This window comes from Podarcis erhardii (assembly GCF_964252035.2).
Source record: "Podarcis erhardii genome assembly, chromosome: 10".
NCBI lineage: Eukaryota > Metazoa > Chordata > Lepidosauria > Squamata > Lacertidae > Podarcis > Podarcis erhardii.
The window spans coordinates 49230869-49302957 of record NC_138500.1 but is presented as its reverse complement, the minus strand read 5'-3'; the positions used below and the strand labels follow the sequence as shown (position 1 = coordinate 49302957).

The 72089-nt window shown below is 44.1% G+C and overlaps 1 long non-coding RNA gene across 1 annotated transcript; it reads left to right on the top strand.

Moving 5' to 3' along the window:
• Positions 1-31809: 31809 nt before the first annotated feature.
• On the top strand, positions 31810-38342 carry LOC309350696. Its single transcript, XR_014160501.1, has 3 exons — positions 31810-32169; positions 32661-32694; positions 38246-38342. It is a non-coding gene; the product is annotated as an uncharacterized lncRNA (long non-coding RNA).
• Positions 38343-72089: the final 33747 nt, after the last annotated feature.

Genomic DNA, 72089 nt, shown 5'->3' with positions numbered 1-72089 from the left:
TTATGGGTTCTGTGCTCTCACAAAAAAAAGGGGGATGTCCCAATTTTATTGGGGCAGTTGAGGGGTATGCAGTGGAGGTAGAATGTAGCCATCACTGCTAGTAGCCATTTATTCTCCATGAGTTTGTCTCCTCCTTAGTTCAAGCCATCCAAGTTGGTGGTCATCATTCATCTCGTGGAAGCGAATTCCACAGTTCAACAGAACTTCACACGCTGTGTGAAGAACTACTTCTGTGTGTTCTGCTTTTGCCAATGTATTCACTGTTCTTGGGATAGGCATTTCACATGTCAAGATTTATATTAATTTGTTATAGCCATGCAAAAAGCAGTGAGGAAATAGTGAAGAAGTGGGGGCGAGGAATCAAGAGCTCCCCATATTTTTCATCTTTCTAACAGACTTTGCAGCCTAATATTTTGATGTCTCTCCCTACCACTACAGTATGATATGAGCATGGAAACAGACAACCAAATGGTTGATTATACATAGTCTTGTATTCATAAAATACTTACTCAACAAAAAGCATGAACATTTTCAATTAGATAGGAAAAGAGATGCTTAAGATTTTGGAAAAAAAGAGAGACCGTCCTTATTAAATAAGACATACAATGGCTACTACAAAATGCATACCAAATTAAATCAAGCAGGCACATTAATCACTGACAATAGAATAAATAGCCCTATGCACCAAACATTTATTTAAGAGGCCTGGGGCAGCAGAAGAAATAATGATACAAGATAATGAGTGCTGTGAAAAGTTTTCCTCGCCTATTTTCCATGTTTCCTATAAGCACAGAAGATGGACAATAATGGTACTTACTGGAGATGTTTCAGATTGCTGGTGAAAAGTGGGGAATAGCCTGCTGGGTGATATCTTCTAATAGAGCAATTGCAAATCCATCTTCTAATAGAACAATTGTAAATCCACTTGTCACAGCTGTACTGTGCCAACAGTGCTGCGAAGGTGTATGAATCAGGGTAGGTATTCAAACCTTTTAAGCATGGGTTTCACTGACAGTCACCCAGGGTTAACAACGGACAGAGTGCTTGTTGGAGGAACAATGGAAACAAATTCATGTTCAGCTGAAGTCTGGGTGCACGTGGTTAGGAAGAACAAAGCAGCTCCTGAATTTGTTCCCACCCAGCCAATCCCATCCACCCCCATTTCTTCCAACTGTTGGTCAACCAAATTCCCACCCCAAGCGTCATTCCATTCACAGCAGCTCAGATAGCTAAGAGCAGGGGTCAGCAAACTTTTTCAGCAGGGGACCGGTCCACTGTCTCTCAGACCTTGTGGGGGGCCAGACTATATTGGAGGGGGGGGTCAACAAATTCCTATGCCCCACAAATAACCCAGAGATGCATCTTAAATAAAAGCACACATTCTACTCGTGTAAAAACATGCTGATTCCTGGGCCATCCACAGGCCAGATTTAGAAGGCGATTGGGCCGGATCCAGCCCCTGGGCCTTAGTTTGCCTACCCGTGGCTAAGAGGTTTTGAGTTCTGAATGGAACTGATCTTTTGGGAGAGGCGTAGCCAACATAGAAACGCCTCCCCCCTCCCACAGATATTGCTGGACTACATCTCCCATCAGTCAGTAGGTCCAATGGATGATAGGAATTATAGTCTAACAACATATGGAGGGAGATGAAGCAGAACCACGATCCACTCCATTCTCCCTATATTTAATGGATTGTTGAGAGTAAGAGCTACTAATGCAGGAATCTATATATGGAAGCTCTGACACATAGTAAAGGATCCGTATAGCGAAGGGGTGGATCCTGGGATTTTCACACAATAGGCCTTGGTATCTAGCCATCCTTGGGTTCGTTAGCCAATAACTACCCTTATATTCCATGAGTGTCAGAACAGCATGAGGTACATTCACATACATCGTCTGGCCAAAGGTAAATTTATCAGCTTCTTTGACAAGGCTTGCAGTGGCCGCTACTGCCCTTAGGCATGGAGGCCATCCTTTTGCTACTGAGTCCAATTGTTTAGACAAATAAGCTACTGGACGGTTCCAACTTCCTAATCTCTGGGTCAGGACTGCCGCTGCAATCCCATTCTGTTCATGTACATACAGCTGAAAGGGTTTTTCCGAATTAGGCAATCCAAGGGCTGGGGCCTCCATAAGTCGTTGTTTGATAACTAAAAAGGCTTGTTTCTGCTCAGGTCCCCATACAAATGGGTCCTTTTCTGCACCTCGAGTGCTTTCATGTAAGGGCTTGGCCAGACTGCTGAAATCAGGTATCCATAGTCTACAAAACCCTGCTGTTCCCAGAAATCCTCTAAGTTGTTTTCTTGTGGTAGGTTCCTTGATAAGGCAAATAGCTTCTTTCCTCTCTGGTCTCAATGCTCGTTGTTGGTGTGAGATGTCAAAGCCCAAATATTTGACCTTTTCTAAACATATCTGTGCCTTTTTCTGGGAAACTCGGTAGCCAGCTTCCCAGAGCAAGTGGAGCAGTTCCTCTGTCCCTTCTTTACAGGTATCAAAATCCTTTGCCGCTAGTATAAGATCATCCACATATTGCAGAACCACCTTTTCTCCCGGTATTGAGGGGTAACTTGTTAGATCCTTCGCCAAGGCAGTGCCAAATAAAGTTGGGGAATTTTTAAATCCCTGGGGCAATCTTGTCCAGGTTAGCTGGCCTTTTGTTCCTGTCAAAGGGTCTTCCCACTGGAAGGCAAATATAGGTTGGCTCTGTGGTGCCAGCCGGCAACAGAAGAATGCATCTTTCAAGTCCAATACAGTAAAAAATGTTGCTTCTGCTGGGATCAAACTCAGCAAGGTATATGGGTTTGGTACATTTGGGTGCGAGGTCTCGATAGCCTGGTTTACGAGCCTCAAGTCCTGTACTGGCCTGTATTCATCTGTCCCAGGTTTCCGAACAGGCAAAAGGGGTGTATTCCATTCTGATTGGCAGGGCTTAAGCAGACCATATTTTAATAGGCGGTCCAAATGTTTCTGGATGCCCTCTGCTGCTCGCCGGGGTAAGGGATATTGCTTTACAGATACAGGGGTAGCCATAGGTTTTAGGGTTACTACAATTGGAGCTATATTCTTAGCCATTCCTGGTGGGCTATTTTCGGCCCATACTCCTGGTGGCACCTGTAGAGTTCGGAGGAGCTTGTTTAATTCTGTATCCAATGTGGGTTGGACTTGCAAGGCTGACATTAGGCGCCATGATTGTTCCTTAGGTACTGAGAGGGTAATTATTCCTGCTGCTTTTGATGGCAGTTTCATTTCTGGACCTCGAGGAGTGAAGGTGATTTGGGCCTGCAATTTGGACAGCATATCTCTGCCTAAGAGAGGTATTGGACACTCAGGTATATACAAAAACTGATGGGTTAAACGATGTCCCCCAATCTGGCATTCCAAAGGTTGGAGGAAAGACCTCTTGGCTGACTGTCCAGTGGCACTTTTAATGACTACACTTTTGGATGCCTTTTTCTGCAATAGTTCTGGGAGTACTGAGTATTCAGCCCCAGTATCAATCATAAAGTCTATTAAATGGCTCCCTAATTGAATCGTGACCGTGGGCTCCTGGAAGCCTAACTTTATGGAGTCCGGTCGTTCCTAGGCTTGAGTAAAATCCTCTTCTGCCAGTCCAATGAAATTGTCTCTACTCCGTCCCTGTCCAGGTCTCTGATATCTTCCATCTCGGATCATTCCCCGTCCCCGTCCCTGGTTTCTTGGGCCGGAGCCTGGGCCTGGGCCTGGGCCTGGGCGTACTTCTTCCAACCTCAAGGGTTCAGGACACTCCCGCTTCCAGTGACCCTCCTTCTTGCAATTTGCACATTGATTCCTTCCCAGTGCTGGATTCCTTCCTCGCCCTCTCCCTCCATTTAAGGGGCGGTAGTCTTGCTTCACTGCTGTGGCTAGCATCACCATCTTTTCCTTCTGCCACTTCTTCTTCTCTTGTTTCTCAGCCTCATCCCTATTCCGATAAACTCGGCGTGCAATGGCCATAATTTGGCTCATCAGCATCCCTTCCCATCCTTCTGATTTCTGAATTTTCTTACGAATGTCAGAAGCGCACTGGGCCACAAATGTAGCAGTAATCATTCTGCTGTTTTCAGGGGCTTCAGGGTCAAAAGGAGTCCATATACGATAGGCTTCCTGCAGCCTCTCTAAAAAGTCTCCCGGACTCTCATTTGGTTTTTGTTCTACTTCTGAGACTTTAGACATATTAGTGGGCTTCTGGCATGCCCTGCGGATACCTTGCACAAGTGTCTGGCGGTAGGTGGTAAGTCTGGCCAGGTGAATTGCATTGTTTGGATCCCAATTAGGATCTTCCAAGGGAAAGTTGTCCTGAAGATGACGATCAATATTAAAAATATTTCCCACTCTGGCCTGCTCACGCAAATATATCTGTGCCTTTTCAATTATGTCTCTCCTTTCCTCAGTAGTGAAAAGAGTATTTAGGAGCTGGCGACAATCTGTCCAAGTAGGACTATGAGTATTTACTATTGAAGTCACCAAGTCCATCATAGCCTGAGGTTTTTCTGCGAAAGAAGGGGTGTGTGTTTTCCAATTCATCAGATCCGTAGTCGTGAATGGAATATATTGCAGGGTCGAAGTTCGAGGTGGCCGTGGTCCGGGTTGCCCATTAACCAGCGCAGGCTCCTCAAGTGCATCAAATACTCTTCTAAGAGGGGCTACTACGTGACCTTTCTCTTCACTTTGCTCTAGGGGCCTCAAATCATAGGGGATGGTATCTGTTCTAAGGCGTTCTTTTAGCAGCTTTATACGCCTGGCTGTATTGCTTGCTGACCGATCAAGGTCTCCCTGTAACTTCTGTAATATTTCTCTGGGACTTGGATGCACAGGGGTTTGGGGTGGGCAATCAGTTGTTCCACTAAAGGAGACTGTAGATGGAGGTCTATTAGGAGTCACAGGTGGAATAACCACTTCTGCTTGGGCTTTATTATAGGACTCCAATGCCTCCTGAAGATATTTATCATAATCTATCAAGGAATCAAGCTCTGTGACTCCACCCCCATTATTCATTCCACTTTCTTGCCTTGGGGTTACAACTGGTGGAGTGTTTGGATTAGGCTCCCTTCGATGTGGAGCATAGGGTGGAGGTGGAAGCACCTCTTCCTCTGGCCCCTCAAAAATGGGTTTGAGTTTATTTGGCAAGATTCCTTTCCTAGCTTCGGCTTTTACAGCCAATAATTTGCATCGTTTGACTTTGCATTTCCTTATCCATGGAGGATTTTTATTTAATGTGCTCAGCCAGGAATCTATATATGAAAATTGTTCTGGGCACCCTCCAGTTTCTTTGGCGATATCAGTCCAAAGTTTGCTTACTAAATTTATATCAAAGGTTCCCTGAGATGGCCATCCAATATTTTGTTTTGGCCATTCTAATTCACATAACGTTCTCAAGCGCTCTGGCGTCATTTTGACTCCATATGCCCCTGAGAAGGCTTTCTTAAAATTATTTAACATACAATCAAGAGGTGTATTTCCCCCCTTTGAACCCCCAACTCCCATTGTATGGCCCTGTGAAGTATCCACTCAGTCACTCACAGACGCGCTTTGTGGGTTTCCTTGCCTAGTGAAGTCGCCTTACTAGGAACCGAAGTACTGCCCACTCCACACTCAGGTCAGCTACAGATTGCACTGTACTTTCTCACACATACAATGCGCTGGATACTTCACCACACTCTACCTCCCAATTTTTCCCTTTTCCTCCACCAGACCAACATCTGATGTACCCAACCACCTAGCGTACTCAGTTCCCCTTTACTGAGACGCAGAAGTTTGATCAAGACTTCTCTTCCTCCCAATTAATTGGAGGGCCAAAAATCCCTTTGTGCACTTACCCTTGGTTGGTTCCCTGTTTCCCCCCGGTCCGTCGCCGCCAGTGAGCAGGGTATGAGACAGACGAGACTTCTGCGTTCCCCCTGGAAAAATTTACCAGTGCGCGCTCGGGTAAGCAGTTTAGAGATCCTCTCTCTTGTACCCTGCCCAGTAGGGCGAAGGGGCTGCATTCCAGCAGACCACTTATCCGAGTCACGGGGGCACCATAAAATGTAGCACCCTGCTTGTGGTTAACGCTTAGCTGGAATGAAATATTCAACGCAGCAATAGAGAAATTAAAATAGTAATTTATTTGTCAGACAAATAAATGAGAGGCTCAGTGGTACATGGTTACCAAGCTCTGGCCTGCCTCCTGCCATTCTGGCCAGCACTTATATTTCCTTAATCCAACCCCCTTGCTCCTCCTGTGGCTGCCTCTGTCCAATCAGCCTGGTTGAAATTCCTATTGGCTGTTTGCTAGAACCAATCACAAGAGATACACCCATTTCCTCGCCCTTTTATGGAACACAAAGAGCTATATATTGTTACATCTATAAATGACAAATAAGTAGTAATATATCTTACATATGTCTCAACAAGGAATCTTAATTACCAGCTCACCTCTTGCCCTCCTTGCCCTATTGCCTTCTAAAACAGATGGTTAATCTTAAATTTTTATCTTCAACAGATGTCAAGGATCTTGAGTTCACATCAACATTGAAAGATCTCCTTCATTTGATGGTTTCTAAACAAAAAGGCCTGACAACTATATATCAGGAGTGCTCGATGGCGTCTCCTGTCTGGCAGGAGGCTGGGCTCATTTGCCCCTCTGGTCTCCTATTGCAATATGACTCTATGAAATAAGAATCTAGCATTTCTTAAATCCTTTGCATAATTACATTTAAGCCAATATATTTAAGCTAATATATTTCATACATTATCATAGGTAGCCTTTTAAAAGGAATAAGGCCTTTGTAAAGTAAAAAAGGAACTCAGTAAAAAAACAGCTTTAAAAGAAGCCTCTTCAGTTTACACCCCTCCTTTCACAGCCAGCTAGATGCTTCTCCATTGCTCTTGGCCTTTCAACCTTAGGAAGAAGATATGGCTCATTTTACTGGGAGGCAAATGGTGTTATTTTACCCATTTATCCACCCTTAATTTAGTACTTTGCAACATGCAAGGTCAGGTCTGTAACTCCCTTTTTTTATGACTTTGAGAATTGTTTTCTGCTATAAATCAGGGGGCCCCTTTCCTAGGAGGAAAAACATTGCCAAGGCCTTTTAGGCAGCTGGTCTTTTGCCTGGCATGAAACATTTGAAAATCTTTAGGCTTATTTTAAAATGCAAGCCCTGATTAAACATATAGAAGCTTTGATAAAAATGCAGGCTTATGATTAGATGCCTCATTTTCTCTCTCCCTCCACTTTTCCTCCTATTTTGCATTCTTGCCACCCATGTGAAATTAGGCAAAGCACATAGCTCACTCCTGACACATAGAATGTGGAAGGGTGTGTGACAGCAGGGCTTGCTCTTAGCTCTGCATGTCGACAATACAAATACTGCAGCCATCTTTGAATACAGTGGTACCTTGGGTTACATATGCTTCAGGTTACAGACTCCGCTAACCCAGAAATATTACCTAGGGTTAAGAACTTTGCTTCAGGATGAGAACAGAAATCGTGCAGCGGTGGTGCAGCGGCGGCAGCAGGAGGCCCCATTAGCTAAAATGGTGCTTCAGGTTAAGAACAGTTTCAGGTTAAGAACTGCCCTCTGGAATGAATTAAGTACGTAACCAGAGGTACCACTGTAAAGGTTCTTTTTTTTAAAAAAGGCAGACAGTTACGGTTGCAATATCAGAGCTCCTTTATGCAATATAAAGGGCATTTTTCATGCAACTTGTTATCCCACTGTACCAGAAAATTGGGGGAAGGGGGTTTGCTTAGTTCTCATTTTCTCTCTCTCTCTCTCTCTCTCTCTCTCTCTCTCTCACACACACACACACACACACACTTTTCTTCCCAACAGTCCTGTGAGGTACCTTGGGCTAAGAGATAGTGACAGAACCAAGGTTTCTCAGAGCTAAGTAGGAATGCGCAGAGAATCCTAGCAGATGACTCTGCCTGCCCACTACAGTGGGGGATGCAATACAAATGCACATTCTGTTCTCTAATAGTGCGATCCTATGTCTATTCAGAAGTCTGTCCCATTGAGTTCAATGGGACTTACTTTCAATTAAGAGGTTTATAGGATTGTAGCTTCAGTCTCAGCAAATCTATGCTTGAGAGAACTTCAATTCTAGTTAGAAGGAAGAGTTAATCTGATGAATGTCTCTTAAATTAATTTTTGATTCCCTAAATAATAAAAGAGGGTGGTTTTTTAAAGTGTGAAAAGTCTACATGTGGATTACTAAGAAGTACTTCTGATTCAGCAGCCCCTGAGAAATTAAAGTGACACTTGGCACTTGACCTTGTTGTCTCTTAACAGAAATATTTTTGTTCTTGGATTGATCTCAATACTGAGTGTTCTTATATAATATTAATATTTCTGAGACTACTTCATACATTTATTTATGTTGCAGGAATCTAATAATGATGTTGGGGTGTGTGAACATGAACTAAATAAAATGGCAATGAATCATGGTTGAATCATTAGATTATTCAATCTCACAGTCATTAATCAAACCTCACACCCCATGTAACCAGTTAAGAAAAACGAATAAAGCCTTCATTCATCGAAGCTAATCTTATAATCATAGAGTTGTAAGGGACCACGAGGTTCATCTAATTCAATGTCCTGCAATGCAGGAAACTTTTGTCCAACTTTGGCAGAAGAGATATCACATGATGCAATGTATAACCTATTACTTAAGTTGCCGGTCTACTCCAGTGTGATGTAGTGGTTAAGAGCGGTAGGCTCGTAATCTGTGGAACCGGGTTCGCGTCTCTGCTCCTCCATGTGCAGCTGCTGGATGACATTGGGCCAGTCACACTTCTCTGAAGTCTCTCAGCCCCACTCACCTCACAGAGTGTTTGTTGTGGGGGAGGAAGGGAAAGGAGAATGTTAGCCGCTTTGAGACTCCTTCGGGTAGTGATAAAGTGGGATATCAAATCCAAACTCTTAATCTTCTTTCATTTAATAATAATAATAATAATAATAATAATAATAATAATAATAATAATAATTTTATACCCCACCCATCTGGCTGGGCTTCCCCAGCCACTCTGGGCGGCTTCCAACAAAATATTAAAATACCGTAATACATCAAACATTAAAAGCTTCCCTAAACATTTAACTCCACCTCCCTTCCCCTGGGGATTGAATATCTTCCTGGGTTCTGATTCAAAACAAAACAAATTATCATTTTGTGCATCATTCCTCCAAAGTTACGTACAGTTGTACCTTGGATCTCGAATGCCTTGGCTCCCAAACAAATTGGCTCCCGAACAATAATAATAATAATAATAATAATTTATTATTTATACCCCGCCCATCTGGCTGAGTTTCCCCAGCCACTCTGGGCGGCTCCCAATCAGTATTAAAAACAATACAGCATTACATATTAAAAACATCCCTGAACAGGGCTGCCTTAAGATGTCTTCTGAACGTCAGGTAATTCTTTATCTCTTTGACATCTGATGGGAGGGCGTTCCACAGGGCGGGCGCCACTACCGAGAAGGCCCTCTGTCTGGTTCCCTGTAGCCTCACTTCTCGCAATGAGGGAACCGCCAGAAGGCCCTCGGCGCTGGATCTCAGTGTCCGGGCTGAACGATGGGGGTGGAGACGCTCCTTCAGGTATACAGGACCGAGGCCGTTTAGGGCTTTAAAGGTCAGCACCAACACTTTGAATCGTGCTCGGAAACGTACTGGGAGCCAATGCAGATCTCTCAGAACCGGTGTTATGTGGTCCCGGCGGCCACTCCCAGTCACCAGTCTAGCTGCCGCATTCTGGATTAATTGCAGTTTCCGGGTCACCTTCAAAGGTAGCCCCACGTAGAGCGCATTGCAGTAGTCCAAGCGTGAGATAACTAGAGCATGCACCACTCTGGCGAGACAGTCCGCGGGGAGGTAGGGTCTTAGCCTGCGTACCAGGTGGAGCTGGTAGACAGCTGCCCTGGACACAGAGTTAATCTGTGCCTCCATGGACAGCTGTGAGTCCAAAATGACTCCCAGGCTGCGCACCTGGTCCTTCAGGGGCACAGTTACCCCATTCAGGACCAGGGAATCCTCCACACCTGCCCGCCTCCTGTCCCCCAAAAACAGTACTTCTGTCTTGTCAGGATTCAACCTCAATCTGTTAGCCGCCATCCAACCTCCAACCGCCTCCAGGCACTCACACAGGACCTTCACCGCCTTCACTGGTTCTGATTTAAAGGAGAGGTAGAGCTGGGTGTCATCTGCATACTGATGAACACCCAGTCCAAACCCCCTGATGATCTCTCCCAGCGGCTTCATATAGATATTAAAAAGCATGGGGGAGAGGACAGAACCCTGAGGCACCCCACAAGTGAGAGCCCAGGGGTCTGAACACTCACCCCCCACCACCATCTTCTGGACACGGCCCAGGAGGAAGGAGCGGAACCACTGTATAACAGTGCCCCCAGCTCCCAGCCCCTCTAGACGGTCCAGAAGGATGTTATGGTCGATGGAGTCAAAGGCCGCTGAGAGATCCAGCAGAACTAGGAAACAGCTCTCACCTTTGTCCCTAGCCCGCCGGAGATCATCAACCAGCGCGACCAAGGCAGTTTCAGTCCCATGGTGAGGCCTGAATCCCGATTGGAAGGGATCCAAATGGTCCGTTTCCTCCAGGCGTGCTTGGAGTTGTTCAGCAACCACCCGCTCAATCACCTTGCCCAAGAATGGCAGATTTGAGACTGGGCGATAGTTGGCCAAATTGGCCGGGTCTAAAGATGTTTTTTTAAGAAGCGGTTTAATGACCGCCTCTTTCAGCGGGTCTGGGAAGGCTCCCTCACAGAGGGAAGCATTCACCACCCCGCAGATCCCATCGCCCAGCCCTTCCCGGCTCGCTTTTATCAGCCAGGATGGGCAAGGATCAAAGAGACAGGTGGTCGGTTTCACTCGTCCAAGCAGCCTGTCCACATCCTCGGAGGTAACAGATTGGAATTGATCCCATGTAACAGGACCAGACAGAACTCTAGCACTCTCCCGCCCTGGCCCTGCTCCCACGGTGGAGTCTACCTCCTTCTGAATCTGAGCGATTTTATCTGCAAAAAACTTTGCAAAAGCATTGCAGGAGATCTTGGGGTCCCTACCAGGCCCCGGTGGTACAGGTGGTTCTGATAGATTGCGAACCACCTGAAAAAGTCTCCTGCTGCTGTTTTCTGCAGATGCAATGGAGGCGGTGAAGAAGGCCCTCTTCGCCGTCGCCATTGCCACTTGGTAGGCTCGACGTTGAGCTCTAACCCGTGTCCGGTCTGATTCAGAATGAGTTTTCCGCCACCGGCGCTCTAGCCGTCTCAACGATTGTTTCATCACCCTCAGCTCCGGGGAAAACCACGGGGCTGTCCGGGCTCCATGCAATCGGAGAGGGCGCTTCGGAGCCAGACAGTCAATAGCCCTGGTTAACTCCGCATTCCAGCGGGCCACCAGGGAATCAGCTGAAAGGCCATCAACTTGGGATAAAGCATCCCCTACCACTCTCTGGAAGCCAATTGGATCCATTAAGTGGCGGGGGCGGACCATCCGAATTTTCAAATGTTCTTTCGGAAGCCGAATGTCCAATGGGGCTTCCACTGCTTCTGACTGGCTGCAAGAGCTTTCTGCAGCCAATCAGAAGCCGCACTTTGGTTTTCTAACGTTTTGGAAATCGAACAGACTTCCGGAATGGATTCCATTAGACTTCCATGGTACGACAGTATTTATAAGTTCTATTGATTTAAAAAGAAGTGTTGATCATGTGTTTAACTCTCTCATTAAGCATCAGTAATATTAAAGCCAATGTCCAGTTTCTGCGGTCAGCATGGTCAGGCTGACAAGGCTAGAAAAATGCCCACTGTGCCAGCGTTTTTAGTTCTTATCAGGCATCTAGGAGGGACTCATGACACTTGAGATCTTTATCAACAACTGATGCAAAACAACAGTGCCCAAGCACCACCTATTTCTTCACAGAGATTGCCAGGAAACAGAATGAATTGGATTGTTTTTGTTTGATTATTTCCTTTTGCATTTTTATGTTGTGACCTGCCCTGTGATCTTTGGATGAAGGGCGGCATACAAATTTAAAAATACAGTTATATAAATTTATAATGAATATTCTGTCTCGGCATGCCTCCGATCCCCCTGGGCTCTCAGCATGTACTGAGAGAGACTGTTCTCTGCCCCACCCATGAGATACAGAAAATTACAAAGCACAATTCTGTATTCATGTGCAGCAAATAAAAGAGAGGTGAACCTGCTGTTTCTGACCTTGCTTGAGTGCACTACACAAAATAAGAGAGTTTGTCTCCACCCATCACATAAGGGGAGCTGTGTGCTCTTGTAAAATCTGGGAACAGATGGGTGTTTCTTGCAGTTCACAAACTACGCTACTTGTTAGAAAAATCTTGCACATAAATCAAACTTATGTGCCATTGAAATGATGCAAAAAATAAAAGAGATGCTCAACATTTAAGTTCAGTCCAATGTGGCTTTAGCTTCTGAAGCCAAAGCTCTAAATCCTAGCTGTATTTTGTTCACTTGACTCTCATTCCCTGAACTTTGTCTGATTTCCCTCTTTTAATTGTCTGAACTCTTTTAATCAGGAAAGAATCCAAGTGCAGTTCTTCCCCATCACCTTTGTAATGCTGCAGAATAATTCTATGACTCCACGCTTCTTAATACACCATGTGCCGATTTATACTTATCAAAATTTCTATACTTAAACCCATTGGCATGCATCGAAGACAGATCTGTTGCAATCAGTGGACTTTCATTTGTCACAATTAATTTAAGTCCATTGATTTTAATGAGTCTGTGGTGGGTATGATTAGTTGAATATAGCCAAATATCCCTACATTGTTGGATCAGGCTGTAACTTGTCATCAAGTGAACTAGCAGTAGCAGCCCAACCACAAACATTTGGGGGTTTTTAAGTTTAGAAAAAATGCAAATAAGAGAGGACATGTTAGAGGTGTATAAAATTATGTGTGGTGTAGAGTTACCAAATTCGCAAAAGTGAAAATCCTTGCAAAGTTGTTGAGCTTTTTTCAGTCTGTGGACTTGGGGGGGGGGGGGGTTACAGCATTTTTCTTAAACAATTGCCCTGGTTGCCATACGTCCAGGTTTTCAGCAAAAATACCTCTGGATGCTATTTTGACAGTCCAATACCCGGGTGTGAAACAAACAAACAAACAAACATTTTAAGAGAAGACAATACTGTAGTGTGAGACAGCAAGAGAGAGAGAGGAAGGCAGGGGAAGGAGCAAAAAAAATCATGGAAAATGAGAAGTTTTTTTTAAAATAAAAAGTTGGCTCCAAGATACAAGTTGGGGGTTAAATGTGGGCTCTGAAATGATTGAAGGCTACTAGAATAACATAAAAATCCTATACATACTGACACAGAAATCCCACTGACTCCAATAGTACTTAACCCCAGGCTAGGGTATATAGGACTGCAGTTAAATCGACCAATTTTAGATAAGGGGGAAGAGTCACGATTGCACCATAAACCCATGGAAAGTATAGAAACTACCATTAGTGTTCACCTAAATTAATGCAAGCTTTATATTGCTCCCAGATAATGCTGGGAACTAGATCAATAGTATCATATAGGGTGTAGCAAAGGTAAGCTTTGTTTTCTCTTCAGCTGCAAGATCTGGACTCCAGTGCCTGTTTTCCCTTAGTGCAGCCTGAATGATATCAACTGGGTTTGTTATTCAGGTGTAAATCCAATGTGTGGCACCTAACAATTTTGTTAATATTTGCATGTTCTTGTTATAAAGTCATGATGCTGTATTGTTACGACTTTTTGGAATCTGCAGCTACTGCATACTGCATAGGAGAAGCATGGAGTCATTCAAAACATGGAGAAGTTGAAGTTATTTGCTTACGTAGCACAGACCCGGTGATTCACTGAGGAATGAATCTGAGGCTCTCACTTTTCTTGCAGATTGAAGGTACAGTTTCTATTCTGTTCCCTCTGAATGCTGGCCCTGAGCAACGCAGTGGGCAGTGGGCAGATGGATTGAATTAAGAGCAGTTTCACTGCCAAGTTCAATCATGTGTGTGAACTGTGAAAAGGAGCATTCATCTCAAATGGCTTTCCTATTTCTTTCTCTCTCCTTTCTTGCTTTACATTTTTTTAATAAAAAAAAATCAATATTTTTACTCAGCTACACGCTATCCTATCTCCTTTAAAAAGTAAGAATAACGACATTTATTCTGAGCAAAAACAGGAGGGAGCGGGACTGGGGGAAAGCCTGTGAGTTAAAGCCCAAGCAAAGTTATTTTCAGACGTGCTATGGAGTGGAAAATAACCTCTAGGTATATATCGACAATGCGGTCCTAAAATAGAAACACGTGTAATTCTACACATCTGTATGAGGTACGGCTCCACAGGAGGTGCCTGATTCCAGGGTCAGCCCACCCATGAGGCAAGGTGGGGTGACCACTTCGGACAGCATGATCCATAGGGGCAGCAGGTTCCAGTGTAAATCATTATTTCACCTCCCTTGTTCTTGATATAGATCTTCATTCACTTGATATAGAGCCAGTGTGGTATAGTGGTTAAGAGCGGTGGACTCGTAATCTGGTGAACCGGGTTCGCTTCCCCACTCCTCCACATGCAGCTGCTGGGTGACCTTGGGCTAATCACACTTCTCTGAAGTCTCTCAGCCTCACTCACCTCACAGAGTGTTTGTTGTGGGGGAGGAAGGGAAAGGAGATTGTTAGCCGCTTTGAGACTCCTTCTGGTAGTGATAAAGCGGGATATCAAATCCAAATCCCTCCTCCTCCTCCTCCTCCTCCTCCTCCTCCTCCTCCTCCTCCTCCTCCTCTTCTTCTTCACACCCTTCTTCCCTGGTGAGGAGGGAGGCACCATTTTGTGGTTTGCCTCAGGTGCCAAAATGTCTTGGGCTTGGGCCCTGCCTGATTCCTTAGAGATGGGCTAACACGGTTCCATGCAATGGGGCTGAATTAGAACCAGGGGCCATTCAGTGAACCAGAATGTTGGAAGATCCAGGAGAGACGAAAGGAGGCACTTCTTCACACTGCACATTGTTAAACCATGGGCGTTGCTACCATATGACGTAGTGATAGCTTTAAGCTATACAAATTCATTGAGGAGAAAGCTACAGGGGCGATTAACTACCTCCAAGATTGGAGGAGGCATGCCTCTGAATACATATTGCGGGGACTCACAAGTGGGGAGAGTGCTGTTGTGGTCAGATCCTGCTTGCGGGCTTCCCTCAAAGGTCTTCTTGGCCACTGTGAGAACAGGATACTGGGTTGGAGTGGCCCTTTGAGAGCTCATCTTATGTTCTTATTATTTAAAAATATATAAAGTGGTACCTCGGGTTACAGACGCTTCAGGTTACAGACTCTGCTAACCCAGAAATAGTAGCTCGAGTTAAGGACTTTGCTTCAGGATGAAAACAGAAATCATACTCTTGCAGTGCGGTGGCAGTGGGAGGCCCCATTAGCGAAAGTGGTACCTCAGGTTAAGAACAGTTTCAGGTTAAGAACGGACCTCCAGAACAAATTAAGTTCTTAACCTGAGGTACAACTGTATCTTGAAAATGTATGACAGGGGCATATACCTTTAGATAGCCATGACTTGTTATGGCCTAATAATGACTAAAGAGTCATAGGTAAAAGGGTAAAGGATGCGGGTGGCGCTGTGGTCGAAACCTACCTAAGGGCTATTAACGGTATAAGATTTACTGAAATTGCCGTGCTTCATAAAGTCTCATATTTTAGATTTTTAAAACTGTATGCTAATGAGTTTCACTAGTAGAACCAGTTGCACTGACTCTTAGCAAACCATATTCTGCAGAAGAGTAAGTCAATTGTCTTGTCCCAGCGATATGTCCAGCGGCACATTAGAGAGTAGCAAACTGATTAGTAGAAAACTCATTCATTTCTCTTCTGCACAAGGTCCAGATCAGGGATGCCATTTGCAAGAACACCACTATAGTCCAATATAGTGATTAGACTAATGGATCTCTGAGCAGTGGGACAATACTGTAATCACATTTTAATAATGATAATTCGAGACTTCACTGGGAGCTGTACTTAAAACATCTGGGGGCCACTATGCTGGGAATGGTTACTTTACATGGTTGCCATACAAGTGCTATTTCCCTGTGAGTTTCTGCTGCTTAAACAAACACTGCTTGCATTGGATTAGCATACACTAAACTGGGTAGACAACCTGCTGTCCTCCAGATGTTGTGGGCTACAACTCCCATCAGTCTTAGCCAGCATGGCCAATGATGGAATTTGTACTCCAAAATAGTGGCAGTGCAGGCTACCCTTGAATTAAAACAATACAATAAATCGCCATGGCCTCCGAGTCAGATTTACTCTGTTGGTGGCTGCTAGCAACAGCAAAAGAAAAAAGACAAAAAGACAATCAATTGTTACTTAGGAAGAGAAATGCTCAAGAGAAGGTGGAAATGAAAATTGATGGTCTGTGTGCCTCAAAACAATGGTCACTGTCGTTAATCTGACTATCGCTGCATGCTGTGCCTCTGAATTAATACTGAGCTATAAATGTCAGCCTTGAAATAATTTCATCTGGAGTCCTGATGTGTTGCCATTTGCTGGAGAATATGCTTGCAAGCTGTGTAACACTGAATAAGGTGAGAGACTAGGAGAGCTTTCTAAGGCTCGGCAGGAATGTTCCCCGGCAGGAAATACATTATAGTTGTGCGGACAATGGGCCATGGTGATGACATCCCAGTTGGGGATTTTTTAGTTGGGTAAGAGTCGAAATGTAAATGGGTAGAGGGAGGAATATTTCATCTAGATGTCCTGAACCATATAAATATGATGGCATCAATCCTTCATCTTTTTCTCTGTGTGCCTTTACCTCAATACCTGTGTTCGCATGGAAGGATCCACAACCAGAGACATGGCTGATGTTGACAGCTATGACTGTGCTCATCACTATGGCATAAGGATGAGGGAGAAATCAGATTCACATTTCTAGGCAATAGCCTAGCTAATTTGAACTTTCCGAAACAATGAATGAACTGGAATGCAGCTATCTCACAGCATCTCTGGATTTTGAAATACAGTGTTCCAAGAAAAAACCCAAGATGTACTCCAAAAAGTTGTTAGGAGACCCTTCTTCCCCCCAAGAGCTACAATTCCCAGAGTGCTTTTACAGTCACAGAATCATAGAATTGTAGAGTTGAAAGGGACCACGGGGAGTCATCTAGTCATCTAGGCTCAAACCCACAACCCTGAGATTAAAAGTCTCATTCTCTGCTATCCCAGTCAATCCCTCTTCCCAAGGAACTCTGGGAATTGTAGATCTGGGAGGGGAATAGGGGTCATCTAACAGCTTTCAGCACCCTTAACAAATGACAGTTCCAAGAGTTCTTTGGGGGAAGCCATGACTGTTTATAGTCAAATACTAGTACTTTAAATGTATGGTTTGAATGTATCCCTAAATATATTCAGCTTCAAGTCACTGTATGGGCAACATATTCTTACAAACCCATTTCCTGAGTATGCATTTTGCCATTTAAATTAAACCTAAACCCAATTACATTTCCTCCCGATTTCTGTTGAGGATCCCTTATTACATGGATTGTTTTTAAAAAATGGAAACACAAGTTGGAGATAATTGGGAGCCCTGAGAAAATGTTCTTCATTTTCATGAAACAAGCAAACGAAAGTAACACCCCTGGGAGTGCAAAATACAAACATTTTTTTTTCTAGCTAAAAATAATAATTGCAATAAATATATATATATTGTCTAGGGAACAGTCCCTCCTCACCTCTGTGCTTCATCCATCACTTCCTACCAAGCAGAAATGAAATACAATAATTTAAAAGCAAATTTATTACATTTAATAAAATCACATCAAAAATCCAATGTGATAAATATTTTAGATTCACTGTTATTTCCTCAGAGTATTGTTACATTATTCATAGGATGTATGTTCTATGAGGGACCCCCTTTTCACATATACAAATGTTTAGAATTAGAGTTCTCAGAAAACTCTAGGGCAAAATACTGGACTCACATGGGGATAAGCCCTGCTGAATTCAATGAGACTTACTTCTGAGTAGACATGCATACGATTATGCTAAATGTGCAAATAATTTATTTTCAGTTGTTCTTTATGTAATCATCTTTAGTTTTTCCCTTGGATTGAATTCTTACTTCTAGTAATGCACAAGTTGCAGCTCAGATTTTCAGCAGTTTCTCAAAAGCAGAGGTGGAGAACCTGTGGTTCTGCAGATGTTGTTGGGCATCAACTCTCGTCAGCTCCAGTCACATGGGTAATGGTCAGGGATGATGTGAGTAGCAGTCCGACAAAACCAGGAGGGCCCCCAATTCCCCATCTCTGCTCTAACATACTATGAAATATCATCAGCATCAGCAGTCTTAATGTAGTTTAAGGTGGGACATAAGCTAATTGTCACCAAATTTTTTTCGTGCCATGGTAATAGGGCCCAAAGTTATGCTGAAATAAATAAGTTTACTTTCTAATAAATCATCAAAATAAGATTTGCTGCTCAGGAGAGCTTCTCCTTGAATCATTTGCTCCTGAAGAAGAGCGGGGAATATTCAAAGACAATTTATTAGTGCAAAAAAATAAACCAAAGCCACTTCAGACAGTTTTGGGTCTTGGCCTAGTGGAAACAGGATCATTCTAAAGAGACCCAGGCCAATGTGGAGACCCCCTAAAGTGCTTCAGATCTTTGGGTGTTTAAAATTTTGCTATATAAATTGTATCTGTGGAAATTTAATCATTTCTTCTCATATATTGAAAATACTAGAGTGAGGAGAACAATCAGAGTGAGTGATTTTACCGGGGGACCTTGGGAATCAGATCTCTTTGGGAAAAGGATATTAAAGTAGTGTTCTTATCTGTTTTTGCATTCTTTCCTAGTTCTGTTACTAGTTGTTGTTGTTTAGTCATTTAGTCCTGTCCGACTATGTGTGACACCATGGACCAGAGCACACAAGGCACTCCTGTCTTCTACTGCCTCCCGCAGTTTGGTCAAACTCATGTTGGTAGCTTTGAGAACACTGTCCCACCATCTCGTCCTCTGTCGTCCCCTTCTCCTTGTGCTCTCCATCTTTCCCAACATTAGGGTCTTTTCCAGGGAGTCTTCTCTTCTCATGAGGTGGCCAAAGTATTGGAACCTCAGCTTCAGGATCTGTCCTTCCAGTGAGCTCTCAGGGCTGATTTCCTACAGAATGGAGAGGTTTGATCTTCTTGCAGTCCATGGGACTCTCTAGAGTCTCCTCCAGCACCATCATTCAAAAGCACCAATTCTTCGGTGATCAGCCTTCTTGATGGTCCAGCTCTCACTTCCATACATCACTACTGGGAAAACCATAGCTTTAACTATACGGACCTTTGTTGGCAAGGTGATGTTTCTGCTTTCTAAGATGCTGTCTAGGTTTGTCATTGCTTTTCTCCCAAGATGCAGGTGTCTTTTAATTTCATGACTGCTGTCACCATCTGCAGTGATCATGGAACCCAAGAAAGTAAAATCTCTCACTGCTTCCATTTCTTCCCCTTCTATTTGCCAGGAGGTGATGGGACCAGTCTGCTACTAGTACTTGCTGGGAAAATGCTGGAAAGTCAAGTCCTTCTGCCTCTGTGTCACATGCCCAGATTACTTTCTTAGGGGCACCTCTGTGGTATATGCCATTTTCATCTTAATAAAACCTTGGTGGAAAAATGGCCATTTAATCCATGGCTGCAAAGGCAGATATTTTTCCTTGCAGACATGGCTTCAATGCGGCTGCAAAGGAAGAATCAGGCTGTCATAGGATGACAGGTGATTCATAGGTAGGTCATCTGTCAAAATGTCCCACAGAGGGCTGGCCATTTCTGGAAGCAGCCCAGTAACTGGACCTAATATTCTAGCCCTGCTGTCAACAGACTGGCAGCTGTCATGACATCATTTCCATTGCAACTTACAAAGGCCTCCAAATTATTTTCTGTCATTGAAGTTAATGTGTTTGCTATTTGTTTCAGCTACCACAGTCTGTGCGCCTTAAAGGGTCTCAAAACAGTGCAACAGGAAAAAAAGCAAACCCGTAACGGGATTGTTTGCTCGATCAAAGTGCTAGACCTCTCAAATATGCTGGCATGTTTGAAATGGAGCCGCTTTTTACAAGCAGGCAAGACATTCCCAACATTTGGAATGTTGACCATATTGTTTTGGATTGGTTTACAAAGTGAAAGAAGCATGACTAATGGAAGGCCTTGCGTTGGTCAAATAAAAATAAGTACATCTGGGTTGTCAAACTATGGAGTGTGTTTCATTGACGTTATCGTAAAAGTTGATCTTCCAAAGTTCAACTGAGTATGGAGGGATTTGGTGACTTGTTTTCACTGTTTTTATGCCTTCTGTTACAACTCCTTTAAGGGATGAATGGGGAACAAAGGGCTCGTGGTTAGGATCACTGTTCCAGGAATCATGATCAGTACGTTGAGAATGATGATGCATCATTGGAAATGGCAGATATTTTAATTAAAATTTCAAAGCAAATGAAATCACCAGTCATCCACGTCTGCAAAGCCATAAAAGCAATGCAACACAATCAAAACAGAATACAAAATGCAGATGTGTGAATGCCTGAGGATTAACCATCCAGAAAAAGAGGTATTTGTGCATGCTGCTTACATAGAACAGTTTCTATAGAATGACACTGGAGCCTTTTGCAGGCATTCTAGTTAGAATTATGTTTGGGAAAACATGGATACATGTGCTAGCTTCCCCCTACCCACATATCACCATACCATTAAGCCCCATTTCAGGGGGGACCAATCTTTTTTGGGGGGGCAATAGGCACATCTGGAATTCTGAAGAAGTGCCATGGGTGCCAGGCACAAAATGGCTGCTTTGTTTGTTTGTGTATGTTGCATAACACAAAATGGCTGCCACATCTAAAAATGAAAACAAAATGGTGCAAGCATGCCTTCCCACTGGTGGAAAAAGGTACCTACATCAGCTAACTCTTCACATCTCTGCATTCTGTCCATGGTAAGGAAAGTGGGTGTCCAATCATGGCATCCAATGAAATGTGGGCATGTTTAAGAATGTTTGTTCAGTGTACAACAGGTCAAGCCAGTGCAAACAGGAACTGAACTCAAATGGCAAGTGTGCATTGCGGATTTTTGCAGGGATATTGATTGACACCTTTTTCAGCCAACAGAGGGGGTACTGGTGGGAACGCTGTTTTTTGTGGGTGCCAAGCTGGAGCCTCCTGTTCCATGAGTTAGATTCAGATGTCTGCAGTGGGGAGCCTACTTTCCCATACAAGCTTCCCACAAGATGTACTCTCCTGGAAGATCAGGGTTCTGAATCATTTGGTCAGCCTACATGCATAGAAAAGACTTTGGACATATGTAGAAAGCCCACTTCAGAAGTAGACAGTGAGAGGGGATCATGAGCTTAGTGTTCTCATCTTCTCTTTCATTCATTGCATAAGCAGTCTGAATGACTTACAGTAGTAGGGTTTAGGCTTGCATAGATTTGGCTACTACAGAATTTTGGATAACTCAGTTTAGATGAAATGATATCTGCTGGATTCCAAAGCTCTTGGTGGAGTGGAGTGGACCAATCATACTCTTCATTAAAAGGTAGAGGGTATTTTTCTCCAGTATATAGCAATCATAAATCTCTTATTAAATGGCCATTTTCAAACACCAAGTCTATAATTCTGTATCCCTAAAGTGGGAGTGAGCCCTATTGAACTCAATGGAAATTATTTGTGAGTATATGTATATATAGTATCGAGCTGTCAATATGCTACCTTGTCAACTCAAACTACTTACGGCCCATTGAGTTCAGGTTCCTATACCTAATAGGTAGCTGTCCTCAGCGACCTCACATGGGAACAAACTGACCCAAAAAATGCCATCTGCCATGCTGCTGATGGGCCAGTAAAGTATGTTATTGTGATCAGAAGCCAGCTGGCCAGTTCCTTTGTTATCCTTTACAAATAGTTTACAGCAAGAAGGTATTGCATAAAATAACATTTTTTAAAAAAATAGAGAATGCTCAGGCTATTCATAACACAGGCAGAGTGGGTTGTTGGCTGGAGTTGCAAAGCCTGTTTTCCCAGCCTTTTTATTTGTTTGTACATTTTCTAGTTATCCTAACTTTGGATGTGGTTCTCCATTTCTAAAATACATAATGGTTCAGTTCATGCATAAAATACTATGATGGAAACAATTGTCTCAACAAGCCTTCTATGCTATAAAGCAAATAGATCGAATGTGAAAGGGAAGAATGACAGCTGAAAAGAAAGGAGGACACACATTTCAGGGACGTTTTTGTCCCCAGTGAAACATACCACACCTGACCAGCTGCTTCTGGTGGGTGCAGAGCTGCTATGCTAGCTTACCAGAATGAAGAGAGGGAGGTTCAAGGAAGGGGAGAGGTGGGTGTGGTGCAAATGTCCTGGCAAGAGTTCTGCTGGTTCATTTGCAAGGCACTAACCTCCACTCCACCTCTTCCTTTCTTCTCTCCCTCCCAGTAAGCAACAGTCACCTTGCCATGGAGCTAGCATAGTAGCTCCACCCCACTCAGAGAGCCACTTGTGATATTCATGCCTGGGGGTGCCAATTTGAATAAAATATGGGGGGCAGGTAAGCTCTGCCCTATATAATTGATCACAAGAGGCAGCACACGGACATAATTTGAATGGCAATGTCCCTCAAATATTTTATGGGGGTGTGCGAATAGACCTCTGTCCCTAGGAGTTGGCTTCTATGTTCATGACACTTAGGACCTTTCTGCACTCACCTTTTATAGTGATACAGTTGCTTTAAAAAAATGGCATGCTGCCACATGACACCATCATAATCATTCAGCTACAATTCTGAAACTATGTACCATATTAATAAAAAAAAAAATCCCCACCGCAAAAAAACAAACCCCTGACATTTCAGAAAAATCCAAAATGGATCCTCAGTATTTTCGTTTGTGTGGCATGGATATAAGCCCCACACCACTTCCCGTGTGGAGGGGCTGGGGATTGATGAGCATGGCTTTGGAGATGTCTGTTTCACATCAATTCCCTTTGACCAATGTGAGTTCTTCATGTCAGAGGACAGATGTGCCACCTTAACCAAAGAGGATGCAAAGGGCAGCTGTCCACCCAGCAGCCAGGCAACAGCCAACTTTGGGTTTTGTTTTGCTTTTCAGAATTTTCTAGGATGGAGAAAATCAGAACTCTATCTACAAAAAGGCAGGGGGTGGATTGAGGACAACGTCATGAGAGTGACGCCCCATTTTTTTTGGACTTGAACAGCCTCAGGCTCACAGTAAAGCTCAGTGTGGACAAGTCCTCACTGTCTAATAAAAGAGATGAATGACCAAACGTTCAGACAATCAGCTTCAAAATCACCCCTTAGAATAGTGGACAAAAACAGTGACTATGCCATTGTGAAAGGTAAGTGTGAAAAGACACTTTAGGCAGGGCTGCAAAGATTCCTGGCTGAAGTGGGTCTGGCAATTGATGCACACATGCAACATCGTGTCTGGATCCAAACCCAAGCCCCATGTCTTGTAGTTGCTATGTTCACCATGCTTCGTTCTGTATCATAGCTGGCCAGTTAGTACTATTTGCCACTCTGCATTTCAATTCTTTGTTCATCTTAAGAAAATTGTGGCACTTAAAAGAATTCAGTGCAAATCAAAAGACATATCTTGCCATTTGAAGTTCTTACTAGAGAGTTCAGAAGCAAAAGATTATTTGATGTGGGAGGGATTTCAGCTTTTCTGTCACTAACTATAATTAGCACAATAAGACAAATGGGCTTTCCAACATTAGATCTCACAACAATGACACATATAGATCTCTTGTATTTGAAGGGGATTTAAATAGATACAACATTTTGTGATTAACGCATCCAAGCCAGTTTGATGAAGCACAGTGGAGATGCTACCCTGGGTTTGACACTTCTTTCTAAGCAATGTTGGCTCAGCTTCATGGCATTCAACAGACATAAAACATCCTCATTTATTATTGTGGATCTAATCCAGGCCTACAAACACTTACGTCCCAAGAACAATCCAATATAATACATTAAAAATAAATAAATCTCCAGGCTGCATGGATATGGATTCTTTCCCCCTCTGCAAAGTGTGGAAATGAAGCCAAATATTTTATGAGGTTATAGTTTGTGAAGATAGTGAGGCACAGAGGCAAAGAAAACACCGGAGTCTGCTCCAACCAGACGGTCCACTGCCCACTTGACCTCTGCTGGGACAAAGGACATCATCTGCCTGGTGCCTTGACAGAAAGATGGAATATAAAAGTACTGGATGAATAAACAAACCCGCATGTTATGGTTGAATTTTAAATTTTGTTAATGCAGTTAGCTGCCTTGGTTTGCTGAAAGACAGGATACACATCTTTTAAATCAATCACAATCAATCAATCAATCATGCATATGGACTCAATCAAGATCAGTGAGTTGGGTCTCAATTAAGAGATTGATGTGGACAACAAGTAGGTTGCTGCACATTCTTATCACAAGATCCCAGCCTTCCAACAGGATGATTTGGAAGGATGGAGGTTGAATGGAAGTCCTCCTTCTGTTGTGTCCCCTGATGAAAAGGTCAAGAGGCTCAAGAGCATCAAAGGTGGTCAACAGCATCAAAGGTGGCAGCATCTGATCCTCTGAGCACTGATGCAGCGCCAGGGGTTGTCCATCCCATTTCACCACCTAAGGTGAAACAGAAATGTGTTGCCCCCTGCATCCTCTTCCCCACCACTTCTACCACTACCAGAATGCTCTCCCCATACAACTGGAACACCCACCATCCTGGGGCTGAGAAGATGAATGGCAATGTTGTGTGCAGGAATTACCTGCTCTCCCCAAACCATTCAAGAGCTGGTAAATGGGCTAAGAGAATGACAGAGCTGCACATATTTTACAGACCTTCCAAGTATCTCTATTTTCCAGGGACAATCCCAGATTTACAGAAGCTGTCCCAGTTTCTGACTTGATCCCTGAATGTCCTTAGGACGTCCCTATTTTCATCAGAGAAGTGCTGGAGAGTATGGAGTTATGCAATCCCCAAGCCAAGGAGATAAGTAACTATACAACCTTTAGAAGATGGTCTTCAGGGAAGGAGGTGGTCTCTCAGATATTTAGGCCCTAACAGTTTAACATTTTGAACACTAGTGTGAGCTTACCCTCCAACATTTCTCCAATGAAAATAGAGGTGTCAATATTATTATTATTATTATTATTAATAATAATAATAATAATACTATTTACCAGTTTCTGATGGAAATAGGGACATCATAAGGAAAAGCAGGACATTCAGGGATCAAATCAGAAACCAGGACGGCTTTTGTAAGTATGGGACTGTAAAGCATGTGAAAGTATCTGAATGCTGAAAGCACTATGCAAATATTGAATCTTCTTATGACCTAGATAGGGTCATATTCTCGTTTCTAAGCAGGGCCATCTTTACCCGGGAGTGCAAGAATGTGGGGCACCCAGGTGCTGAATTCTGGGGGTACCAGGCACCCGCCGTTGAAGCCGCCTAAGCTCTTAGCTATCTACCTGTTATGAAATAATAAATAATTTTGATCAAGCTAGAAGAACAAAATACATATATACCTAGGTATTACCGAAATGCATACCTACTGTTTCACTTAAGGACTTTAGACTTTGTGGGCTCATTTACTAAAGACGCGCCGTGCCAGTGGTGGTACTTGTCATTCACAACAGCGGCGCTTAACTCAACAACGGCGCTTGTCATTCTCAAAGACGCCGTGCACACGAAATTAACTCTTACATCATAGTAAAAGTTAATTTGGGGGCTAAACTAAATTTGAGGGTGCTGGGTGGATCTTTGCACCCCAGCGGTGCATATGCTAAAGACTGCACTGCTTCTAAGCACTAGATGCAGACATTCAGCACTGGGAGTCACATGTGAGACTCTGTTCACATGCATAACCCCCGCTGGATCAAGGAAGATTATAAGATTCACATGTTTGTGGGTTTCACAGTTGCAACCACTTTGTAGACCGTGTGATGCAACCTGACTGAGATGCCTTATGGATCCAACGTCCCTTAAGGATAGCATGTGCAATTTTCTGACCCACTGATGTGCACTTTTATATGCCATTCTTTTATTTATATATGACCTGCGCAACCCGTTGTATCCAGGGTAAAATCACTACCCCAGTCCAAGAATGTCTTAATCCATGCTGATCTTGCATATGGCTAACTGCACATTTATTTTGCATTTGGTTGCACTAAAAACGCCCCTTGGCATCATCTCTCCCTTGGAAACGTCGGGGTCCTGGAAAATTAGTTCCATGTACATTTTAGGAAATCTTGCGAACAGCTGCGTTTTTCCATTCATGATGGTTTCAAAGGCTGCATAAAGGAATGAAAGCCAAATGAGGCAAAGTTTAAGGGAGAAAACATGTGTGTGACTGTCGGCCAAAGAAAAGGAACAGTCCTGTTTTTAGGGAAGCAGGGAACATTTCTGCAGAGAAGAGAAGAAAAGTCAGCCACAAATTAGAAGCCACAAGCCAGATGATTAGTTGGGCTAAACACAGATGCATTAAATAACAACAGGCCCCCAATCCAGATATATGGACACGCAACAATGGGATGGTGATAGACTGCTTAGAGTGGAGTGGGTACATTCACCCAGGGTGAAATTTAAAGTGCTCACACTAGGCCCTCCAAGTGTCCCTATTTTCCAGGGACAGTCCCAGATTTACAGAAGCAGTCCCAGTTCCTGATTTGATCCCAGTTCGTGATTTGATCCACTTTTCCTTAAAAGGTAAAGGAACCCCTGACCATTAGGTCCAGTCATGGCCGACTCTGGGGTTGCAGTGCTCATCTTGCTTTACTGGCCGAGGGAGCCGGAGTACAGCATGACTAAGCCGCTTCTGGCGAACCAGAGCAGCGCACAGAAATGCCATTTACCTTCCCGCCAGAGAGGTACCTATTTATCTACTTGCACTTTGATGTGCTTTCAAGCTGCTAGGTTGGCAGGAGCAGGGACCGAGGAACGGGAGCTCACTCCGTCGTGGGGATTCGAACCGCCGACCTTCTGATCGTTAAGTCCTAGGCTCTGTGGTTTAACCCACAGTGCCACCCACGTCTCTCAGCGCCCTATTTTCATTGGAGAAATGTTGGAGGGTATAAAGTTATGTGACCTCTGAGCCAAAGAGATAAATAATTCTACAACCTTTAGCAGACATCTGAAGGCAGCCCTGTAGAGGGAAGTTTTAAAATGATTAATGTTTTATTATGTTTTTATAAAAGATGGAAGCCACCCAGAGTGGCTGGGGCAACCGAGTCAGATGGGCAGTGTATAAATACAGTGGTACCTCTGGTTACGAACTTATTTTGTTCTGGAGGTCTGTGCTTAAGCTGAAACTGTTCTTATCCTGAGGCGCCTCTGGCAAACGATTTCCATTGCATCCTGGGGAAAAGTTTGCAACCAGGAGCAGCTACTTCCGTGTTGGCGGAGTTCGTAACCTGAAGCGTTCGTAACCAGAAGCGTTCGTTAGCAGAGGTACCACTGTAATAAAAATTATTATTATTATTATTATTATTATTATTATTATTAAGATCCTTAGTTTTATCAGAGAAATGTTGGAGGGTATGTTCAAAATGTTAGGGCCTAAATATCTGAGAGACCATCCCTGAAGACCATCTCAGATGTAAAGACGAGCAAAGCAGCCTTCTTGGTAGAGCGCCACCACCCTCAGAAGTTTAAGGTGTAGAGAGACCTGGGTGAGAGCATCTTCTATGGCAGCCCCATACCTGTGGAATTCCCACACCACAATGGTGCATCTGGCATGAAATAAACTGCCGTGTGAATGCAGCCTAAGATAAAGGACAAGGCAGCACCTAGGCACAACATTTCTACTACTGAAGTGGACTGGATTGGCAGCTGAATATTACTTTCACATTGGGAGTAGGACAGCGTTCCCCCCCCCCCCCCGAGGGCAGCGGAGTGAGCCACATGGTGCATACAACTAGTGGCTACTATTGCTGCCATCCTTGATCTGCATGTGCCACCTGAAGCACGTGCCATACTCTGCCTGTTGTCAGGGCTGGCCCTGGCAATGAGCTAATTCCAGGAACAGTACACACAACCATATGCAGACATGGTCCGGATCTATTCATCAAGTGCAATATATAAATTAAGATTTCACCCTATGCATTGATCTCATTCCTTCATGATGACTTGGCTCAGCTAGTGAACCAACTGCCCAGAAGATCTTCCTACAAGATCTCATCCTTACATAGTAGGCCTAGAATCAGCTTGGCCATCAGTACCTTAAACACAAGACCTGCTTTTGCAAATGTCTAGCGAGATATACAATTCTTTGATGCCTAATGTAGACTAACAGCTGGATGGCAATTTTACCCAGAAGACTTTCTGAACATATGGGCTTTTGAAATGTTATTGGTTTCTTGTTTCCCTTATACAGCACACTACTGGGCTGTCCACAGTTCCTCAGCTCTCTCACAGACTGATTATGAGAGGCTAACACAGAACACCTCTCACCAGGTCCCCACCACCCCTCCCCTGGAATGTGGTGGTGGGGTATGAATATATATTTTTTATGCTTTCAGTTGAAACCAAGTCATGGTCAGACCACATCTCCACACCTGAGATGTGTTTACATTGGAAATAGTTCATATGTTAAAAAAAAAAAGGAGAGAGAAAAAAGAAAAGCATCCGAGCTTAGGTCTCTCAAGCAAATAGTTTCCAGTTTTACTATTTTTAAGTTGGTGTTATGGTAAACTTTGCTCCATATTTTGAAGATTGCTGCTTAGCAAGAATCTCCAGAAAGAAAACAAAAGCAAGCAAACATGCCGGACATTCTTTCCACAGCATCTGTTAAATTTGATGATCGCAGGAGAATTTGTGTGCATGTGGCCATAAAGTTGAAACTTAACTGCAAGATTAATTAACTACTGGTTGCTTGGTGTTAAGATGAACTAAAATATTCACCCCAGAAGCATTTCATGCAGAGCCTACCAAACCTGTGAAACCAAGGACAATATGTGGCTTTGGAAGAAGTGGAAGAAACACTTTTTAATGGTTTGCGTTTTTTTTTTTTTAATAAAACAAGCTATGTATTGCATTCTCTTTTGTCTGTGATTAAAAGTCAAAGTATTTGGATTGTACTACGTGTATGAGAGGATGCGGGTGGTGCTGTGGGTTAAACCACAGAGCCTAGGACTTGCCGATCAGAAGATCGGCGGTTCGAATCCCTGCGATGGGGTGAGCTCCCGTTGCTCGGTCCCTGCTCCTGTCAACCTAGCAGTTGAAAAGCACGTCAAACTGCAAGTAGATAATTAGGTACCACTCCAGCGGGAAGGTAAATGGCATTTCCGTGTGCTGCTCTGATTCACCAGAAAAGGCTTAGTTATGCTGGCCACATGACCCTGAAGCTGTACACTGTCTCCCTTGGCCAATAAAGTGAGATGAGCGCAGCAACCCTGGAGTCTGCTACGACTGGACCTAATGGTCAGGGGTCCCTTTACCTTTACCTGTATGAGAACCCTTTCAAAGTCCTTTTATAGCACAGTCCTATAAATGTCAACTCAGAAGTAAAACTCATTGAGTTTAATTGATTTACTCCTGTGTAAGTGGAAATAGGGTTGCAGTCTTGCTTGGAAATGTTTCAATGGAACCTGATTCTAAATATATTACGTCCCACAAAAGAGTATAAGAAAAGTCATACTGGATCAGTCCAAAGGCCTATCTATTCCAGCACTGGATGAGTTGGGTCTGGAAAGCCCAAAGCAAGAAATGAACACAATAGCCCTCTCCCATCCTTGTTGCCACAATTTCCACAATTCCCATTTAAAGCCATCTATATTGGTAGCCATCACTATATTTTAACTAAGCACTGTGTGAAGAACTAGTTCCTTTTGTTCATCTTGAATCCCTCATCATTCAGCTTCACTGGATGAGACTGGGTTCTCGTGAGTGACAGAGAAAAGCTTCTCCCTACTCACTTTCCCCATGCAATGCCTCATTTTATACCTCAGTCAAGTTTCCCCTTTTATCTAAGCTGGAAAGCTCCAAATGCTTTAACCTTCTTTCTAAGGGAGTTGCTTCACAAAGTCACACATTTCTGAACTTGTTGATGATGCTGTTATGCATCCATACACATACCCTCATCTGTATTGTGATGCTCGTTTGAACCCTACCAAATATATTCTTTAATATTGTTTGAGTGAACTTCACAGTGCAGATGAGAGTGTGCATACAGATGCATAAGCGAATCACTATTTGAATGACTTACTCTAGGCCAGCAGTTACTACATGTTGTTACATGTGACTAGTTTCCCATGTTAAAGATATTAGTTTAAGATGCATTGAAGTTTGAAAAACTTACCTATAGGTTTGCATTTGCAAAGCTGAGAAGTTTGTATTATGCAGGAGGTTTCTGTCTGGCAAATGTGGCAGAAAACATTGGATGTTTCTATTAGGCTAATAGAGGACTTGTTGCTGGAAACCTGCGAGATCTCTCACAAAAGGAAGGTGAAACCTGAGAAGTCAGCATTGAAGGTAGCTGCAAAAGTAAGAACTCAGCTCAGCATTGTTGAACAAGCAAGTTGCTTAGGAACTCTCTCTCTCTCTCTCTCTCGGACCAGAGAGTGGAAAGTTGAGTGGACTGTATTAAGGACTAAACCAAAGGCTTCACTTGCTTGTTTAAAGCAATGTGTTACTTTGTACTTTGCAACATTTATTTGTAAAAAATTGTTTTAAGATTATTTCCAGTAAAGCTTTGAAATTCATGAGCCCAGTCATTTCTACACTGCACAAGGTCCAGATCAGGGATTCCTCTGGCAGCAACTTTAACAGCCCACAGATACAACTGGATTGGGAATAGTGCAATTAGGATTAATGTGTCAGCCTGCTTTGTCTAGGAGCAGAAATATTTCAATGAACTAGGAAAATCACACACACACACACACACACACACACACACACACACACACACGTTTATATTTCCTATTGGCCCAAAGTAGGGATAAAGAAGTGGGGGGCATGCAGTCAGTCACTGGACGTTCAGCCAATGGGATGAAGATGATGGGATGGGATGATGTCTTGTTGCTAAATTGACTTGAATCTCGAAGGCATTGCTCCAGTTTAAGACTTGCCAAGGGGAAATAAGAGGGATGGGCTATCTAGTACAGGGTTGGCCTCTGTGGTGTTCCCAAATGTGGTTTGACTACAAGTCCCATCATCCTTGGCCATTGGCCATGCTGGCTCATGTGAATTTGCTTCAGCGGTAGCAAAGAGGGAGAATCAAGCAACATCCTTTCCAATACTGGAGAGAGATAGCCGACATATTGGATCACCCAGAACCCATAGGATTGCACCCTTGGGTGGCTATCGAAATACCTTAGTTTCTCAGAAACTCATCCCTTTGTCACTTATATTCCCATTTTACAAATGAAGAAGTGAGACTGAATGGTAATAACTTCTCAGGATAATTTGGAGGCAAGGCTGTGTTTGTATGAGGAAACCGAAGGTGCGGTGCTATGATACTTGGGTTGGGTGTAGGCCCCAGTCAACACAGTGGGTCATAGTTCTGAGAAAACAGGCCCAGGTTTGCGTCGCACATTTCCAAGGCACATGGGTCCGCTTGCTGTGGAAATGTGGCTTTTGTGGTTTCGGCTCTTTTTCACAGAGGGAGGGAGATGCGAGACTGACTTCCTTGAATTGTTCAGCAACACCATATGTACAACCGAATGCTGTCTTTGTTCAGGCTTGCAGCCATTTCACCATGCCGCCTCGTGCTTGATTCTAGACACATTGCACCAATCTGCTTGCTAAATCGAGGCTTGTTATGTCTCCCTTTAGTACTGTGCCAGTCTCCGCCTCGCCTCTGACAGAAGCTTGGCAGCTCCTGCAAAAGACCCAAAAGCGGGGGTAAAGCAGAGAGACCCGCAAGCAGGATCCAATAGCGAGGGAGGAGAGCTGGCAGGCAGAAATGGAGCACGGATAATATCACCAGCAATCAAGGCTTTGCACCGGGTGCCAGGGACATCTCACTGAATTCCACCAGGCAAGTCATTGCTGGATTTTACATCCAGAAACACAGCCTCTGTATTCCTCTCCCAGCACAAAATGGTGGCTTAGAGCCACAGCAAAACATTGTGCATGGCTCAGAAGGTCAAAACCAAATTGAGAAAGGAAGGTAATTTCCAAGTTGTTTGTTTCACCCCGAGAAGAAGTGCAATATGTTTTCATCTGGAAATCATTAGCTTAAAAGAGCAGTCTGGGAGAAAACTATTTATATACGGTATTTTAAAATCGGAAAACAACGCAGCATCTTGTATTTACTTGACATTGTTAACCTAAATAACAGAACAGGTGGTACACAAAGCCTTTAAACCGGATTTAAGTTATGATCCTATACTGACAACTTATAATGTAGTGTGAGTTGGAGACCTTTGTGACTTACAAGTTTAAATAACAACAACAACCTGAGAGTAAGGCTCATTAATTTAATGGGGCTTACTTCTAAGTAGACAAGACTACACTGTTGCATTAGTAAAATGCTTTCGTGCAGTGTGATTCAGTTCACCTAGAGAGTTACAGTCTATACTTACCCAGTGAAAATTATTGATGCATTTACAATTACTTTTCATCCATCATGGAAATCTATACATATTGTTCCCCATACAGACGCTGACCAGACCCAGACCTTGGCTTCAGCAAGGTAGCGACCACATGCATATTTAAGATAACAATTCTGAATATTATGAAGCAGGTTTTCAGCAGTGGAATAATAAAACCATTTCTACCTGAAATTTGCAAGCCTCTTGGTACATCTTGCTTCAGGCCTTTAACAAACACAGGAGCTCTGGCAGTAAGCAGAACAAAGAGCTAATGAAACTTCATGTTCCAATAGGTCGCACATTGAGAAGAAAGAGCAATTGAAAAAGCAAGCCAATAGATTTGTTTTTCAGAATCTGCTGACTGCATTTACAGTGGGGGGCATGAACGGTTCTTGATGATACTAATTGTCCCCCTTTTACATATTACAACTCTAGACTAGTTTCTTTTGCACCATAGATTTGAAGCATACTGTCAGGGGTTCAGGGAGAGAGACGCAGAGTGAGGGGGAAGGATTCCAGACTGACGAGGAAGAGGATGACAATGACCCAAGATTGTCCATGAGTCCGTCCAGTGAATCGGAGGACTCCCAAAAGGGAGCCCCTCTGGTCAAGCCAAGGGGAGCTAGAGGGGGAAGCAGTCAGGAGCAGGGAAACGAAGGGGGAACCCCCAGTGGGAGTTGGAGAGCGAGACCGGCTGCTCCGCTGGAACGGAGTGAGGGGGGAGGAGTGACCAGTGTGTCAGAAGGAGCAGAACAGGAAGCAGAGAGGGGAAGGAGATCAGGGCAAAACGTCCTGCCGGAAGGGGAGGAAAGTAGTATGGAGGGCAGTGTAACTGTCGAAAGGAAGGTCAGGAGCAACGTAAGCGCGCCAAGTTCAAAATGGGAGGCGCGCGGAAATGAAGAGAGTCCTGGGGAGGAGCCTGGTCCCAAAGCCCGAAGGAGGGGGGAGGCGGCGGCAGAGGATTCAGCCTCTGGAGAGTCCCGAAGGGAGAGAACACAGGGGGGCAGAAAGACCCTGCGGAAAAGGAAAGAGAGAAAGAGGTGGACCAGTACAAGCCTCTTAAACTGGTGTCGAGGCGGGAGTGACTCAGAGGGGACTTCAGCGGTCTAAGGGTAACAGACGTAGGGTCACGGACCTCGGATGTAAAGCTACTAATGTTCTTCAATAAAAGCTTTTGTACATAAGCTGGAGTGGACTTTGGTCTCTTGTGAGCTGGGACCACGGGTGACTCTGACAGCAAGTCCCCTCTCTAAGAACGCAAAATATTTTTTTGCAAAGCTCACGAACGGTGGCAGCCATGAGTGCGGAGGAACAGCTGACAACACAGCGAAGCGCAGTTACAGAACTCACCGCTGCAGTCATTGCATCTCAGAAGAAGAGTGATGAAGCGGAGAAGCGCTGCCAGGACCTGCAAATAAGGTGGGAGCGTGCAAGCAAGGAAGGGTTCCCAGGGTCCAGATCAGAGGGGATTGGACTTGGAAAGCGGGGGGGCAGTCTAGTCACCCACTTCGATGGGACCCTAAAGCACTACCCAAGTTTCAGAGCAGACGTCTTGTATGCACTGCATTTGCTTCGTAATGACTTTAAAGATGAAGAGGAGAAAGTGGGGTTTATTGTGTCTCATTTGCATGGGGAGGCAAGAGCTTGGTTGCGCAATTTGTGGCGCGAAGACGGCCCTGCCCGCCGCGATTCTGATGAATTTATTAAAGCGATGGACGCTTGTTTCCAGTCTACCGTGGATCTTGATCTTGCACGCAGGGAAATGCACGGGTTGCGGCAAGGGAGAGCCACTGTGCGTCAGTATCATTCGCGATTTTTCGCCTTACTGACTGTATTGGGCTGGGAGAAGGACTGCAAACCAGTGAGAGATTTGTTCTGGGAGGGTCTCAGCGGCCCCATAAAAGATGAACTTGCCAGGGGAGACAGACCTCAGACCCTGGAGGACGTTGTGCAGAGGGCTCTTGCAATAGGGGTACGGCACGAAGAACGTCCTTGGCACAATGAGGAGGGACGCCAGGCGCGTGCACCGGCAAGGACGCCTCCTTTTCTCCCCAGAGACTTCAGCCAGGCACATCCCTCGCCTCTGGCGCGGCAGGGGGAGGAACCGATGGAAATTGGTGGTGCTAAGGCTCAAGCAACAGCCAGAGTCCCAGCATCCGGTGCAGTAAAGGCGAAGCCTCCTAGAGGGAACAGGAAATGTTACATCTGTGACAGTGCACTACACATGGCGAAAGAGTGCCCCCAGAGGCCCCAGAAGCACACTGCAGCCTTAGCAACAGTGGCAGCAGAAGTGATGCAAGAGGAGCAGCCTCAGGGAAACGACAGTGCCTGGCTGGAAGCAGAGCTGCTGGGGCTCAGCCAGGCGAATCTGTAGAGCAGTCCCCAGTGCCTTTGCAACGTACAGACCCATGCGAGTAGAGACCGACGCCTCAGACAGAGCGGTGGGAGCCGTGCTCCTGCAAGAAGATTCCCAAGGAAATTGGAGACCCTGTGCCTTTTACTCCCGAAAGCTCAGCAAGGCGGAGCAAAACTACACCATATGGGACAGAGAGCTGTTGGCCATCCACGCTGCCTTCAAAGCATGGCGACACTTCCTCATAGGTGCCAAGCACACAGTGCAGGTCCGCACAGATCACAAGAACTTAGAGTATTGGCGCACGGCGAAGCTCCAGAGCCAAAGACACATGCGCTGGGCTGAATTCTTCGCAGATTTCGACTTCAGGATAGAATACATCCCGGGAGAATCCAACGTTATAGCCGACGCGCTCTCCAGGAAACCGCAATATCTCGAGGAAGCAGCGCCAGTGGCAGCCAAGCACATTTTCGCACCGCAGGCGTGGACGTGCGCTACCATCGCAGTCGACCTGGACGCGGTGTGACGTGCGTTGCAAGTAGATCGATTTGCACAATCCAAGATGGAGGCGCTGCGCAGGGGTTCGCAGAGAGAAGATGAGTTCCAATTACGCGACAGGCTGTTAACTCACAAAGGGGCCCTCTACGTACCGGGCGAAGAGCTCCGCGCGAGGGTTCTGCAGCAGTTGCACGACGCCCCCAGTGCGGGACACTTCGGCAAGGAGAAGACAATAGAACTGGTGGCCAGGGACTTTTGGTGGCCCCAGATGCGGGGAGAGATAGCGGATTACGTCGCCAGGTGTGACACTTGTCAGAGGTCCAAGCCAGTGCACCAGAAGCCAGCGGGGTTACTGGAACCGCTGGAGACGCCACAGCAACCATGGGAGAGGGTGGCGCTGGACTTCGTCACTGACCTGCCCAGCTCCAGAGGCAAGACGGCGGTGCTGGTGGTGGTGGACCTGTTCACCAAGATGGCGCACTTCATTCCTTGCGCGAAGGTGGCGACGGTGGAACAGACCGCCAAACTCTTCATCGATCACGTGTTCAAGGTGCATGGGCTGCCACAATCCATCCTGTCCGACAGGGGGCGCCAATTTGTTTCTACTTTTTGGAGGAAGCTTCTAGGTATCCTGCATGTCAAGATCAACCTAACGTCGGCGAGGCATCCGCAGACCAACGGCCAAGCAGAGAGAGTCAACGCGATCATGCAGCAGTACCTGAGATGTTACGCCAATCAGCGCCCGGCGGCGTGGGTGGACTACCTGCCGATGGCGGAGTTTGCCTACAACAACACGAAGCACGCGTCGACGGGGGTGACGCCGTTCTTCGCGAACAATGGTCGTCATCCCAGAACCTTCCCGGGGTTCGTAACACCGGGAGAGGGGGTGACGCAAGAAGCCGACCAGTTCGCAGCAGAGCTGCAAGAGGTGCACGAGGAGCTGCGGAGACATTTGGAGCTAGCCAAACAAGCATATAAGGTGCAGGCGGACAAGAATAGGAGAGTGGGAGAGGACATCCAGGTGGGGGACTGGGTATGGTTAGCGGCCCAAGCGATGCCAGCCAGGTCGTTGGCTAAGAAGAAGCTGGGACACAGGCAGCTAGGGCCATACCAGGTGGAGGCTAGGATTAACCCTGTAGCTTTTCGATTGGCCCTCCCCGAAGGTTCCAGAGTGCACCCGGTCTTTCATAGGTCGGTGCTCACTCCCTACAAGACCCCGCACAGGTTTCAGGAGTCTGAAACAGTACCGCACGCACGCACTCAGTCACCCGAGAGGGAGGGGGCGCCCAGGGCCGAACCACTCAACGAGGTCACTGAGATCCTGGACTCGAGATGGGGGGTAGAGGGAGTAGAATACTTTCTAGCCAGAGAGGGTACCCCGGCCAGTGCCAATATTTGGGTGCCGGACTACGCTTTAGACGAACCTCTTCTGAAAGACGAGTTCCATGCACTTTTCCCGCATAGACCCATGCCAGCCGAGTATTTTGATGACTGGCTCTTTACGCCCACACTTTCAGACAGTACTTTCAGGGGCTTTTCTTCCGCCGAGGAGAGAACGCCAGAATCAAGCCCGCCCAGGGGATCGTGTTCGGGGGTAGACACAGAACCCTCTTACTGGTGGGACGAGCAACCAGAGGACGACTGGCGCAAGAAATGGCTGACGGGGCCTTGGCAGGCAGCACCAGACGAAGTAGCAATGGAAGAGGGAGCCGAGAACACCTTGGGCGAAGAACCCGCATTCGAACACACATACACCGAGCTGCTAGCAGAGGACATTGAAGCAAACGAACTGTATCCTGCATCTACCTCCGAGGAGCTGCGGCTCCCACGACCTGCCTCCGAGGGCCGGGAGGGGGGAAGGGGGGGCTTCGAGGGGGGGATGGACGTCAGGGGTTCAGGGAGAGAGACGCAGAGTGAGGGGGAAGGATTCCAGACTGACGAGGAAGAGGATGACAATGACCCAAGATTGTCCATGAGTCCGTCCAGTGAATCGGAGGACTCCCAAAAGGGAGCCCCTCTGGTCAAGCCAAGGGGAGCTAGAGGGGGAAGCAGTCAGGAGCAGGGAAACGAAGGGGGAACCCCCAGTGGGAGTTGGAGAGCGAGACCGGCTGCTCCGCTGGAACGGAGTGAGGGGGGAGGAGTGACCAGTGTGTCAGAAGGAGCAGAACAGGAAGCAGAGAGGGGAAGGAGATCAGGGCAAAACGTCCTGCCGGAAGGGGAGGAAAGTAGTATGGAGGGCAGTGTAACTGTCGAAAGGAAGGTCAGGAGCAACGTAAGCGCGCCAAGTTCAAAATGGGAGGCGCGCGGAAATGAAGAGAGTCCTGGGGAGGAGCCTGGTCCCAAAGCCCGAAGGAGGGGGGAGGCGGCGGCAGAGGATTCAGCCTCTGGAGAGTCCCGAAGGGAGAGAACACAGGGGGGCAGAAAGACCCTGCGGAAAAGGAAAGAGAGAAAGAGGTGGACCAGTACAAGCCTCTTAAACTGGTGTTGAGGCGGGAGTGACTCAGAGGGGACTTCAGCGGTCTAAGGGTAACAGACGTAGGGTCACGGACCTCGGATGTAAAGCTACTAATGTTCTTCAATAAAAGCTTTTGTACATAAGCTGGAGTGGACTTTGGTCTCTTGTGAGCTGGGACCACGGGTGACTCTGACACATACGTTTACAGAGATTTGAAATGTGGTTAGATGACAAATTGTCAATCACAAAATTTGAAAAAGTTCCCAGTTTTTGTCCATCCATCCCACGCTGAGGTACATTCTAATGGCTAGGAGCCTGATCGATCCTTGTCCCGCCTACCCTGCAGGCTAAGTACAGGTCATTTTGAGGTTAAGGTCCTGAGGAGGAGATTGCTGGATGAGTCTGCAAGAGGGACAACCAGGCTTTCCTTTCTCTGTTTCAACTATTACCCTAGGAAGTCCACCTGGTGCCTTCATTATACACCTTTAGGCGCCAGGCAAAAATGTTCCTTTTTAACCAGGCCTTTGGTTGACCTGATTGACATCCTTTACCCTTTTAAAATGTGGCTTTTGGGGGGGGGGTTATTGGGTTGTTGGTTTTATTCTTATTATGTATTTTGTGGTTTTATATCTTGATTTTATTCTGTTAACTGCTCTGAGACCCTGGGGAATAGGGCAGTATATACAGTGGTACCTCGGGTTAAGAACGTAATTCGTTCTGGAAGTCCGTTCTTAACCTGAAACTGTTCTTAACCTGAGGTACCACTTTAGCTAATGGGGCCTCCCGCTGCTGCCATGCCACCACCGTGCGATTTCTGTTCTCATCCTGAAGCAAAGTTTTTAACCCAAGGTACTTTTTCTGGGTTAGTGGAGTCTGTAACCTGAAGCATCTGTAACCTGAGGTACCACTGTATATTCTAGTAGTAGTAGTAGTAATAATAATAATAACAACAACAACAACAACAACAACTTTTTGAAGCATAGGTTCTAGAAAGACTGGGCAAGTTAAAGACCACATAAAGTGAGGGAAGGCAAAGCTCAGAGAAGGAACGAAACTGAAGCCATGGATTTGTACCTATAGCATCTCTGCTTACAACTGAGGTACTCTCTCATTTTCTGAAGATGTCCTTTATGTTCCCAATATTCCCCGCTGTCCTGTCCTCGACCCTTATGTATCCTTTTGCACAAAAATATGTTTGCTGCATACACAATGCGCGCTAGCATTTGTGCCCAAACATATCCACAAATGTCGGGGCGGATTCTGAGGAGCAATGGACAGGAGAGGCAGAACAGGGAGAGAAGAGCAGTCAGGGAGAACAGGGGCTCAGGAATGCCGAAGAGCCCTGCAACCACCCGAGGGCTCGGGAAGGAAGCTCCGACTCAGGAAGGGAGGGTTCACATCAGCACAGACAAGGAGGGAAATGAAACGTAAGGATCAAAGACATCTCGCGCGATTCCCACGCCTACTTTGTTGGTGCGGGAATCGTAGGAAGCCACTCCCCGAATCTGACTCAGCGGGTTCGGACACATAATGCTGAACTGTAGCTGTTCTTGTATATATGTAATAAAGACTGTAACTATCATGCTGATTGTGCCAGAGTGTTACTGCGAAGCAGAAACATCACCTTTACAACAAACAAATTTGCAGCCTGAGGCAGCCAAGGGCACCAAGATGGCCGCCACTTAATTCACAGGTGATCTGCAATCTATGTCATTTATGACACATTCCCATGCTTTAAACAAGGAGCTTGAAATGAGAATGTGTGGAAGCAGAAGGAGAAATGAATCAGTTTAGGAGGCAATGAATCTAGAAGCTAGCCCTGCAGTATTAAGCAGCAGTGTGTTCCAATCCAGCCACAAATATTAATACTTCTTAGGTTGTTAAACTGAAAATAAGAAGGCACTTCCCACTGTTAGCTAGAGCACTGTTTAAAAAAAGAAAAGTACAGGCACACAGGAAAGACTTCTCTGATTCATTATAAAAAGTGATCGTATTACAGGCAAGACAATCACAGCATTGAGTTTAACATAAAGCTTTTTCCAGCCTACTCACCTCTCTGAAACATCATGCATGGAAAATCTCCTTCCAGTAAATGGCATACCTGTTCCACATATAAGGGGAAAATGTTCGTCTGTGTTTTATCCACCCCCAAACCACCTTGTCTTAATCATCATACTTACTTATACCAAGGTAATAGAGATGCACCACAAGAGATTTTCATCATGGGCTGTGAAACATAGGAAATTCTACTGCATAAGAACATAGTCAATTAAAAATGCTTATCCACACTCTGTGTTTCATTTGCAAAGTTTATTAAAAAGGGTTGGTTGGTTTGTTTATTTTTGAATGGATTACTTTAATTTTCACTAGTTTGGAATAGCATACTCTACTTTACCAGCTTACTACCTGTTAAAAACATATACACTGGGCCTTCTGTAGGGCTGGGCAAATCTTCAGTTCCACTCTGTTTCTCATTTTTCCAATCTTAACATCAGCTTTTCATCATTCTACATCAGTTTTTTTGTTTAAGTCCTTATGCAAATTCATTAGCATTTAGCACAAGTGTATCCCGATGTACATACTTTTCTATGCAATTTTGCCTAATACACATGGGATTATTTTTGCAAAGAGCTTCCCCTGATATAATGTATTTTTCTTTGTTTTCACAAACAGAGGCATTTTTATGCACCCTTTACCCTAGTGCAGAGCTTTCCAAACTGTGTTGTGGTGGTGGCTGTTGCAGGGAATCAGCAGGATGCTGAGGCAGAACCTGGGGAAGAAAAAAAAGGAAAAGAAAGTTGTGTGAGGAGAGGTAGCTGAGGCAGTTCTCAGTGGCAGCTGCCCTTGCCTTGGTTGGCAAGTAGGGCTATGATGTGGCCAAAAATAAAAGAGCTCAGCAACTTTGGTGTTCGGATTTTCACTTTTCAAAATATGGCAACCCTATAGTTAAATGCATGCTATTAAGATAAGTAGGATCTGGAAACATAAACTATGATGGGGACCCCTGCTGCTTTTCTTCTTTTATGAAAAAAAAGAACAATAATTGGATTATATTATTTCATTATCTTTTTATTTTATTTTCCCTTTTCTTATTTGCCTTGTGGTTCCCATGTTGTAGGGAAAGGAAAGGAAATGAGTTAAAAATATTTTAATAAAGAAAGAAAAAATAAATGAGCTAAGTAATATTCTGCTCTGCATGCCATCAACACCAATACAGTGGTACCTCGAGTTACAGACGCTTCAGGTTACAGACTCCACTAACCCAGGAATAGTACCTTGACTTCAGGATGAGAACAGAAATCATGCAGCAGTGGTGCAGCAGCAGGAGGAGGCCCCATTAGCTAAAGTGGTACCTCAGGTTAAGAACAGTTTCAGGTTAAGTACGGACCTGCAGAACGATTTAAGTTCTTAACCCGAGGTTCCACTGTACCTGATAAACTACAGGGCAGCAAAAGCACTAGGTTCCATGCTCCAAGGCCAATGGAAAAAGTTTAGGAAGCAGCTGCAAATGGCTCTTCAGATGGAATCTTGCGAGCATTGCCTACAATTGGAGCTTATATTGCCATAGTTTTCAGGCTGTGCATCACTACTCAGATCTGGCCAAAGAAACTTTGGTGAGATTATCTATAGCTACAAACCAAATTGTTTGCAACAATAGACTAGACTAGCTCAGGTGGGGGGTGGTCCATTTAGAGCAAACAGGACACTGCCTCACCAACTTTTGCCTGCTCTTAGCAAGCCCCTTCCTGCCTTATTTGCAACTGGTTCATGCTGTAACATGGCCTGTCAGCTTCCTCCACCTTCATCTCAGTAGGGAGTAGGATAGGAACAGTAATTTTGCTGGTTCTGGCTCTACCTTCTCTGTCTTGCCTTCTAACCTAGTGCTCCTAATGTGCACCAGTCAACTACGGTGATAACAAACCTGTGGCCCTCCAGATACTGTTGAACTCCCATCAATCCCAGATTGCATGGCAAGTGGTATAGGCTGATGGGAGTTGGAGTCCAGCAGCAACTAGACCTGTGTTCTTCAACCTTGGGCCCCCAGATGTTATTGGATTCCATCTTCCATCATATCACTCACTAAAATGTCTGGTGTAGATAGGGGTTGTAGGCCACCAACTTGTAGGATCCAAGCCTGCAGATCACAGATTAAGATGGCCACAGGATGCTCCCCACTGTGAGAGAGGTCCCTATAATGTCTCTCAGGCCAGTCTCACTTATTTGTCTGACATCTGAGCACTTCAGAGATGCTTCTATTGTCCTGGATAGAAACAAAGTTGGACCTCCCCAACTTTGCTTACCTTGCAATATGAATGAAGCCAGTTATGCCAACATTTTGTGAATAGGACAGCATCATATCTCTCATATATTGTGAGTATATTAGGAAGAGCTTCTCTGGAGCAGCCAAATTTATTAGTGTATATCTCTATTCCTATAAACAGGCATTGCTTAATGCATCTTTTAAACATAGCAAGTTGTTGAACTATCCATTTATCTGCCAACTGTGGAAATCTCAAGGTTAATATTAGGACTATTGTAAAAGACAGAAAGTAGCTACAAGTGCAACTAGCATCTTTCATTATCGTTGTTTGACAAATGCACCATGCGCTCCTTAATGACACTATGATAAATCAATGGCAAGCTTCCTAAAAGTATTTTTAAGGAAATCAGACGTGACAAATGTCACAATTCCACCCCCCACCCCTGAACTGTTAACTCACAGAACAATTTGCTTACTTGCTGCTTTCTCCAAATGAAATTCTTGCAGATTCCCTTTGATTTACTAGTCTAATTTGCAGCTATAGCAACTGCCACTATCCGCCTTATTTATGCTGCTCTGCGTTTGTCACCCAGGAATCTGTAATTGCCAATATTGTGCTTCTTTGCAAGACAAAAGGTTTTTATTTCTCCCGGTGGAAAACTACTGAGCTGTAGTACAGTTGAGCATGTAAAATCTTATAGCTCAATCCTATTGCTTTAGGCCAAAATTCACCAGGAAATTCCCTGGCCACGTTTTAATAAATAACATAAAATAGAGATTGCACAAGATCATTCAGTTCAATGGGGTAGGTTCAAGAGATGTTTGCAGCGGTTTGTGCTCTTGGCTGCAATGCTTTGTGCACTTGGCTGAGCATAAGCCCCCAAACAGCAAGATTTACTTCTGAGTAAGCATATATAGAATTGTACTGACAGAGAAAAATAAAACCACTCTTGCTCAAAGCAATAGTATGTAATGGAATAGAGGTAGACCAATGAGGCAAGACATAAGAACATAAAAAGGACATAAGGCCAATAGCCCAGCATCTTGTTCTCACAGGGTATTACAGGGCTTTTTTCCAGCTGGAACTCACCGGAACTCAGTTCTGGCACCTCTCAGGTGGGCACCACTGTTATTCTAACAGAACAGGGATGCAGGTGGCACTGTGATCTAAACCACTGAGCCTCTTGGGCTTGCCGATCAGAAGGTCAACGGTTCGAATCCCCATGACGGGGTGAGCTCCTGTTGCTTGGTCCCAGCTCCTGCCAACCTAGCAGTTCGAAAGCAGTGCAAGTAGATAAATAGATACCACTGCAGCGGGAAGGTAAACGGCATTTGCATGTGCTCTGGTTTCCGTCACAGTGTCCCGTTGCGCCAGAAGCAGTTTAGTCATGCTAGCCACATGACCCGGAAAGCTGTCGGTGGACAAACCCCGGCTCCCTTGGCCTGAAGCAAGATGAGTGCCACAACCCCATAGTCGCCTTTGACTGGACTTAACCATCCAGGGGTTCTTTACCTTTTTTATAAGAGAATAAGGGAGGTGTTCAGGGTGAGTTTTGACACCCTCTTTTTCTAGAAAAATAGCACTGGGGTATGATACCCCCCTGTCTCAAAGGAGTGATAGCACTGGGCACCAATAAACTACCAGACCAGGTTGAAGGCCTGGAGTTCAAGACTCTTTACAAACGTTTGCTGTGCTATATCATTTAATAGACTAATATAGCAGTTCTGAAAGTGGGTGGTCCCACCCCTGAAGGTGGTAAGGTTACCCAGGAGGAGCACTAAGAGACAAGAGGACAGCAGGGGCAAGTTGGAGGTATAAGTGGCTATTAGATTTTGAAAAGCTGAGATGACTGGATCAAGTTCATTAAATTTAGTTGCCTTAATCAAACTTATTAGTTTTAATTGGATTTTGAATAAATGTGGTGGTGATGATGATGATGATGATGACGATGTTCGGTGTTTTATGGTGTTTTTACATTTGCTGGAAGCAAAATAATAAATAAAAATATTTATACCCTGCCCATCTGACTGGGTTGCCCCAGCCACTCTGGGTGGCTCTTTCGAATTGTTACCACATTGAATTTTATCGTGTTATCATCTTCTTTTATCATGTTATCACCTTAGTGGGTTGTGCAAACTGCTACTCCGAATAATGCTTTTTATAGAGTAGGGTAGAGGGCACTGGGAATAGGCTTATTGAACTAAAGGGTTGGTGGCCCCAAAAAGTTTGTGAACCACTGGACTAATATTCCCAGCAAAGTACCAAGGCACAGTGGCTAATAATAACACATGTCAAATACTCGCCAGACTCAGGTAGACTCTTTATAGGGAAGCAGGTCGCCACAGCAATAAGAATAGACTGCCAGCTGCATAATTAGCATTAGCTTTGCCAAAAACCATCCACCTCTCCAAGAGTTCTATTATGGATGGGAAATAATAGCTGAAATGCGCCAGATGAGCCAAAAGGATTCAGGAATAACCCGTGTGTGATATTTGCGTCTCATTTTCATTATTTGCTCCAGCCTGATGAAGGTCTTTGTTACTTTTTTCTATTAAAATCTGTGGGCTGACTGGAAGTCTTTAGCACACACAGGCCATTCCTTCAGAGGCAAGAACAAAGACATTAAATGTGATTTTTTATTTTTGTTTTCACAAAATCGTTTCACTGTTTATTCTATCTCGGTGTTTTCAATGGAGCCACTCAGTCTACTGAAAGAAGGCTGCCAATTTCTTAACCATGAACTGACATTTGAAATGGTTTATTAGACGGGAAGGAGAGGGGGGGGGGCAGAATACTAAAAACATAGCGATTAATTTTCAGTATGTTTTAGTTAGTAGTACACCTCAGAGGATGTGCTAAAATGTTCAGCTCATAAATTTGGGAAAGGTTAATTAATATAAAGTGTCTAGGTTTGTGGACAATATAAACTTCATCAGCTAGCTGCCGGTTAGCTGAAGAAAAGCTTCAGCACTAAGCCAGCACTGTCCCTTGCTTGGTGTAAAGGATACGTCTGGGGAGGTGGGGTAGAAATTAAGACACAAAGCACACCTTTCTTTTCAATTCTGTTGTTTTTAGTTTCCCTTCTCTTCCAGTTCCTTCACTTCCTTCCGGTTCCTCCACAGCAGAAATACAGTGCACCCTCTAAGCATGTAGAAAGACTCTCTGAATAGAATTTGGCTTACTTTTTGGTATGTTCAAGATTGAACTCCTCAGTCTTTCCCCCCCTACAGCTGAAAGCAACAGTGACGAGCCTCTAGATCAGGGTTTCTCAAACTTGGGTCTCCAGCTGTTTTTGGACTACAACTCCCATCATTCCTAGCTAGCAAGACCGGTGGTCAGAGATGATGGGAGTTGTAGTCCAAAAACAGCTGGAGACTCAAGTTTTTTTTGGGGGGGATGCTCTAGATCCTGGTGGCCAATATGCTGCTCTCCACATGTTGTTGGGCAATATCCCTCATCACCCCCGGCCAATGGTTAGGGTCGCCTTGAGGGTCAACCTTGTGCTATCCCTACCCTACTAGATACATGTTGCATTTTCTGGACAGGTTATTTTAGGACATCTAGAGCAGGGATCAGAAACTGGATCTAGCTAGCAGGCTGGATGCATTGGCTGGATCCCACCTGTCAACTACCTCATGTCACAATCATGTCAGATGAGCCATTTTTGCCGACACAGCTTGAAATCAATCAGGCTGTGTTCACAACCTTCCGTTTTGGCCCAACCCCATGTTGCATCTTGCCTCAGGTCAGTAGTGGCAGGTGTCCACTGGGATATTGGGGGGGGGGGCGGAATGCATGAAGCCCAGCAGTAGGTGGAGTCAGAACCTACAGTGGGTAGAGCCAACTCATTTTGTCCTCATTCTCCTCTGGCGAGTTTTAGAAGAGCAACGCTGAGGCTAAAAAGAAGGAAGCAGATAGCCAGAGCCTGTTAGTTTCTGTTTGCCACTGAGCAGTGCTTTGGAGTCACAAGACTCTGTTTACATTCCACACATTCCATACTGTTGGAAGTCTCATGGGAGACGTATGTGATGTTGTTACTGGTTTCCTGTTCCTTTGTTCCTTTGTTTTCAGTTGCTCTCTGCTCTCATAGAGAGAGGATGTATTTCTTTCTGTCTGCGTAGCTTAGTAATAAAGCATAGCATGTAGCCATAAATCTCATCACTTCCATGTGCTGCTTTGATTCTCTGCTGAGTGGGATGTGCCTGGAGCCTTATCAGAGGCTCAGGTCGTTAATTATTGTCAGAGGGCAATTCTGAAGGACTCAACTCGAAGATGAGCTTTATCAACTCGGTCGTAACAGAGATTCCGACAGAGCCAACCTCTGTACTGGTTATAAGTAAAAAGGCAGGTAGGCTTGGATGAATTAAGATGGAGGTTGGTGCGGTGGTGCCCCATTTGCCCCATTGGATCAGCCCCCATTGCCTCAGGTTAAAGGCAGGTGGGCGTGGCTTGACAGAAACAGACTTGCAGCTCGAAAAGGGAGGTCTGGCCTATAGACTGGAGGTTCCTCACTGCTGAGGTCGTTCTGCCACTATTCTTGGGCAGTAAGGGGACTGAGTGAAGTGAGGTGGCAAGGCTGGCCTTTGCAGAAAACTCAATGAAAAGGCAGGGCTTTCTTCATAGCCAGGCACACATTGTACCACAAAGCCAATCTTGCAATGTTTAACACGCCTGCTTTCTAGCAGCAGATCTCATAGGAGGATAATTACAGCAAGACAGTTTGTGACTGCCTAAGCCAATGGCTTCGAGCTGTTTCAAGATTCTTTGCCAAAAGGCATTTTCACACATGAGGCTTAAAGTGGTGGTTGCCTAAACCAGTCGGTAATGCAAATGCTTAATCCTCATGTCTTTAGCTTTTTGTGTTTTTTGAAACCTACCTAAGGTTCGTTCCAAGTCGACACCACCCAAACACTTTCCACTTCTCTCTTTCCCACCCCTTTTCTTTGTTCTGGATCGATGCTTTTTCGAAGCTCACTGTATTTGAGCAAGTTGGAGCCCAAAGATAATATAATGTCATGATCCTGGCTTTGTGTCATATACAAATGTTTCTGAAAGAGATCAAAGAAGAGTGAAGCAACTCAGCTCATTTGATCTACAGGTGATGGTGCTCTTAGAAATTAGAGAGTTACTTATCTCCTTGGCTTGGGAGTCATATAACTCCATACCCTCCAACATTTCTTCATTGAAAATAGGGATGTCTGGATAGGGGGAAACAAGGAAACCATGGAGTGGGAAATGGGAAGTTTACATTTGTTAAAAATATTGGAGGAAAATAAAAAAGCAAAGCAAAGCAAAGCGGAACATTCTGGAATCAAATCAGAAACTGGTCTGCTTCTGTAAATCTAGGACTGTTCCTGGAAAATAGGGACACCTGTAGGGTCTGCCTCTGGTGGGGAGGGAGTTCCACAACTTAGGGGCTACCACAGAGAATGTCCTTGAGGAGGACATGGCCCATGTGCAGTTTGGGGTGTGCCATGGGGAACGGGCATTGACTATTGAGAATCCTGGGAGGCCATATAGGGAGGCCCAGAAAGCTGCATTCATCCCTTGAGCCTGCGGCTCCCCTCCCTTGGCACAAACCCTATAGCTGCCATTGGCAAGGACACAGCGAATTGTGGTTTTGTCAAAGGATCTATATTTCTTCTTTGCTCATCATTCAGCACTGGCCCTGGAGGCACCCAGCTCCTGGCACACTTGATCTTTTACAAGGGGAGGGGGGGAATTATTTTGATTCATCTCCAGGTGCTGAACAAGGTGTTTGAGTTGGTTTGCTTCATTGTCAGGCCTTCGTTTTAAAACTTCAGGTGTTTCCAGGTGAATGTAGAGGCAAACCAACCAAAGGCTGGGAAAAAGAGGCCTGGCGGGGGGGGGGGGGGGGGGCTCAATCAAATATATAAAATATTATGATGAGCTTAGCAGCCTTCTGAAGCTGAAGGCAATGAAATTTCACCACCAGAAAAATTGCATAGATCTCGATTAAAGAAATAAAATGGCTTGCAAATGGATGTGAATAAAATTATTGATTTGCTTATTTATTTAGTAATAGTTTTGCATTTGTGCCCTGCTTTTGCCTTTACATTGCTACCTCGGGTTAAGAACTTAATTCATTCTGGAGCTTCGTTCTTAATCTGAAACCGTTCTTAACCTGTGGTACCACTTTAGCTAATGGGGCCTCCCGCTGCCACCGGCGCGCAATTTCTGTTCTCATCCTGAGGTAAAGTAGTTAACCCGAGGTACTATTTCCAGGTTAGCGGAGTCCGTAACCCAAAATGTTTGAAACCCAAGGTGTTTGTAACCCGAGGTACCACTGTACTTCATCCTGCAAATGTAAATCACATGCAGGTTGTTCGTTTGTATTTATTGAATTTATATACCGCCCTATACCCAGAGGCTGTACCAGGCCTGCTATAAGTAGAGCAAGATATCATATGTAGCAATGCAGCAATGAATTCTAAGAGGTTGTCCACACTAGAGTTAACTGTGTGTCTGCCCTCTCAATTAATTAGCATAGTCCACATGACATTGCCTTCAAACAATGGCAGTCTTGAAGCTTTCCCCTTGTAGATCTGGGTTTATCTGAATGGGGATAATCCAATAAACTGAGGGAAATTGGTAGGGGAGGAATTTTGCTGCCTGAGGAGAAATGCGAAGGTGCTACCCTCGCCAAAGCCTTCCTTACCTGGGCCACACATGGGAAATGATGTACTGTATAATGAATTGAAAATGATGTTGAAAATAGTGTTTGTAAAAAAAAATAAAAAATCAGAAGCTTTTCTTCTGGGAATTATAGGGACAGAACTACCTAAACTATATAGGAATTTATCTATGTACGCTATAGCAGAGGCAAGAGTGCTACTTGCCCCAAAATGGAAGCAGAAGTCCCAGCAAAGGAAGAATGGATACAAAAACTGATGGAATATGCAGAAATGGCGAAACTTACCGGAAGAATAAGAAATCGAGCACTGGCAGGGTTATTGTAATAACCTGCAGTTTTATAAGAGTATATATTTAAAGAAGCTGAATAAATGGGCAAATTAAGTTAATTTGGATATGCTGAAGATATTAAAAATAAATTTAAGGAACCGCAGAAGGAGGGGGAAGGAAGTCAAGCGTTGAAATGTTAAAATGACTGTAAACTTAGTGAAATGTATAAAACTGAAAAGTATAAAAAATAATTAAAATACCTGAGCCACGCAGAAGCCGAACCAGCAACAGAGGTAGAGGTGGGGTTCCTTCAGGAGTAACCCCTCTTGCAGTTCTGCTGCATGGGCAGGCTGGCCCTGGAAACCAGACTCCAAGCTACTCCACTCAGGGTCACAGACAATTTGGGGGGTGGGGGGTTCAATTATTACTTTCAGGTACTCCTCTTTCCATGTCCACTATTTCTTCAATTCTTTCATTTCTCTTCTGGCTGTGCTCGTAACTATTTCCAGTAGACTCTTGAACTAATGTTCTCTTCTTCTGTTCCTTCAGATTCGCACTATGCAAAAAACCTGCACATACAAATCAGTGGTGTAGCACAGGTTGTTGGCGCCCGGGGCATATGTGTGTGCACTGCTCCAGCCCAAATCTTTATCACCAACCAAGTCACAGCAGTCTGAGCCAGTGATGAGTGAGGCAAAGCAAGGGAAGGGAGAAAGAGGCTCAAAGCTGCCCCGCGGGGAAAAGCAGTGTGTGTGTGTGTGTGTGTGTGTGTGTGTGTGTGTGTGTGTTGTGTTTTCTCAATCTTCTTCAAACCTAATTAAAAGACGTTTTTGCTAATTCCCATTTAACTATGAGCAACATTGGTCCACAACAACCCCCAAAGGTGCTTTCAGGCAGTCGCCCCTTTTAGGATATATAAAATTATAAAGCAGGGTGGGGTGGGCTGAACGCTGCAGCCAATTTAGACAGTTTGCTGATGCAGCCTGCCATTTGTACAAAGAGGGAATATGCAATAGGGGTGTGCTTTTGTTTGGTAATGAGTGGGACAATGAAACAATTGGGAACCATTCGTTTCATTTATTGCTAGTAAAGAAATGAATGTAAGACTTTCAATATTCCATTCATTAGGAAACAAATGCCATATATTCATTTGGAACTTATTTGGAGTCACTTTAATTTTAATTTTCTTCTAGTCACTGGAATAGCTCACAGGAGAGACAGGGGGATGGAGTGCGGGGGGGAGATCTTTAAACCGGGATGGCATAATTTGTGACCCTGTTGCTGGACAATAACTCTCCCCTTTTCCACTGGGAATGATAGGGGAAGTGTGATCCAGCCCAGGGGCGTCTTGCCCATAGAGGCAAGTGGTGCGGGGGGGGGGGGGTGCCAGGGTGCCAAGTTCTGGAGGGCACCAGGGAAGAGGTAGGGGCTGGACACAGTGCCTCCCGGCATCAGCTTGCTGCCCTCGCCCACCTCCGCCATGCCGCGCTGAAGCAGCGCCGCATCCGGAGCCTCCAGCTGCCCTCCAGCTGCTGCCTGCCTCCTCCAGCCCCGCAAAGCTGCCGGCAGCACCGTAAAAAGGTTAGCAACTCTGGGAAATTGGGGGGGGGGCGCAGGAGGGATCTTTGCACCACGGCCCGGATATACTTAAGATGGCCCTGATCCAGTCCATTCTCCTTGACCTCTCAATAGTTTTCAGTACTGTTGGCCACAATATCTTACTGGACTGGCTCAGGGAGAAGGGGTTGTAGGCACTGTACTTCAGTGATTGAGGGACGTGGGTGGCGCTGTGGTCTAAACCACAGAGCCTAGGGCTTGCCGATCAGAAGATTGACAGTTCGAATACCCGCAATGGGGTGAGCTCCTGTTGTTTGGTCCCAGCTCCTGCCCACCTAGTAGTTCAAAAGCACATCAAGTACAAGTAGATAAATAGGTACTGCTCCGGTGGAAAGGTAAAAGGTGTTTCCGTGCACTGCTCTGGTTTGCCAAAAGCAGCTTAGTCATGGGGGGGGGGCTGCCTTGCCTGCTGTGCCCTATACCACCCCTGAATTTGTGGGGATGGGGGCACTAGGCACAAAGCCCTCCTGTGGGATTCAGGTGCTCCTGGACGCTGTCCCTGATCCGCACCACTAGCTGCAAGAACTTCAAAAGAAACGATTTGGATGAAGGAATGCACATATCTCAAGGAAGAAGGGGGAGTAAAGACTGCTAACAGAAGAGATCTCTGATAAAATAAGATGAGTCGGAGGAACAAGAGAAATCATGAAAAGATACGCCAAGACTCGGTATGGCAAATGACTGATGGGGGAGGGGAAAAAAACTTTCCTTTCTTTCCTTAAGTGATTAAACAAGAATCCCCTCCCCTCATGAGTCAGAAATGTCATTTTAAGGACTTAAGCTGTGGATTTAAGGCTGTGTGGAGATAAACTTTCGAACCAAAGCATGTTTTAACAAGAGCATGGAATGTATAAGAGCTTTGGAATGACGCAGTTAAAAATGCCGTCGCCATATTGGGAAGTTCTGTCGGAGGACTTAAGTCTGAGAGGAGAAATAGAGAAATAGAGCTGTTTTTATATTGTGGGTGAAACTCCTCAGTGGGACTTAAGAGCGACAGTTTTGCGAGATTAATGATGGAAAGAGCGATGTTATCTATGAAGGCGATGATATATGGAAACCATCTCGATTTGAGGATTGGAAGAACGGAAAAATTCACACAGGATTATTATTGGTGTTTATCGGCTTAAGGAGACTATCAGAAGAGATAATAAAGAAAAAAGAGAAAATATATGAACAAGATGTGATGCGGAAACAGCAAGATAAGACTGGATAGAATTATGAACTTTGTTTGGACTGATTTGGACTGATTTGGACATTAACGCAGTAGCAAGAAGATGATCAGAATCCCCCTTCGGATCTTGAAATATGGGTCCCCCCAACAAAATCTAAAATTCGGCTTTGTAATTCGGAATTTATGTGATGTGATTTAATTTGATTTGATTGGCCGGTTAATAAAAATTATTTTAAAAAAACAAAAAATCAAAAGCAGCTTAGTCATGCTGGCCTAATAATAATAATAATAATAATAATAACAACAACAACAATAACAATAATAATCTTTTATTTATATCCCGCCCTCCCCAGCCGAACCTGGGCTCAGGGCGGCTAACAACAATAAAATAATACAACATTCTAAAATCATTTCATTATAAAATTAATTCAAATCAAATTATGACCCGGAAGCTGTCTGCGGAGAAACGGCGGCTCCCGCGGCCTATAGAGCAAGATGAGTGCACAACCTCAGAGTCGTCTGTGACTCGACCTAATGGTCAGGGGTACCTTTACCTTTAACCATCCAGGGGTCCTTTACCTTTTCCTTTACCTTTTACTTCAGTGATTCTTCTCCTGCCTCCAGGGCCATTGTTCGGCACCATAGAAGTTGTTTGGTGTCTCACAGGATCCCACTTTCAGAGCTTCCATCTCAATCTGAAAACGTCTGAAGAGAAGCTGGTGTGCAGAACGATCTGGGGTGGGGTGGGGCTTTCATGTATGCCTCCACCCTGCTTTTAGTCCACATGCATCCAGGCAAACATTGGTTTTGTGAGTAACTTCAGAATAAATAGGGTTAGGATTAGAAGTGCAATTCACAAAGACCTGGCTCTGAAAACAATGGCCACTGCCACTCATTTTCAGAAGATTTGAACATTCAGAGACCCTCCCATGCATCCACCCCCCCCCAAAAAAACCCCTTGTCATCCTACCCTTTTCACACTGGAGTAATAAAACATTTCAGTAGCCTTTCTTTTCCAATGTAAGATTTCCAAACACTGACTTTCCCTCCCAATCCAAGAAGAAAATGTGTGAGGCTAAAGGGTCAGACTTCCTCAGAGGACTGGAAATCCATTTCTTTGGCAGTCTTGCAAATGCTACAACCCTGTTTTCAAAAGGCTGCTTCTTCCCTTTTAGGTTGGCATTGGATTCCCCCTTTTTTTCTATTTTCTTTCTGTGCTTTCACACTCTGTTCTGTTTTTCGTATTGCTAGAACCACTCGTCACTTCTCTGCATGATCTTTCTATTGGTCGTTAAGGGTAGGGCATCAATCAATCTTGAGGTCACTTCAAAAAAACACACACCACCCCAGCAGTCCTGTGTGGAGTTTGTATTTAATAAATCATTTACCATAGCTGTGCCCTCAGCCACAGAGGTTCTATAGTTAGTTTACAAGCAGTAAAAAATAGTATAAAATAATCACAACAATTTTTTAATGGCTGTGTTAAAATAATTACAAATGTCTAAGGTCTCCTGCTTCTGAAAAGATGATGATGTAGATGTCATGTTCTCTTCCTTTTGAGAATATTTCAACATTTAGGTACTGCAGCTAAAAAGGTGGTCTCTAGTTGATAGCCTACTCACTTCCAATGGCAGAAGAGCCCCAGAAGATGCCCTTTGTGCAGGGATGAGAAACTGCGGCCCTTCATCTGTTGTTAGATTCCAACCCCTATCAGCCCAAGCTAACAAGGTCAACGGCCAGGAGTGATGCTCATCCAGCAGTGGTCCCCATAGTGAATGGAAAATCCACTAGTTCTGCACCTCTGCTGTAGATGCTGCAACTTTCTGGTGAGGAAGGAAATAACCTGAGCTTTATTTTAGGTGAAGTTCATCAGGACAAACAGAGGGGAAGTTCCATTGAGGAGCCACTTCTCATGTAAATGTTTTGGGAGGAGAGCTAGCATTCTTCAGAGGGGTGTGTGGGTGTGGGTGTGGGTGTGGGTGTGTGTGTGTGTGTGTGTGTGTGTGTGTGGGTGTGTGTGTGTGTGTGTGAGAGAGAGAGAGAGAGAGAGAGAGAGAGAGAGAGAGAGTTTTCTCATTTTTATATTGCAATATATTTACAAGAAAGGGGATGCGGGTGGTGCTGTGGTTTAAACCACTGTGCCGCTTGGACTTGCTGATCAGAAGGTCGGTGGTTCGAATCCCCACAACTGGGTGAGCTCCTGTTGCTCGGTCCCTGCTCCTGCCAACCTACCAGTTTGAAAGCACGCAGTGCAAGTAGATAAATAGGGACCTCTCCAGCAGGAAGGTAAACGTCCTTTCTGTGCGCTGCTCTGGCTTTGCCAGAAGCGGCTTAGTCATGCTGGCCACATGACCCGGAAAAACTGTCTGCGGAAGCAGACAAACGCTGGCTCCCTTGACCTGTAAAGTGAGATGAGTGCCACAACCCCAGAGTCGTTCACAACTGGACTTAACTGTCAGGGGTCCCTTTACCTTTACTATATTTACAAGAGACTTGGTGGGGGAGTATTTAATTTTTAACAATAGACCACGCGAAGCTCCAAAAAAGTAATAAATATAATTTGGATTATAATTTGGTCTTTCTTATTTTAGTTTTTTTTATTTTAATCGAAGTATTATGATTGGATATGTTAATTGGATGATTCTTGTAGGAAAATTTAAAAAAATGATTTTAAAAATAATAATTTTTAACAATAGAAGTGAAAGGAATGGTTCTGCTTCCCCCCTTAGTTATGACAATTGATTTGTATCAGTATCTGCAGCTCAGTAGAAACACTGGATCCTTTCTCTAGCTCTATTCCCATTTCTTCTAAGCATGCAGGCCTTTACACCTGCATACCTGGGTAGCTGCTTAATGTGTAACAAATGGAAACCCTCAGTGGAAGTGAATGAAAGCAGGGCTTGGACCCATTACATTAAACAAAACACTGTTGAGAGAATTTCTGTAATGTAATGGATCCTAAATAAAGCTACTGACATAATTCAGCCACTCTTTTCTCTTCCAGATTAAAAATAAACTAAAAAATAAACACCCCTGTCCACACCTTGTATAAATGTCATTTAATTCTCATGAGGGGCACACGGTGACATTGTTATTGTTTCTCTACTCTCAGCAATATGCCTGGTGCTCACATCACTCAACTGGAGACATGGGCTCAGGAGTGCTGTTCCTTTCCATGGGTGCAGCGTTCTCTGAAATTAACACCTTGCACTTGTCACATCAGGTTGGTAATCTGTTATTCTGGTGTCACCTGTATAGGCACCGTTAATCACCCCCTCCCCCTTCTTGGCCTCCATTCTATTCGTGAGAGTGACACCAAGGGAAAAGTAAGTTGTTATGGCATGACAATTCTGGGCAAAGATAAGTTATAGTGCCATAAACAGAGCCGAGAAACGAGATTATGTTCCACACAGTGATGGATATTCTGCTCCGTGTTTCACGCAGCAGGAATATCTGAAGTGCAACAAGGGTGGATGGAAAAGGCCTTTCTGTTTTGCTGACTTTAAATAACGTGCTATAAAAGGTTTTCAGTGTTGTTGCTGTCGTGTTTAATTGTTCTCTCTTTGTTCCATTTAGGGCTTTAGAAAACGGGATCCCCGTCTTCCTGTTTTGGGACAAGTCCAGTTTGAATGGGAGATTGATGTCAAGAATTCCTCTGTGAAGCTGTATTCCACAGAGAAAATGAATGTTTTGCTGAAGCCATTACCATAGCCCAATACAGTGGTACCTCGGGTTAAGTACGTAATTCGTTCCGGAGGTCCGTTCTTAACCTGAAACTGTTCTTAACCTGAAGCACCACTTTAGCTAATGGGGCCTCCAGCTGCTGCCATGTCGCCGGAGCACGATTTCTGTTCTTATCCTGAAGCAAAGTTCTTAACCTGAAGCACTATTTCTCGGTTAGCGGAGTCTGTAACCTGAAGCGTATGTAACCTGAAGCATACGTAACCCGAGGTACCACTGCAATCACAGTACTTCAGTTGAAATACTTGATGCATTTTCGTCCTTTCCATGGCTGATATTCAACTAAGTTTTACTCAGCTGCTAAAATTAATGGTCCTAATTTATGGTATCTTCACATTAGAAGATTGGAACTCTGTGAGGTCATTTCCTCCCGCTGTGTTTCTAAGCTGCTTTCTTCTGCCGCAGTTCACACCAGATCGGGGGCAGGGATGTCTTCACCCAGTGATTTCTTTCCCCACATCAAGCTCCAGTTCAGTGAAGATTTCATCTGTGCACGTGCCAACATCTGCACATGCGCAAAATCTTCCCAAACAGTTCACACCAAAATGGAAATGTGGCTTCCATATTGGAAAGGAACGGAAGCTGCTTTGAGGGGGGGAAAGCACATCATACAGGCGTATTTCTCTAAAAGCTACGGGATACAAACGGATTGCAACTACAGTGGTACCTCAGGTTAAGTACTTAATTCATTCCGGAGGTCCGTTCTTAACCTGAAACTGTTCTTAACCTGAGGCACCACTTTAGCTAATGGGGCCTCCCGCAGCCGTCGCGCCGCCGGAGCACAATTTCTGTTCTCATCCTGAAGCAAAGTTCTTAACCCGAGGTACTATTTCTGGGTTAGCGGAGTCTGTAACCTGAAGCATATGTAACCTGAAGCATATGTAACCCGAGGTACCACTGTAACATTGTTTGAACCCAGCTTAAAATACTGTGGTGGCAGCACACTGGAGCCACAGTATGCAGTAATGTGAACAACACCCTTAGTTATGTTCATTAATTTCAGTGGGTCTATTGTTCGTAAAATTTAGTGGAATACCACTCCATGCTTTGGCATAGATCTCATTAATTTCAAGGAGAAATGCCCTGTGGATTGTACCCCTACTTTTGCAATCATGTTATTGCACATAGCTAGCTAATATTAAGAGGGAATGGGCTGGTTCTTGTTCAACTATCCTGCTGCTTCTAGACAATTTTATTCAACTGCAGCTGTTTGCTAGTTGCCTGTAACTCAGATAACCAAGATGATTCTCTGCCACCTTTCTCAAAGCAGCTGCCACCCATCTTGCCCCTTCATGTGGCACAATGAAAACACATGTAAATTTACCAAGCTGGGAGGGAGGGGGGGTAAATGTGATTAAAAATCCGCTCAGAGACTTCAACCTCTTGAGGCAATTTGACTGCCCTTGAACAAACTGTCAGTAAGTTCTCACTCTGAGATTACATTACACAGATAAATTACTTCACAACACATGCATCCTAGATTTTTTTCTTCTTGAAATAGCTTGAAAAAGGGGGCAGGAAATCAATCCTTTTCTATCTGGTTTTTTGAAAATAGCACTGGCCCACCTAAGCTCTGGAGCTGTTGTGAAAGAAGGGAGAGGAAGTGGGGGAATCAGATAACGCTCAGGCCTGCAAGTAGTGTCATTTAATTACTATTGATAGGAAAGAAAGGAGAACACATTGCTGTGTCACACAATCAGATTTGTTCCCTCTCTGAACTGTTCTGTGGGCGCCTCCCCATCCATTGGTCATGTGGAAACTGCATCCATCTGTTGGTCGTGTGCCTGAATGTTGAAGAACAACTTCCAGAGAGTGGAAATGGGACAAAAATGGATTTGGTTCACATTGATTTTTTTTAAAAAAAGAACGATATTTTATTAGTTTTTTAGCAAAAAAAAAGAGTTACAAGACATTAAACAAAAAACACAAAAGTACAAAAGTACAAAAATTTAAATTTAACATATAAAGAAAAAGAAAAAAGAAAAATCCCTCTTTTTAATTTCTCACCATTCATTAACTTATTTTCCTGACTTCCTCACACCTCCCTTTTTTGTATTCCATTTAAAAATTGGTTCAGCAAATTCATATCCTCTTGGTTTATCCTTAATTATTTTCCTCACATATTATATCTTCAAATTTTCATCTATTATCAATCCATTCTTACATATTCTTATTTTACCTTTGGATTTGGTTCACATTGAAAGGCAAGCCTTCCTAATTCCCACTTCCCCAAACCGAAAAGCAGTGAAAACGGCGCTTTGAAATTTGCAGCCTAGTAATGTGTACAAAAATGCACACACGATGGTGACATGTACATATAAATTCACACATTAGTGAAAATAACATACAAAATGCATTATATGAGGGGAAACTGATTTGCAAAACTGTATATATTAGGGGAAATTGCATACAGAATTTTGCATTAAAATGCTGGTGAATTTCCATGATTTTAAAAAACAAAACAAAAATGGAAACTGATATGGAGTTGTGGAGAAATGAAGATGGGGAAAATGAGAAACAGAGAGAAACTGAAATTGACATATCCAATTGTCCCTCCTAAAGGGTAGTCTATGGCAGCAAGACTTTGTAGCACCATACAGAGTAACAGTGGAATTCTATAATCTCAACTCAGAAGTCCAGTGGTACCTTGGCTTTCGAACAGAATGCTTTCCTGGAGTCCGTTCGACTCCTGGAACCGTTCAAAAACCAAAGTGCAGCTTCCAATTGGCTGCAGGAGTGTCCTGCAGCCAATCAGAAGCCGCGGAAGCCGTGCCAGACATTTGGCTTCTGAAAATTGTTTGAAAACTGGCGCCAAGGCGTTCAGCTTCCAAGGTACGACTGTAAATCCCATTGGGTTCAGTGAGCTTTACTCCCAGCCAGCTGAGTGAGTATAAGAAGGCAACCTTAAACAACTGAAGCATAGAGTCCACCTCTCATTGGTAACTGACAGTATAATATTTACTGGCCCTAAAGGTTGTTGAGAAATCATTGCTGATATGAATAACATGAGCATTTGGCACTCATACAATAAGTTCCATACATAGATTTTTCAGAGTGTTTTATGAGTTACTTTAATTAATTCAGTGCTCCTAGCAAATAAAACGTATAGAACGAACAAATCCTGGAAAGCCATCAAAGCCGACAGAGCCAGGATTCTTTAGAATTAATTGGAACCTGTCGAAATTTGCAATTAACCAGAAGGACTTGTAACAAAATGTTGCAGTATATTCTCATCCCTTGATGGTTCTTTCCAGGGTCCCGGTCAGCTAGTCATGCCCATCTGCATGATACTCCATTTCGTTCACCCCCGTTTTCCATTTTTTTCTTTTCCCAATCTCTCTCTCACACACACTGTGTGTGTGTGTACTTCTGCAAACTTTGTGTTGTCCTGAGAACATACCCTCCAGCATTTCTCCAAATGAAAATAGGGATGTCCTACAATCATTCCATATCTTAGTTTGGATTTGAGAACCTCAAGCCAAATTCTCATGAATTTTCAACTCTGCAACTGACTGTCATTTGCGGTACTAAAATAATGCTAAGGTCAAATATAGTATGTCCAAAACACTAAAATGCCCCTCAGCCCAACCATCTGCTCTTCTCTTTAATGTTCAGTCTTTTTTCATTTATCCATACTTTTGAAATATACATTCCCAATTTGACCATGTAAAAACAAAGGGTTAGTTGTGCTCCAAGAGTCCTGAACTGACCCTCATTCTGATGGGACTTTCCACGCAACTGGTTGAAGTGAGAACCAATTCCATGGATTTCCTACAGGAAATGCCACAGTATTTTGAGACTCAACTTACTCGGTTCAGGGTTCTCAAAAGAAAGAAATGGAGCAGATAAGATTTCAAACTTTGGAGCTCAAATCCAAACCACTTTGGTCTGGAACTTGAGACTAGAAATAATTCAAGTGGGATTTCTTGAAAGATTTCCAGGACTTTCTGGGGTTTGGCTTGTCCAGTAAATACTCCAGGAATAGCCTTTGGAGGGATATTTTTCAGCAATGTTTGACTTCCTGTAGCATGCTGAACTAGAATATTCAATTTATTTTCTCTCCCTTTCTTTTCTTTTTCAAAGAAAGAACTTCCCATACTTATTTTAGAATTCTAGAAGGTTCATGTGCAGTTCAGCTAGAGGTTAGGCCACAGATTCCTCTTTGGTCAAAGGAACTGGTCTGCTTGTATGTGCTGCGTGACCTGAAAGCAATTGAGAACATTGCTGAATACTAATATTTCCAAGATTCGAGACAGGAACAGAAGAATGAGGAGGCAGCTCGGTGCACTTTTTGAATACTTCAAATATTTGGATCCACCACACAGAGTCATTGAGGGGGAGGAACCACATATCCATTTATAGAGCTGTAAAATACAGCTATATAAATAACCAGTTTATATAAACAACAACAGCATGGATTTCCTGCCCCTTAACTGTAATGATGACTCAGTCTCTAAAGCTTGTGTTATTCTGATGCAATGGGACAACTCCCACATATTACATGGTTGTAGTCCTACACCTCTGTAGGATCATCAAGGAACTTCCGCAGAAGCTTGAAGTGAAGCCCAGAACACCAAGAAGGAGAACAGAAGCAGGGAATAACCAGAAGCATCCAAAATCTGAAACAGGACTACACAGCTTTGTGGCCCACCATACGCTCAGGAAAAGCCACTTCCGAGCTGGAGAGGAGGTGGGGTTGCGGGCTACACGCTATCCCCATGTGCGTAGGGGCTGAATCACAGCCCCCAGAAGACTGGGGGAATCCTTGGACGCGTAATCTCCCTGGCCAGCCAATTGGCTGGCCAGGAAGGCGTGGCCCGGGCTATTTAGGGCTGGTGCGGCCGAGGATTTCCCTCTCTTCTCCGTTCCAGCTGCTCCAGTTTCCCACCCCGCTTGCCCTTAGGTTTGGCTCTCTGACATTGCTATGGGCTTCGGTTGGTCGCTGTCAAGGGGCCTGGTAGGAATTTTTTCCACTTGGCAAATTGGCACCAGCAATTTGGTTTTTCGCCTACCTCGTAGCAAATCGTCACAACTTCCTCGGCATTGGTGGTTAGGCATTGGTAAGGGTATTGTTATGCTGATGAGGGGGGGAGGAAGCGTCATCACCTTCCCCCAAATCGAAGGGTAGTCCAGTAAAGGATTCCGGGGGGCATTGCCCTGTCCAAAGCCTATGGAGGTGTGGGCCTAAGGCACGCCCCCAAGTGGTGACCCCGGGGGAGCTCCTAGTTGATGTACATCAGCAGGACTCCCCCTGCTGTCGGTTAATCCTTGCCGGTCTTCAAGCAATCAGACTGAAGCCAGTTAGTCGATAGGACCAATGCCTAAGCCTGATTGCTTGAAGACCGGCAAGGGTTAACTGCCAGCAGGGGGAGTCCTGCTGATGTACATCAACTAGGAGCTTTATTGATTGCAGGAAGTTGTGGCCTTTTTTCGCCCATTAACCTTAAATGCTGCGTCTTGTGTCTTTATTTCCCAAGGGGGGAGGCGCAACTTCCTGGATCTCATGTGCACACAGAAGGTCCCAAGCTCAACCGCTGGGCTCTCCAGGCAGGGTTGAGAATGTTCTTTGTCTGAAGCCCTGGAGAAGTGCTGAAACTGCCAGTCAGTATCAACAATACTGAGCTGAATGGGCCAATGATCTGACTCAGAATAGAGCAGCTACCTCCTTTTCTATTAGGAGGTTACAGGCAAGTGTATCGAGCTCTGTTTTCATCACTGTCACCTTTCAGGAAAATACCTTTAGGCAGCTTCCGACTTGGCTTGTTGCTTCTTCACCTGGGTTAAGCTTGTCCTCAAAGTTTGAGCAGGCCCTAGCAAAATACCTTCTGGTGGACCTAGTGATTGAGCATCACTGTGATCTGCTGTGGGCTGCTCAGATTATCCACAAGGCTCCTGGCTTAGTGTTGCTACCAGGGCATTCTGGGAAATTTAACTTGCACCCCCCTTTTGGAGGTTCTGTAGATGACTGAAATGGTGGGCAACTTACAGACTGAACTGCTTGGTGTAGATCAGGGATTGCCAATATGTTACCCTCCAGATGTTGTAGACTCCCATCGTTTCTGACCGTTAGCTAGGATGGCTTGGGCTGATGGGTGTTGCAACCCAAAATATATGAAGGGCTATATTTGTAGCACGGGGACCAACCCCTGCCCAAAACTGATAGTTTGCACGATTTCATCCATTTACGTTCAAAGAGCACCATCTTCTGCCTCTTGGGAATGCCCGTTCTCACAGAGACTTTTATTTGCACCTTGAACAACTCTTTTCTCCCATAGACTGCTTCCTTCCTCCTTGTTTCGGTTTTGTACTATAGAAGTGAAGTGGAAGCAGAAAAATTATTGCAGGTTGACATGCCTTTAGAACAGGAGGTCACCCTGCTTTTGAATATGTTCCACTGAAACCAACAGGTGTGCCTCTTGAAGGACATATATTTAAAATACCCCCAAGCAGGAAAAGCCACACACATGCATCTGAGGGCATCTTTTTTTAAAGCAACCCTTACCACATGAATTCTACAGCTGAGGTACCACTGAGCATTAGTCACAGGCTGACGCAATGTGTGGCATTACACACACACACACACACACACACTCACACTCACATATGTACAACCTTGGGGGTCGCTGATAGTAACCATTCTAATTTCCAGGCCAGGAACCCGAGTGAGAGAGGATGGGCTGTGCAGGGTCTTCAGAATCAGAGCTGCTCTTTCTTGAAGTGAGCGAAGGATAATATTGGCACCAGGTTTCCTTTGACTTGAAGCTAATTCACACACCCATGGCCACACACAAAGCAAGCCTGGCAGCGGATGAGCTCATAAACCACACTCTGTAATCAACGTTGCTGGCAGCGCTTTGCTCTCGGGTTATGTTTGCAAACGGTTCTCTTGCTGACTCGGCTGAATCTTTCTGTGGTTGCCTTGGATAACATAGCGGGCCTAAACTGCTTTTATTAGCTATAGCTGCCAAAGGTCTATTCTAAGGCTTCATACAAAGTGCATATGTGTGTGTGTGTGTGTGTGTGTGTGTGTGTGTGTGTATGCATATTTTGTGTGTGTCTGTAATTCATTAATTTGTCAGTCACCTTCTTCATTAGTCTTAAGGCAATTCCACAAAACAACGGAGTCTAATTCTAATACTATTTTAATTCTATTTGTATTTAATTACATTTTAATGATGTCTTTTCGTTTTAGCTTGTTCTGTTTTATATGTGCATACCGCCTTGCGTCCAGACTGGGAAAAAGGTGGGAAAGAAGAAGACGATGAAGAAGAAGAAGAAGAAGAAGAAGAAGAAGAAGAAGAAGAAGAAGAAGAAGAAGAAGAAAAGATCCTCCACCATAGGACAAGGAAAAATAGGTTTAAATACAATACAAAATGACCTTTCCAGCCCACTGGAAAATCATATTTATGTGCTTCTTGAGGTGATAAAGACATAGCATTAGAAAATAGGCATGCTTTGTTGAAGATAGAGGAATAATCCAGATGTTGCTAAACCACAATGCCCATCAGCCCCATGCAAGTCTGGTGGGAATTGTAGTTCAGTGGCCAGAGGTGCTCCACACCCAATCTTGGGATGATGAAGGAAGCAACTTTCAGGAGGCAATTGGTGGCCTTAGAAATGTCAGTGCTGTGGCACCAAAGTATGATTTCCCCCGGCCCCCAAAGCAAACTGAAGAGGGATGTTCTCCAGGATCACAGCAGGGAAGGAAGGAGTAACCTCATGACGCATCCTTGCTGTTTATCAGTTTTCCCTCAGTGGATGCATCTTACATTTAAAATAAACACACACCCTGAACTTTAAATGCAACCCCCCCCCACACATTTAGCACCACATCTTTCCCCTAAAATACTTTTTTAGAGGTCCATTTGCTTTTAATGCGGCAGCGGGAGGGTGGGGGAGAGAGAAAGAAGCTTTCAGTTTTGCAGCCTTAGCAAGTAGATGAGGTGGAAAGATGAAATATTTGCTGCAGTGGCAACTTAGACTGGAGAAGGATTAAATTCAAGGTAAACCCTTTATCTAAACAGAACTGGTGTTTGATGCCATCTCCAGCAGTAGCTGGCCTAATCTGACGTGTGTGTGTGTGTGTGTGTGTGTGTGTTTCCTGAACTGTTTGCCTCACTATCTGCTTTTGCCTCCAGAAGATTTAGTCAGTGGGTAAGTTTGGCTTTTCCAGTTGCCTTTAATTACATTTATCTTTATTTATACCCAAGAACAATCAATGGCCTCCATCCCCTCTGATTTTTCATTACAGTTTTGGAGCACTTATTATATGAGCAGTTAATGACACTTTGAAAAAGCCCCACCTGGGCCTTCAGTTCATACCAATAGTATTGCCCTAATAACAAAATATCAGCAGTGTCTGTCTAGATGCCAGGGCTAAATAGATGGCAGGCTGACTGGAGAGATAACAGGGTCAATGCTGAGGGAAGAGAGGCTTTGGAGATGACAACATAATTTGAAAAAAAGTAAAACCCGTAATCCAGGATTTCTGCCCATTATTTTTCTTTCCCCTCCCAGAATTCAAGGACATTCAGCTGTCTCCCCCCTAGCTAACTTTGAAACACAGGATGACAAATAAGAATGGTGGCTGCAGAGATTTAGATCCATCTCCTTACCATGTCTTAAGGAGCCCAATCTCAAAATATAAGTGTGTCTTCCCTGCTGATCAATCTTTCCCTACTACATAGTGATAATATGAACATATCCCCTTATAGACATGTGTGTGAGCATGTCCCGGTCTGAGAAACACCACCCAAAATATTGCTGTGACTTTGCATACAAAAGCGTGGGTGTGATGGGATCCATTGTTAAACTCTGTCTTTCTTTCTTTTTTGTTCTTCTCTTTATCTTTGTTCTGTTGCGCCTCAGGTTCTTTTTATTTATTTTTAATTGTTTTTATTAGATTGGTCCAAGGTCTCATACACACCTTGTGTGTTGCTGCGGCGGCAGCCACAAACATCGTTTCCCACGGAAAGGTCAGCCCAAAGTGATACTCAAGTGAGCAGACCTGATGAATCTCTCGTATCATCGAACTGCAAATGAGAATTACAAATGGGGAACTGGATGTAATATAAAGCTAGCTGGCCAACCAGAGCTTTGTAATCACATATGGTTCCAACATGTTGCTCTGCAAAAGACATTTTTAAAATATAACTCATGGAGGAAATGTAATTTCCAAAGCAGAGTCCATTTTATCTACAAATCAGTATGGCATCTCTCATGGACTACTATACAGTGGTACCTCGGGTTACATACGCTTCAGGTCACAGACTCCGCTAACCCAGAAATAGTATCTCGAGTTAAGGGCTTTACCTCAGGATGAGAACAGTAATTGCGCGCCGGCAGCAGCAGGAGGCCCCATTAGCTAAAGTGGTGCTTCGGGTTAAGAACAGTTTCAGGTTAAGAACGGACCTCTGGAATGAATTAAGTACTGAACCCGAGGTACCACTGTACTTAAGTGCTGGTTGACTTGAAAACATTCAGATTATGTATCACAATTTGGACCAGGGAAACAATATTAAAACCCATTTCTATTGTTCCAGCCCCCTTCAGCGTTCATGAAAAAATGAGAACTAAGCTCCATTAAGTTCCAAATGAAGATAGCATGCAAAAATAAGAGACTCGGGGCCAATGCAAGACCTTTTGCAGTCACTGCCTTCACCCTACTCATAGCCCCCTCTCCATTGACTTCCTCTGGCCTCCTTTTCCGGTCACTATCTGCAGGTGTCTTCTGGGGCCTTCCATTCAGCAATGGAAGCAGAGGATGTTTTGACTAAGGGCTCAACCACACTTACATATTGCCCCATACTTTCTAGACACAGGTCTGGGCTTTAAAGCTCTGTGTCCAAACCCCAGATCTTTCCCCGTGAAACCCCACTCTTTAAAGCTGCAGTGCAACAAATGTCAATTCAGGTTTTTTGCAGATTGCAAAATTCAGCAGTAAAGAGAGGTTCAGTTCAGACTGAAACCAGGGACAATGTGCCTAATGGCTAAATTCTCAATGCCCATATGCACATAGGTCAACCTACTGGATCCTTAAGGAAGACATCAAGACCTATTCCTTTGCAGGAATCCCCACCACATTCCTTCTTCCTGCCCATGCCTCTCTGTGCTTCTCTTCTCTGTGGCTCCAAAGCACAGGCCACACGCTTCTCAGATTCCATGCAGTCCCTGCCTGCTCCTTTCCTCTGGCCACCCTGGTCTATTTTTCTGCAAGCATTCAGGCATCTCACTTTAGTTCACGCTCTCGACCACACATCTAGGAGGACACCAGTTCAGTCACTAACTGCTCCTCAACATGCTGGACTGCACTCTTCCTACAGTGCACGTAGAAATGCTAACTATGAAAAACAAGAGTTGCCCTCAGAGTGACATCACCCCTGGAAATCCAAGCCTAGCAGGACGCACCATCTGCGATTATGGGTTGCCCAGGCTTCGTGTGTATAATTATGTAACCCCGGGGTTTTCCACTGATTCGTTTTAGAATGAAAAATCCATTTTGTCACTTTCGTACCTCTAGCCAGTGTATAATTATGGGGTGGGGAAGAGATAGTAGTGGAATCCACAAGCCCTACTCCCGACTTCCCTTATTACGTTTCTAAAAAGTCAGCAACAAGGGGGAGGGCAACCCCCTCTGCCCCCACCTGTAATTTGAACACTGCCACCAAGCAACTGTCTCTTTAATCCAAAAATGTTGCATTAAAATAGGAAATCAAAGCACGCAGCCATCACTAGAAACAAATGCATGAATCTGATGGAATTGTCTTAGTTGTCATGTTCCTATACTACTATTTTATTTTTATTTTTGCTATAACTGCACATATAAATAACTATGGGCAGTGCTTTTTTCTGGAGGTACACAGGGGTATGCATGCCCCTAAACATTTTGTGAATCTAATGGGAAAAGAAACTAAAAAATATATATAATTTTTTAGTTTCTTCTCTAGCACGGTGAAGCGTCAGTTCCATTGCTTCCCGCAATGGCGGCCTTATTTCCTGTCACAGTGTTTCCTGAGACTCAGACAGAGGCGAGTGTTTAATGTGTCAGCTGTGTAATATGAGGTAATGCATGTTCTTTGTACTTTTGTCCATTTACTGTATTTATTTTTCCTGATTTGAACTATAATCTTCAGTCAAAACGAGAGTACCCCTAAACATTTTTTTAGAAAAAAAGCACTGACTAAGGGTATGCCACAAAATTATTGCATTAACTTAGCTCTCTGCCTATAAGCTGCTGCCCATTACAAACTTACGGTATACCAAGGAGAATGGGGATTATTTGAAAGCTACCTTCTCTCATCCAGCAGGCACATAGCATGGTTAAAAATCTAGACGATTTATGGTCACAAAGAGACAATTACTAGCTCAGAATGTATAATCTGGATGCCCTGTGGTATGCTTAGGGCCCATGCTTAATTTGTCACAAGTTTATTGTAAGTAGCATTTCCGCTACCCTGCCCAATTTATCACATCCAACTACGCAGTCAGATAATGGGGAAGGGAAAAGGGGAGAAGGAAGAACATAAAGGAGTTGCAGCCCAATGGTAGTTTGCTATAGCTATGACAGTATTTGACAGCAAGGCCAATTATGTGCATTTGGTCAACTGAAAACACTGGGGGAAATGTGAAAGATAATAGCAGATTTTAGTATTGTGCTAGACTCACACACACACACCCCTTGCTCCACACACACTTTGTTAATTATGTACAAAATTAAAAATGGAAGACACTGTCAGAAAACATAGAGAAAATACAAAAGATGACAGGATGGTGTGTTCTGAAAAATGAAACTACCTCTAACGACAAAGGATATAAAAATTTAAATAAAATACTATCTTATGGAATATGGTTGTGTCAGCATGAAATATTTTATAACCAAAGAGAGAGGGGGAAATTGCCACATAAGCCAAAAGGGAGGATTTATATTTCAGCATTCAAGTCTCTTCATAAGTGATATGAAGTTGTACAAAAAGCTCTGTTAGTGACACGTGTTGACGACTTCCTCTTGGTTCCCATCATGCCCTGCTTTGCTGCCATGATGGGGTGAGAAAAATCACATGTGGGCTGGGATGGGTACAGTGGGATATTCTGCTGAGGCACTATGTAATATTGCTTGAAACTAGTTTTGGCATTTGAAATCAGATCTAGGGGCTGCACTTCAATTCACATCAAGATATTGTTTCTAACAGCTTTGTAATGGTGTCAGAACTGCTTGAACCAATGTATCAGTTAATCCTGGTTGCTACTCAGCCTAGTGGGTCTGCTTGTGCAATAGGACCTTCCTTCCTTCCTTCCTTCCTTCCTTCCTTCCTTCCTTCCTTTTCCTTCCCACCTGCTGCAAGCCTCATGTCCCAATCTGCCCCAGAGGGTTATGGGAGCAGAAATTCATTCCATTTGTGATGAACATGATTAGATGACACTGTCCTCATTTCCTTGGGAGGCATAATTAACTAACAGCTTTGTGACTGCTGTGTGTCAGAATTGCTTGAAGCAATGTATCAGTTGTTCCTGGTTGCTGATATCTAGGTCCTAACCCAAAGTCCTGCCACCCTCTTTGATAATCCAGCCCTGGTTAAAATGGCCTCAATCATGATTGAGTGAAAAATGAAACTAAGTGCAGAAACAAGTACAGTGGTACCTCGGGTTAAGTACTTAATTCGTTCTGGAGGTCCATTCTGAAACTGTTCTTAACCTGAAGCACCACTTTAGCTAATGGGGCCTCCCACTGCTGCCACGCCGCCGGAGCACGATTTCTGTTCTCATCCTGAAGCAAAGTTCTTAACCCGAGGTACTATTTCTGGGTTAGTGGAATCTGTAACCTGAAGCGTATGTAACCAGAAGCGTATGTAACCTGAGGTACCACTGTACAGGTAATCTCAACTGCTCCTCAGCCTTCCACCTGGACGGAGAACATGGACCACCAGTGGCCCATCACCATGTGAGAATCTCTGGTCCAGAGGCATGGCTTTCATCATTATCGTCATCATTGGTTTAAACCACAAACAAACCATGTCAGTGGGGAGAAAAAGCAGTACATAAACAATAAAAAAATGAAGGCAGTATATGATGAAGTGCTAGCTTCAGAGAACAAAAAACAGGGATTGTTTCCTTCATGTCCTGCTTACAAGTTTCCCAGAAGCATCTGGCTTGCAACTGTGGGAAGCAGAATTCTGGACGAGGCAAACCTTTTCCCTAGCGCTGAGCTGAACGTTCTCAGCCAAGAATTTCAGTTCTAAAGGAGAGGTGGGGGAGAGAAGAGAAGTGAAATGGCTCTCCTTTCTTCACCATTTTCATTGCAGCTAGTTTCACAGCAGCAGTTGTGACAAAGAGAGCTTTTCTTAGCACAGTGACCAGCTGGCAGCTGACATTTTCCCCACCAGAAGGACCTGAGAAGCATGTTAGGATATGATGTAGCCTCATTGCCAGTGTACTTTGGGAAAGTGTGTCTGCATGTGGTGAAATGGGCAGTTTCCATCCAGTGATAATAATAACTTTCTTTTCAACCACCACCCAATCTGATATTTTAGTTGCGTTTTCACCACCCACTTTGATGCCCACGAAACAATTATTTTCATAATGATTAGATTTGAAGTTGGTGGAGGTTCTTCAAGGTTTTTTTAATAGATTTGGATGCCAAATATTTGCCAGAAATTCAATAATATATATGTGTGTGTGTGTGTGTGTGCGCGCGTGTGTGTGCGTGCACACACATACACATATACACACTGTTGTGTATGTGGTGTATAATTTATAATTTAATAAGTTAATTTACCCTTTAATGTTTTAAGGTTTTTATATATGTTGGAAGCTGCCCAGAGTGGCTGCGACAACCCAGTCAGATGCACGGGGTACAAATAACAACAACAACAACAATTTATTATTATTAGCATTGAATATGTATTGTATATTGATTCCTGAAGTTCATATTGCAAATATTCATTTAGGGTGATATTCAATGTTATACTCAGAATAGACCCATTTGAAATAAGTGGGACTATGTAACAAATCATTTTAATCCACTGGGTCTACCCTGAATATGGCTATCATTGGCTATCATCTACGAGCTATAAGAACTGTCATTTCACGAACATTCCTTTGCCAACGTTTAGCACAGTTCTAACTTATTTAGCACATTTTTTTTAAAGGAAGGTGCATTGCTAAGCTCTGAGAAAAATATGGATTGCACCTGGAGCTTCTTCTATGAGATCAGCACACCACATACACAACAGTTTAAAGCAATCATTAAAGATTTTGACTGGAGTCATAAATACAGAGAAGTCAATCAATAATTCTAAAATATAGCATCTTTTTCTTTTATCAGCCAAGGGTGAAACACAGGCACATCCACTGAACATGGCTTTAATTGAATCACAGTTGCTTAAGTGTTCTCAGGAGGTGATAAATTAAAAAGTGTTATGCATGAAGGAAATAGGTTTCCACAAGCTGGAAAAAGCAATAAGGCCTGAACTTGGTAATAAATTGCTGGTTATCCACAAAAACCAAGTTGCTACCAATAAAAATTATCTGTGCACCTTTTTTCAAAAAAAAAATGAAAAAAGAAGGCAAGAAGAACATGTTTGCTTCTGTTCTCAAATTAACAAGGCTATCTATAAAAGAGGCAGAATGATTTCCTGCAGCCAACGAATGTTGCCTTTTCTTATCCTTTATGTTGTTTACAAGAACACCATTTAAATCAAGCACAACACCACCATTTAAATCAAGCCATAATTCGATTCAACTGCTGTTCTTTTTTTGAAGTAATTCTTTGTTTAATGTTTGATGATGGCATTGCTTGCTAAATTGACTGGCATTTGCTATCCACATAATGCAGTCGGTTACCAGAATCTTTTGACATAAAGCAGTAAAACAAATACTAAACTATGTGTTTTTATGTTAAATTTCTGTTTGAGAAGGAAATCAGGACATACGTTTCAAGATGAATCAATGTAATTACTAAAGAATCTTCCACACTTTAGTTTGCCCTTCCACTTCCCCCAAGAAAACCTGCAGTTTAATACTGAATTGGAACAAACAGCAGTGGGATTTTCTGTGGACTGCTGTTTGTTCCGATTAACACTAAAGAACACTAAAGAACAGGTTTTCCGGGGTAAAGTGGCGGGGCAAAGTCAAAACCCATTGAACCTGTGCCTAGAAAACCATTTGTACCCATGCTTTCTAGGTATGGAACAAGTGGAAGTGTGAATGAGCCCTTATACTGAGTAAAATTGTGTACCAAAAAAACAAATTGGGAAAATGAAAATGCATATGAAATTTGGCTATCCTCAGGATAGAGGCAAGCTGCACTTCATTGTTATGAAGAGCATCAGATCTTTCCTCACTTTACATATGGAATCTATGTACTATTTACTTGTTAAATTTGTATCCTACCTTTGAACCCAGAAGCCTACTTTCCCTCATGGTCAGTGCAGGAGTTGCCTGTATGCTGGTGATTTGGAGTGGAGTGAGCAGCTAAAAATTGCAGGAAAATGTCTCAAAACCATTGCCTACTGTAGTGTGCCTCCTCCCCTTCTGGCTTAAAATACAGTGGTACCTCAGGTTACATACGCTTCAGGTTACAGACTCCGCTAACCCAGAAATAGTACCTCAGGTTAAGAACTTTGCTTCAGGTTGAGAACAGAAATCATGCTCCGGTGGCGTGGCGGCAGCAGGAGGCCCCATTAGCTAAAGTGGTGCTTCAGGTTAAGAACAGTTTCAGGTTAAGTACAGACCTCCAGAACGAATTAAGTACTTAACCCGAGGTACCACTGTAATCATAAGAAAAATCTGGCACTTGGAGACTTAGGGAAGTTAAACAGAAAAAGGATCTATTTTACAATAAGAATGGTAAACAGAGATATTTTGGGAGTTAGAGACTTTCGATAAATCAGCAAAGTGTACACACCAAACTCAGCAGATGCCACAGACTTTTCAATAAGATGGTAAGTGTACACCTTAAATTTACTTTGGCTACTTAGACTTAACACAGAAATGTTCCAGTTTAGGTTTTGATAACTTGTGGGTTCTGAAACAGGCTGGTACTTTCTGTCAGGCTAGTATTAATCTGCCTATTGTCCTTCTGATTCCCCACCTTTAGAAATGTCACACCTGAGGCGCCTCTATTTGACTCAGCAAGGTTTATTTCTTTTAGCTGGAATTCACCAGAACTCAGTTCCGACACTTCTCAGGTGGGCGCCATTGCCATTATAAGGAGAACAAGAGTGGCATTCATCGTGAGTTCCAGCACCTCTTTTTTCTAGAAAATAGTACTGTGGCTATGGGACACGGGTGGCGCTGTGGGTTAAACCACAGAGCCTAGGACTTGCCGATCAGAAGGTCGGTGGTTTGAATCCCCGTGATGGGGTGAGCTCCCATTACTTGGTCCCTGCTCCTGCCCACCTAGCAGTTTGAAAGCACTTCAAGTGTAAGTAGATAAATAGGTACCACTCCTGCGGAAAGGAAAACGGCATTTCCGTGCG